Source organism: Hyaena hyaena, unplaced genomic scaffold (assembly GCF_003009895.1).
Source record: "Hyaena hyaena isolate Hyena2069 unplaced genomic scaffold, ASM300989v1 scaffold_1207, whole genome shotgun sequence".
NCBI classification, from domain to species: domain Eukaryota; kingdom Metazoa; phylum Chordata; class Mammalia; order Carnivora; family Hyaenidae; genus Hyaena; species Hyaena hyaena.
This window is the reverse complement of record NW_024081838.1, coordinates 31,750-103,838: the sequence shown is the minus strand read 5'-3', so window position 1 is coordinate 103,838 and position 72,089 is coordinate 31,750. Positions and strand designations below refer to the sequence as shown.

Genomic DNA, 72,089 nt, shown 5'->3' with positions numbered 1-72,089 from the left:
AGTAGCGATGCTGAGTGAGAACGTGCTGATGGAGCTGAAACTCCATTTTGCTGTAGGAAGGAGGCCTGTAGAGGATGGCCCTTCTGTCATGGCTCCCAAAGTGTGTCTTTATTGATTTCTCGATCTAAAAAAAAAAAAGAAAGAAAAAGAAGAAGAAGAAAAAGAAAGAAAGGAGGCATAAAAATTCAAGAGGAAAAAGTAGCACACTTCCCCTTGAAGGCCATCATTAACGCAAATCAAGGGCCACTCAGAAAGCTACCCTTCAAGTTGTTCTCTAGAAATGAAAGACAAATTCTCTGAAAGGCTGGCAAGGACAAAAGTGACCTCATAGGCAAGAACCGAAGGTGAAATGAATTTTTCTGTTACAGAGAGATGAAAATTTTAGGCCATTAAAATATAGAGGTCCTGTGGGAATACTGTTGCATGGAAATACAGAGCTCAATTCTAGCTGAAAATATAAATTAACAGCAATGCCTTTCATCTGCATTGTGCTTGTATAAGATACTTCCAGATGCATTATCTTCTAACAGTGCTTTTTAAGTAAACATGGGAGAGGAAAGACTCAGAGAGGATAGAAGTTGTGCTGGAAGGACACAGTTAGGTATGGGGAGGGCTGACAAGCAATCTCAGAACCCTCTGGAGATATACAATGCAGATTCTCTGCTCAATCAGAATGCAGTGAAATCGGAATGCATCTCAGGGTGGCGGGCCAGGTCTCTGCCCAAGAGGAGGAGTATCATAATTTCAGGTTCTTCCTTCCATAGTTTACTGATCCTCCAAATAAATATTCCTCTTTCCCAGGATGATGTTTGAAATTCCACTAACAAAAGGGAATTTTTCAATTGATAAGTAGAAAGAATGCTGATATCTGAGTTTGTTCTAAGGTATAATTGCAGACATTGGGTATTCTCCTTCAAATCTGAGATTAAAACTTGATAAAGTAGACATTTTTTTGTGACCAGAAAGAGAGGTGAGGTTGGATAGGGGTTTGAACAAAAACTGGGAGAGGTCGAAGAAGAGGAGACAAAGGAATTGGAGAAGGAAGATGAGGGAGAAGAGATTAAAAAAACAAAACTGGGAATCCAAATTACTTACAGTGGCACCTCGGAATAGAACTATCCATTTTATGGATCTAAAACATGGACCACGCCTTTTCACTACTTAAAGTTCTTCATTCTTTCCCATTACTGATAGAATCAATTCTAATCTTCATCGAGGAACACAAGGCCATTCAAACTTAAGCCCTGGCTTTCTTCTCTGGTCATTTTTTAATTATTTCCATTCCTGATCCCACCCTGTTCCTTCATACACATTATCTGTGTCTTCTACCTAGAATTCCTTCTTCTCTCTCCATTTGTCCCTCTAGCTAACTCCAAATCAAGCGTCATCTCTTTTGGAAAGTTTTCATTGAAATACACCCTTTTATTAGCACTTAGGAAAGGAAATGTGCATCTCTCCCTGATGTGAGCTCGTTAACAGGCAGTATGCACATACACACAGTACATGTTTAATAAATGAAGATTTATTAAATTAATCTTAAATTAAAAATTAATGAGCCATCATGCTCTATCAAGGTCTTTGAAGATATGTATGAAGATATGTATGGAAAGAAAGAAGAAACAGATTTAGGTTGTAAATCCTCAGAGGGGAGGAACAATATCCTATTTTTCACTGCATATGAATTATCGCCATCTGTGAATGGATTGACAAAGCACAGTGATGCGCAGGATAACACAAACACTGGAGAGACTGCTGGACTTGAACCCCTGATTTCACCAGCACTATGTGTGTGACCTTGAACAATACCTTCCTCCTAAGGGCGCAGTGAGGACTAAAGGGTTAATATTTATGAAGGCTTAGAACTGTGCATAGTATATAGGAAATACTATCTTTCCGTTTTTTTAATAATAATATAAAAAACAAGGAGTCGGAAAAACTGTTTCTGAGTCTGAGCTCTGCCTGGCACACGGTAACATAGGCTTTGAATACACGTATGGTGGATTTAACAGAAAGGACCAGAACACTAACTAATCACACCTCCTTTGCATGGTACTTTGGGCAAACATGATTAATTAGATATTTTCCCTTGTTAAAAGGTATTGTGTTATACTGATAATGAAACTATTTAAACTCAAAACTTTAACTGCCATTGGGACACCATTCCCCAGCTAATATTATTGTCTGTCATGGTAAACTTACCAGGAGTATTTTAAGCCAAAAGCAGGTTGAGCCTTTGTCCACAGGAGTTAGAAGGAACCAGTATCCCACAGGAGGCCAAAGTAAACAATCATGCATCTAGGTGCAAGGGGAAGACAGATGCTTCCAAATATATCTTTGTCACTCAAGCAAAATACACAGTGCCCAGAATTCCCTTCTCACATTATCTTCTTTCGTAATCACAGGATGCTCCTCTCTATTACAGCTGGCTCAAGTAGAGCAGTGATTTCACATGAGGAGAGTGTATTTTCAAACTTGACGTTAGTATTATTTTGAAAGATACACCCTTCCTTTCCCTCTGACCAGGATCAGTTTAAGCCAGAGCCATGGGGCTTTTACCAGTATATATTATATAGAGCATATTTTAAATAAAGAATAATAAGTGGCCATATTTTATAATAACCTTTATAGGGGCGCCTGGGTGGCTCAGTTGGTTAAGTCTCTGGCTTCAGCTCAGGTCATGATCTCATTGTTTTTGGGTTCTAGTCTCTTTTTGGTCTCTGTGCTGACTGCCAGCTCAGAGCCTGGAGCCTGTTTCAGATTCTGTATCTCTCTCTCTCTCTGACCCTCCCCTGCTCATGCTGTCTCTCTCTCTCTCTCAGAAATAAATTAAAACACTAAAAAATATATGTAATAACCTTTACAGCATAGACTGACATTTTCGCTCGCATCGAAGACTACAGAGAATAATAGGAAATGAGCTTGTCAGTCAAATTATGTTGTATTACCCTGTAATACAAACTGCTTCTGCCCTTGTCATATTTATAACCCACTGTATCAGCAAAATGGCCCAATACCAAGGGGCAAGAACACTTTTAGCTGGTCCAATGACAGGTGCACACACTGCCTATGCAAAATAAAAACTACGTGAACAATTATGTCAACCACACCAGCAAATGCAGGATTATCAAATGCCGAAAGCAGCACTTTGGGAAATGAGAGCTCTTGATTACTCCTACAATTTCAAAGATATATTTTTAGTGAAAGAATTTAACCTAGACACCACTACCACAACTAAACTTGAGACTTGCAGGCCTTCTGAGAAGACTTTAGGAAAGAATAAGTGTTACTGGATGTTAACACTCTGAGCTCCCAAGCCACTTTCCCCTCTTCCTTCTGGGAAGATCTGAAAAACTGTCCCTCAGATCACTTTGCCAGACTATACGAAAGTTATTTTAAAGCAGAACACTGAAGATTTTTATTGGAAAGACCTCAACATCTGAAACCTTCATACCACCTTAGATAAAGCAAAGGACAGAGTGTTGTAATAAATGACCTGGAGTGTTAGATGCAGCAATGTGGAGGAAGAACAGAGGAGGAGCCGGGATCAAAAATCTGGATTTAAATTCAGACTCTGCCTTGCTTCATCTACTGGGGAGAAGTGTTTTATCTTTCTACATCAGAGCTTTCTCATATGTATAGCTGAAATAACAAATCCTACCTCATGAAGTTGTAGGGGGAATTAAATGAATTTGCTATCTGAAGGTGTCCAACACAGTATCCCATCAATAAACAATGTAGATTATATATGAATAAAATTGAATAATATTATATTTTAACTCTGCTTTTCCACTAAGAAGTCTTTCTTTTCTTAATGGGGGTGGGGTAGGGAGAGGAGTGGCAAAGAGAGAGAGAGAGAGACAGAGTCCACACCCAATGCAGGGCTCAATCCCACAACCCTGGGATCATGACCTGAAGTGAAATCAAGAGCAAGACACTTAACCAACCGAGCCACCCAGACACCCCTCCATTAAGAATTCTATAAGCTTTTCAATTAATATAGTTTGGCCTCTGTCATAAAAGCCATTTCTGCAATAAACTATATGCTTCCAAATCATGATGTATGCTTTTCTCTATATGACTCATCACCTTTTAATGTAAAAATACAATTTATTTACTTACTATGCTTACTGTCTGTCTCCTCACATCATAAAAGGAGGTAAATAAAAGCATATATTTTGTCTATTTTGTTCACTTTTGTTTCCCCAACCTAAGAATACCACTGGGCACATAATGGGCACATAGTAAATATTCTTTGAATGAATGAATACAAACATCTTTTTCTTCAATATGTCAAAGTCTGGGTTATAAATACTACCATGGAAGATTGGGAAGAGAAAGTGGTGAACATTTATATTAAGAAATTTATTTCAGCAGAATTTCAGATAGGAGCAAGAATGACAAAAATAGAATTAAATGTTTGAAAAAAGTAATGAATTTGCCGTAAAAAAATCAAATAAAGAGCTATATTATAAAAGTACTATGTTTCTCAGTTACTTATAGTATTAAAAAAATCTTCACTGTGGCTTGCCACAAAAGCAAGAAATGTGGCTCTTTAAAATACAGAAGGGATGAAAAATAAAACTTGTTTTTTTCCACATGACAGAATTTTTTTTCTACATTTATTAACATAGCCATGTATTTATGACACATTTTGATGCTCTAATACAAATCATATAGTAGACCTTGGATGTGTGTTATATATAACTAAAAGTAAAATTGCCTTGTTGGTCAAGATCATTGACATTTTAGAAATATTGCAGAATCTATCATAGTGAATTATGTTTTAATTTTTCCACTATAAAATAGGGACTTTTTTTTTTTACTCATTGGTAAAATTTATACTTATTTTAGAGAATTCAAGAAATAAAACAGAGTTTCTTGGATGCAGGTCCTATACATTTTCTACTTAGACATTAGTTATAATTGCAAGATGGTTTAGGAACCATTGGTTTCCCAGATATGCAGGCAGAGCCTCATGAGAACGTTCTTTCCATAAATGAACTTCAGCTAAGACTGCCTTTATCTCACAACTGGTTCAACGGAATCTCAAGCCCATCAGGGAGTAAACAATTCTCAGACCTACTCCATGACACTAGGCACCTTCCGACTACACTGCCAAACTAGCCTTGGGGCTACTGACTATCCCCAGAACATCCAGTGAAAGGCAAGTTTGCTCATCTGTGCCTCTATGTAAGTTTTAAACAGTGATAGAGAAACAAAAGCAATAAAGCTTCAATATAAAAAAGATCTATCCTCAACACAGCTTTGATAAAATGGCACCACTTAAATAGCTATTCTCAAAACCCATCATCACTTATCTCTCAATCTATCTTTCCCTTTGGCACTCTTCACAATTTATAGTAATGTATTATTACTTGTTTAATGTCTGCCCTTCATACAAATTTTCATGTTTCCTGAAAGTCTAAATGTGTCTTCTTTTAGTCACTGTACAAACAGCTTACTACCAGGTTCTAGTAAAAGGGAATGGATGAATGAATGAGCAAATGATTGAATGCATGAATGCAAAATATGAGTTCATCATTTGCAATCACATGCATGCCTTTTAATTATTTTACTATCAGGTGAAAATATCTACTAGAAACATCTCAGTGGAAGCTTTTTAAAAAAATCTTTTTAATGTTTATTCATTTTCAGGAGAGAGACAGAACACAAGCAGGGGAGAGGCAGAGACAGAGAGGGAGACACAGAATCTGAAACAGGCTCCAGGCTCTGAGCTATCAGCACAGAGCCCGACGCGGGGCTCAAACTCAGGACCAGTGAGATCATGACCTGAACTGAAGTCGGACGCTCAACCGACTGAACCACCCAAGCACCCCCATCTCAGAGGAAGCTTTGATATTTGCATCTCAAGCCATGAAATATCTATGACTTCTTCATCCCTAATGCCTTATCTCCTCCACTTCTCACAATGGCCATTCGAATGGCCATAATCTTGAACTTTGTGGTCCCCACATCACCCCCACCTCTGAATGTATAAAATGAATATTCCATTCTCTGATCACATTCAAGTATTTCCATCTTATTTATTCTCAATATATCAGCTCCTCAACCACTAGTCTTTCCCGCTTATGCCAACTTTCTACTAGCCTCTTTTTTACCTTCTCTCTGTGCAGCTCAGATTCCCTGGTCCAAAACTCCAACAACTCCCTACCCAGCATATGAAATTATCCCCCTGCTGCACTGCACTTGCATCACATTCACATGACAAAGCTTCAAGCACGGAAGAGCTGGGGACACAGCGGTTAACAAGCCAGACAAGTCTCGGCCCCCACAGAGCTGACAGCCCATCAAGGAAAGCAGACATAAATAACTAGCTTTAATAATTACAACATGCCGGGTAAGTGAGGAGGACGAGGGTGCTATGGAAACTCCAAGACCCAAAGATCTCACCAGCCTGCCTGCCTGGCCCTGGGGCTGAGTTGCTGAGAGCTGCTGAAGAGAAGTGCCCAGGGGACACATTCTGGTTGGCAAAACCAGTTTGGTCTTCAGGGATCCCAGACCATCCTGCTATGCTTTGCTCTCACATTCTCCACAGCAACTAATTTTCCTACTCTCCAGCTACCTTCTTATTTCTATAGAAAACTGCCTCCCATTCAGAGAAATTAGCACTATTAGAAGGTAACACACTGATGTAATTAAATAGCCTCTGTTTAGGCAAACCCATAGCCTATCAGCACAACTAACATTTCCTCTCTTCTGACTTCCACAGGGGAAACCTGTCCCCCTCTTATCCATGGCTAATCACTCTGTTTATTCTCCAGATTTCACAACCCCCCATCCTCCAGGCAACAAACCTCTTTCTAATTTCTATCCTCAGATCCTTGAGAACTTCATCCATCTTTTCTCCTTCTACTTAATATCTCTTCCCTCTTGGCTCTTTCTCAATGTTTATTCATTCACTCACACTCATTCATTCACTTACCCATTTAGTATTTTTGAGCACCTTCTATATGATAGGTATGGTTCTAGGCTCTGAGCAATGTAACAGTGAAGAAACTTGACAAAGCTCTATCCCTCAATGAGTTCTTTTTTTTTTAAATTTTTTAAATGTTTATTTATTTATTGTTTTGAGAGAGAGAGATAGAGGGAGACACAGAGAAAGTGTGAGTGGGGGAGGGGTGGAGAGAGAGGGGAGCAGAGAATCAGAAGCGGGCTCTTAGCCCGGTGTGGAGCTCAAACTCATGAACTGTGAGATCATGACCTGAGCTGACATTAGGCACTCAACCGACTGAGCCACCCAGGTGCCTCTGAGCTCACTTTTTGTGGAACGAGCAATAAACAATTAGTGAAATCGTGCAAGGTAAGTATCTTCAGAGAAAAGATCTCTGGTCTGGGTAAAACGTTAAAGAATGACCGAGGAGCTCTTTTAGATGCTGTTACTTGCATATATTATGAATGTTGTGTGTGAAAGAAAATGAGAGAAGAAAGATAACTCTTAGAGGGAGAGAAAAGATGGACAGAGAAATTAAAACAGAAAGTCCTGAAGGTCAGTACCATAGGTACTTTTTATGTAAATATAAAAATATAGCCAGATAGGTAACAGAAATAACTGGCCACAAGGATAAAAGTGGAGGTAATACATCATTACGCATTATCTTTTTAAGTAGCTAACAGGAAACCAAAACCTAATGATTAGCAGAGAATTTAAAAGTTGGTAACTTTATGCTGGTCTTTCTACCTAGGTAAAACCTCAATGAATTCTGTTTCCTTTTACTAAAAGCCATAGCAGGGAAGAGGTAAATGAGGAAAACTGGGAGGGTGATTTCTTGTTTTATTTTGTTTTCTGGATCAATGGGCATCCTGATAGAATTCAGGATGGCCAGACTTTTACTTCCTAAATGATAAAATTTCCTAAGAACTACATGCCATCATTCCCATAATACAGAAAAGTTGTGGGGTTTTTAAAAGTTTATTTATTTTTGACATAGAGAGCTCAAGCGGGGAGGGGCAGAGACAGAGGGAGAGAGAAAACCCTAAGCAGGCTCCTAGCTGTTAGCATAGAGCCCGATGTGGGGCTCAAACTCATGATCTGTGAGATCGCGATCTGAGCCGAAACTGAGAGTCAGATGCTCTACCAACTGAACCCCCAAGCACCCCAGAAAAGTTTTTTAAAAATGTTAGTACTCAGTGACGTGGGGCAATCAAGCTTTAAGAGGGAGACCTGACGCCTGTCCTGACGGGGGCACCGAATCACCTTGGGAAAGCATCGTTGGATGTGCACTGGGAAGGGAAAGACACTAAGTACACAACTGTGGAGTCTGGTTAAGGATACAAAGAGCAAGGACAGTCAAATCACGGTGTGTGTAACTAAGACAGAGGTAAGGTACAGAGCATGAAACCTTCCAGAAGTGGGAAGAAAAGTCCCAAAGAAAGGATTTGCCATGGAAGTATGAAGTAAACAGAGAGGGAGGCTAGAAGCCTAGCATATCAGAAGAAAAGTGGGCACAAAGGAAGACAACAGAAGAGTGTATCAGGACAGCCCCTGACCTGGCCATCCTCACCTAGAAAATAGTTGATAATAAATAATATCATATTGCCTGAATCCACTGGGAACATCTGATATATTGAAACTTAAGGGACATACAATGATTTTTGCTTATCAGTAAAGATGTCCCACTGCATCTATACAATCTGAAGGGTGACCCTGAGAATTCCCACGTCATCCGTGTGTTAAATGCCCAGTCTCCACACTCACAATTGGGAACCATGCTGCGCCTTTCTAATCGGGGCGCAAGTACAGAGCTTGAGCAGCCGGAGGAAAGAGAAGAGACCAGCAGAGGGCAAGCTGCAGGACAGAAAGGAGAAGGCGGGCCGAATGGCTTCTGGGAGCTTCAGGCTCCCGCGAATGCGCAACTTTGGCCCTGTGTCCCAGGCTAACCCTCGCACGTAGTGGGAATCTTGGAGATGGGAGAAATTAAAAATGAAACCAAGAACACAAGAACAGCAATTTCTCTTCCAGCCTGCGTCTAGCGTCTCTGGCTGCGAGGTCCCCTCTTCCATGTCTTGCAGCCGCAGTTGGCTGGCAAAGTCCACTGCACTAAAATCTCAGCCATTTCAACCGACGCGGAGGAGCTTCTAGTCTCTTCTCTGCATCTCCCAGTGTTTCTTTTTCTCTTTTCCAGCTGTTTTGAAAGTCATGGGAAGCCTCTCTTTCAGCTTCCTCTGGAGGTTTTTTCTCCAACTAATTCAAGGCTCCCTTCGGTTGTGGTGCCACCCACGAAGCACAGCTGTAGGTCTTCACTGTACTGATTGCTGCAACTTTACAGACATAACAAAGACCCAGCTGAGATTACAGAACCCCACGGGTGGCTGGGAGATGGCGCTGGTGATCAGGCCTAGGAGAGATCTTTAAGAATCAGATAAAGCTGTAAATGAGTTCGGGAGAGAATGTAGGTTGCTTTTCCTTCAGGAAGATTTGATTTTACTTCCTATTTTGGATCAAATAAAACCACTCATGAGGGTCCTTCCTTTGTCTCTTCTCCTTCCTTCTACTTTCCTGACCCTACACTCTTCTCCCTTCCCAGGCTTCCCTTAGTCTGACAAGCACATAGAATTTAAGAGGGGGAAGTCATGTTCTTCCCATCCTCAAGCCCTGATCACGTTTGCAGATTTTAGAGTAAATATTCTCGAGCCCCCTGAACCTCACCACAGTGTCCTCAGTGGCTGAAGGATATCTGTAATGAAGAAAATATAAAGTTGACAATCCACAATTGTGAAACACCAAGCAGAAAACAAGGGGAGACCTTGTTCTTTGGAAAAATGTTAAAATAATAGCAAGTCTCTGTCCCTGGATGCCCAAACAACGAGTTAATTCAGCAATTCGGTCTTAAAATAGTAAGTCCCTACAAAAGCAATGTGACAGACAGGAAAGAACACTGGGGTCATTACGGCAATATCAGTACCTAAGCATCATACAATCTACCAAACATTTTTATAGATGTCAGAGACTCTGAATCTAGTTTAAGTCTTTGCCAACAACTTCCCAAGGCCTTCTAAATCCTAGATTCCCCCTCTACTTCCCGCCTTCCATTATCTGCTGATGCCAATTAAGGTCTACTTGATGTACTTCACTTTCCTCGTCTGCAAATGAGTACCAACCTTCCATCTTACTTTTCATGCTAGAGGAAGGACTGAACGAGACTCGGTGAGGATAAAAGCAGCTGAATATACATGGCACCTCATAAATGTAAAGTATATTAAATATCTCTTAAAGAAGCGATTGCATAAAAGAGCTTTTTGACAGAGGCGCCTGAGATGGCTCAGTCGGTTAGGCGTCCAACTTCAGCTCAGGTCATGATCTCACAGTTCGTAGTATTGAGCCCCACACTGGGGTCTGTACTGACAGCTCAGAGCCTGGAGCCTGCTTCGGATTCTATGTCTCCCTCTCTATCTGCCCCTCCCCTGGTCATGCACTCTTTCTCTCTCAAAAATAAATAAACATTGAAAAATATTTTTAAAAAGAGCCTCTTGGCAAATTAAAATGGCTTAAATTATTAGAAGACAAACAGGCATATGCAGCATTTTAAGAGTTCATTTGAGCAAAATCCATTCCAATTGGGCAGTGCCAAACCCAAAGTGGTTAGGAGAGCTCTGCCCCAGGAGCCAGGGGAAAAGGTTAGACAGAGAAAAGTATGGAAGTAAAGAACAGAAATTATTTGATTGGCTACAGCTTGCTTTTTCTTATGATTGGCCGTCCTTAGCATTTTGATTTCGTAACCCTGAGGCATTTCCAGGCTTAGGCCTCCATGACATCAGAGCTGCATCAGTCTTAATGGCTTCCTTGTATAATGAATTTTCCAAAGAAAAAAACCTTAAAAATATCAGTAACGCCTGAGTGCCTGGGTGGCTCAGTCAGTTAAGCATCCAACTTCAGCTCAGGTCACCATCTCACAGTTTGTGAGTTCGAGCCCCACATCAGGCTCTGTGCTGAGAGCTCAGATCCTGGTGCCTACTTCAGATTCTGTGTCTCCCTCACTCTCTGCCCCTCCCCTGCTCATGCTCTTGTCTGTTAAAAATAAATAAATGTTTAAAAAATACTATCATGTGATTTCATAGGGTTCTTTCAAATTACAAGTGGTATAGAATATGGCAGTATTTATATAGTAGAGACATTAACACATTTAAACATAATCGACCATTTCTAGTATTCTCTTTCATAAAAATTCAGTGTTAGAGCAAACATATCATGAAAGAAAAAGGCTATTGATATCATATATAAAATGGACATACTTTTTAGATTTTTCGGTGCTACATAAAACTTAAGCAGTATGTTAACTGCATAACTAAATATGATTTAATTTTATACTTCATTATAATGTTCTATAAATAAACTCACAACTGGGATATAAAAAGCCCTCTAGCACGTTACATTCCCTCTTTTTGCTTAGAAGTTAATGGTCATCATCATCTAGTCTTAGGACCTTCTATAGCATTCACCTAGGAAATTCCTGAGCTCCTTATATGCATTCTCCATTTCCATCTTCATTCTCTTCTCTCCACCTCTCTCTGCCACAAGGCTAGCTGCTAACCGCCCAGCACCAGCCCAGTTTATGAGCCCCACCCTCCTCCTTAGCCCTGCAGTCCTCTCTGCACTTCAAAACCACACACACAGGGATCCCAGGCTTCTGCAGCAGCCATCACGATAAAAAAGTGTGCTGGCCAGCCACGAATCTTTCAGCGCCAGAGTGAACATGACCCACTCTGCACAGAGAGTCCAGCCTTAAAAAAACATCTGCCAGAAGTAAGGGTAGAATTCAGGCACTGAGATGGGGACTAAGATTCTCCATCCACTGCCGACCCAGTCACCACAGTCAGACCCCCCAGGAGAGGCTGAGAGGCTGAGAGGCTCCTAACCCCACTTCAGATAAGAGTCTAACGTTGTCAGTCCCATGCAGGTAGATCTCTGGCTCCTGTCTTTGCCCCTCAGTACTCACAGCCCTGGAGCCACCATTTATTTGATCCAGATTCTTCCCAGAAATCCAGGGTCCCCATGAACTGCACAGATGGAAAACCAACATCCTCCCTGCAGGTGCCCCTATTTCCAGGGCAGCAAAGGTCAGCTGCAGTGCTTGGTTGAATGAAAGGCCAGGGGACAGAGGCCCATACCTCACAAATCCAGAGAAACTCTGCCTCCTACCCATGTAGGGCACAAAGCGCTAGGATGAATGTAGGAACACGTTAAATACACAGGCACCACGCTCTGCATGAAAAAAACATCCTGCCTTAAACCAAATTTACACACCCAGTCTCCTCACGCACACCTTTATGACTTGGGACTCATTTTGCTTTTCTGCATACTTGGAGCACCCTTGTGGCGGTTGATGCTCCACCGTCTCCTCATCTCATCCCTTCAGCTCACTGGCCAGTACTAATATACAACTGTAGCTCTCCTTGGAGACTACCCTGGGTAACATGGTCCCAGCCTGACTGAGCCCTGGGATCTCTCCTTCTCATTCTTCCCCTCCAGAAGCCTCCACCTAGTCTACCCTGGTCCTGCTCATGCTGCCACATGCTACAATATTACACGAACACATCTTCACACAACCTCACATATTCCCCTCAAAATCTGTCTTAGAGCTTTCTAAATTACATACTCACTCTAGAATGCTTACGTATTCGATAGCCAACTTTTTGCTTTAAAAGTCAAAAATTGGCAGGAAATGATATCTAGTAATACCACAAAATAAGCACTATCTCTAGAGGAAGGAAGAAGACATCATCTAATACTGCTATCAAATTTTCAGCTCCCTAAACTCTGCAATTCTTCCCTTAGGGGATGGATTATGTTGCAGAGTAGCATTTGGCTTTCTTATGTGACTGGCTAGGAAAGCGTGTTCCCTTCCCAGAGGTCCAGTTTATTCTTAAAGGGTCCAGCAAAAAGGTCTCATAGGCCAGGAAACCATCTCTTCTAATGTAATAAATTGGTTTCGTCTTTTCAGGAAAGGGAGGACATCTTATAAACTGAGGAGCACCAAGATGGATTATGTGGGGAGACAGAGTTTAAAAATCCAAATGAAAACACAAAAGAAAAATGTAAGGACCACTGGCACCACAGGAAGCCCTAAACTGGACACACGGCATGAATTATACTAGATCCTATTGATTCATTCAACTTACATACCAGGCTCTGTCTCAACCTGATCTCTGCCCTGATCCAACTGCTAGTAATTTATTAGAAGGTTTTGTTTAGGGGCACCTGGGTGGCTGAGTCAGTTAAGTGTCCGACTACAGCTCTGGTCATGATCTCGCAGTTCATGAGTTTGCGTTCCGTGTTGGGCTCTGTGCTGACAGCTCAGAGGCTGGAGCCTGCTTCCGCTTTTGTGTCTCCCTTTCTCTCTGTCCCTCCCCTGCTTATGCTGTCTCCCTCCCTCTCTCTCTCTCCCTCTCTCCCTTCATAACTCTCTCCGTCTCTCAAAAATAAATAAACATTAAAAATTCTTAACAAAGGTTTTGTTTAAATGCTAGACTTTACAGAGAGTAGTGACATTATTATTAATTCTTGGTTACGTTTTCAGGTTTTTTTTTTTTCTAAGAATTATGCTGAGGACCCTGTGCACATTATTGGAGGATGAGACATCCTTTCGTTTACATCACAGAAAGGAGGCTTTCTTTTAAAATGTCATTATTTTGGGGCACCTGGGTGGCTTGTTGGTTGAACATCCACTCTTGATTTTGGCTCAGGTCACGATCCCAAGGCCATGAGACTGAGCCCTGTGTTGGGCTCCACATTGAGCATGGAAATGCTCTCTCTCTCTCTCTCTCCTTTTTTCCTTCTCTCCCACTCAAGCTCTCTCTCTCTAAATACTACTACTACTAATAAAACTAAAATGAAATGTCATCATTTTATATTAAAAACAGGAGACAGTTCTCACTTCCTAAAGTTTATATTTATGATAGAATATATTTTCACAACTGCATTTTATCTGTTCTCCAGCAAACAAGTTTGTTTAAAGCAGACAAAATATTGCTTGAACCACTGTTTCCTTAAAAGAAAACTAATCAGTTTACCTCCTTTTCTGTCATCTTTATCTTCTCCTCCACAAAACAAACCCACCACCACCACAACAAAAACACCTCTGCTCCAAATCTATCTGCTTTTAAAATAGTGTGTGCGGCGCTAAAATATTTGGACAAGTAGGTTTAGCTTGTGTGCACAAAGCTTCAGATGTGTTATTAATGTTTTCACTGTTTACGAGAGAAGAGAGAGACAGAGAGAGACACAGAGAGAGAGAGAATAATAAAGGTAGAATGAGGGAAAACCCACTTGAAATCACTTCTGCCCTCTGGGTGTGTCTAGTAGGGAAAGTTTCCTACTCAATATGAAAGTCAACTTTCTGGTTGATGCTTCACTAAGGTCAGATAGTTTCTGCACTGCTACAGAAAAGTTAATTTCCTGTCACATTTTTCCTGAAGCATTTGTGCACTTTGGCTAAATTAATGCTAGATTTTCCACCAGGGAAGAACTAGGCTTAGGGCTGAAACTATTGGAATGCTATTATACTTCCTATTGCTTGTTAAAGAAACAGTGAAACATCAAGAGGAAAGTCAATTGTGACACTACAATTTTGGACTTCTGGTGGCATGCTGAAACATAACTGTAAAACTTAACATTTGTCAAGTACATTATATTGTAACTTTTTAATGAAAAAAGGAGTATTGTCGATACACTTATGTTACCTACATGCATTCTTTTCCCTCAAGAGATGCTAAATGCAGTGAGAATATTTTCCTGACATTATCCTTTGGGATGTGTTAAAACTAATTGAACACGGGAGCTATTAGGCTAAGCGGCTATAATGCAGTGGTGGCCTATTTAAGGTAAACCAAAATCTAAGCCTATAAATCCCTCAAGGTTAGGAAATCAAAATCTAAGGACAAACAATCATAAATAGCCAGCTAGGGTTTAAGCTATAGCCAATCGATAATTGCCTTACTTTAGGGTGCCTGGGTGGCTTAGTCGGTTAAGTATCTGACACTTGATTTCAGCTCAGGTCATGACCTCATGATTCGTGGGTTTGAGCCCCTCCTTGGTCTCCACACATTGCAGAGCCTGCTTGGGATTCTCTCCCTCCACCTCTCTCTCTCTTCCCTCCTCACTTATGCCCTCTTTCTTAAAACAAATAAACAAACAAACAAAAATAATTGTTTTACCTTGCCTTCACCTTTTCTCTATTAAAGTCTCTTCCTCAGCTCCTGACCCGGAAACACTCTTAACCACTTCCAGTTTGGCACTTCCTGATTAGAATCAATTTTTGCTCAAATAAACTCAAAGCTTTCTACATGCCTCAGTTTTTTTTCCATTCATTTTTAATTTAATTTAATTTTTAACTTAATTTTTTGAGAGAACGTATGCGTGCAGATGGGAGGGCTGGGGTAAAGAAAAAGAGAGAGAGAGAGAAAGAGAAGAGTACCAAGCAGACTCCACACCCAGTATGGCACCACATGAGGTACGGTCTCAATACCAGAACAGTGAAATCATCATGACCTGAGCCAAAATCAAGAGTCATATGCTCAATCAACTGAACCAAGCAGGCACCCCCCACCCCAGTTTATCTGTTAATGGAATTGATAATATTTATTTCCTTGCCTTTTATAATTTCAATGTTTTTTAAAAACATTCTGAGCTATAGTGTCTAACTTGATCCCACAACATCTTTGGTACAGATATTTCCATTTCTACGCCATATGATATGAAAAGAAACCAAAGAAGTCACTTGTTCATAGTCACTCAACTCTTCAGCATTAGAAGTGGGTCCCCATTAGTTCCTTTTTTTAAAATTTTTTATTTAAATTCTAGTTGGTTAACATACACAGTAATATTGGTTTCAGGAGTAGGATTTAGTGATTGTCACTTACATATAACACCCAGTGCTCATCACAACATGTGCCCTCCTTAAAAACCATTAGTTATTTTTTAGTTCTTTTTCTCTTTCACCTGAGGAGAGAGTGAGCAGAGAATTGAAGGATCTGCCTCAGATACACTGACCTTTAACAAACACACCACCACCCCAACACAGTCTACTTTTCCTTATGTCAAAAGGAAGAAACATCAGGTTGCTAAAGCAATATTACTATTTAACAAACTCTCTTTTCTCCCTATAGATTATTCATTATCATGAGGCCTTTCCCTTGTCTGAATCTCCCATCCTGAATTAGTCATTTTTCCCAGATTGCTCTCTGAGGCATAGTCAGAATATACTTAGGACAGCAGATACAAGCTTTGACTTGTCAAAAATCAGCTGTGAGGTGTGTTATAAGAAATTGGCTATGAAGAGAATTAAAATATCAAAATTTGTGCGTAATTTACACTTCATAAACCAGGGAAGATGTGCTGCATTCCTACTACTTAGAGCCAAACGCTTTCTTGACCAGGAGAGGCAGGAAGTATTGTTCATGTATCCTTAGAAAACCAGTGGATGGGATGCCTGGGTGGCTCAGTCGGTTAAGCATCCAACTTCAGCTCAGGTCATGCTCTCACAGTTCATGGGTTCAAGCCCCGCTTTGGGCTCTAGGCTGACAGCTCAGAGCCTGGACCCTGTTTCGGCTTCTGTGTCTCCGTCTCTCTCTGCCCCTCCCCCGCTCATGCTCTGTTTCTCTCTGTCTCAAAAATAAACAAAAAAATTAAAATTAAAAAAAGAAAACCAGTGTAAGTGCTTGCATTTGACTCATCCAGAGGTATCAAAGAGAAACTCTAAAGACTGCTAGCATAGAACATGATACTTTAAATAATTGCTTAAGCAGAGTATAGTGAAGAAAGCACATAGACTGAAGATCAAAAGTGGGATCTACATACGTTTATTCTGGAAAAAAATATACAGTATAATCCATTTAAAGTGCTTGTTTTTGCGGTCAGAGCTTAAATCCAACTTCTTGGGTCAGGAAAAACATCAACATTTACTGAATACAAACCTTGGTCAGCACCATGTGTTTTCAGACACCTATTCAATTCTCACACATCAGGCTTAGTTAGCTCCATTTTTCCAGTGAGAAAAATGGAGAATTTAGAAATCGAGGTAAAATTTGCCTATGACCTCTACTAGTATATTACACAGCTAGAATCTGAACCACTGTGCACCAAAGCCCATGTTTGTTCCACAACATACCTATGCTCTATGAGACTTCTTATTCAACATACTTAACAGGCTTGAGGTCAGCAGGCTTGATGGAGATAGTTAGGTATATTCCCACCAATAGGCAGGGTCTCGGAGTCTCCCCTTAGCAAGTTTATCTGATTGGGATGCATCCTAAGCAAACCGACAGGGGTTCCATTGAGAGTCCCCAAGTAAGGACTAGAGATATCAAATGTAGTTACATTTCAGCACACATGATTGGACCCATTCTGCTCTTCCAAGTCCATGTGTTCTTCTTAATGACTATTTTGTTCATCTATTAATTTTGGGTCTTAAGTAAATTAGCTTCTCTTAATGAATTTAATTGAAAGTTAAATAACTTCTGTTCATTAAGATACTTACATATGACAAAACCTCAATTTATGTTTTATTATTATATTCCTTTTCAACCCTGTACATAATTCTAGATGTTTGGTTTCACATTTTGAACAAGTCTCTGGAAAGTGCAAACGTTGCCAAAGTACTATTTACCATGCAAATTTCCAACTTTGGTATAGTTTTTGTTAGAGAACATAAATCCTGTTTTAGAAAATGAGCTCATCCTTTTAGTGAGAATGGCTCCTTAGAAAAAAATGTCCAAAGGAAACCAAAGGGAAAAATGAAATCAAACATTCCTTTCACCCCAAAAGGCCACAGACTCAAAGTTGATAACAAGAAGCACTTTTTATAATGTGAGTGTATCTAGCAGTTTCCATTTCAGAGAGTTTATGTGAGTTTCCAATTCCATTAGGAAAAAAAAAAAAAAAACAGAATTGCTCAGAGGGAGAAAGAAGCAGAAGCTATTGCCACTATCTTGAAAAAACAAGAAAGAATGACACCCATAAATTGATTAATTCTTTGATTCATAGGAAATTTAACATAACTTGCTTAAATATGAGCTTCATCAAGACTTCATTAAAATTTATCCAATGTAAGCAAATTTGAATTTGTTTAAAATTCTCTCAGTATGAAAAATTTTTCACCTGTGTGCATATTTCATTATAAAAATCTAACATAGCTCTAATCAACTATCTCAAAGAAATCCACAGGCATTAAATGCTCATCAGGCAGCCCAACTAATTCTCTGAAAGTCACATACTTGTTAGTATGCTGACATCATCTCCTGAGAGACTCCTGTGCATAGACCCCTGTATTTAGATTCCTATCAGCATACTTTTAAAATATTTACCTTCAAATATGGTTGAAATATAAATATAAAATGGAAATGGAAAAGCTCAATTTTTAGTGGAATTAATTTGTTAGAAAAAAAGAAAGAGAGGTTAGATGATGGTGACCAAGAAGCCAAGCGACGGGAAGTAATTAGAAAGGCACACTGGTTGGGAAAAGATGTACTTACTCCTTCTCCTCCTCCTCCTCCTCCTTCCTCTTTCTTAAATACAGTAGATACCTGAGATCTCTTACAGGATAAAGATCCCAATTAGGCAAATGAGCTAAAGAGAGCAGGAGAAATGGATGATAACTGAAGCAGATTCAATGTAGCAAGATGGAAGATGATTAGCGTTAGTCACAAGTATAAGAACAGATGGTCCAGAAAGGGGTTCAAGGGATTCTGGCACAAGAAAAAAGATGGGGTGGAGGATCTGAGAGCTCAAAACAAAAATAAAAGAGATGGAAGGACTTCTCATTTTCTGGTCTCTGCTTTAAAGTAGGCTTTCTCTGATCCTCAAAGTCATCATTCATTCATTCATTTATTGATTAGATATTTACTCAGAGTTCACTATGTGTGAGATTGTTTTGGCACTGGGGTCGTAAGCAGTAAACACATTAAATCATGTACCTGCTCATAAAGAGTTTATATTGTATGTCAGGAGAAAGACAACATATAAATATATTTATTTGTCCAGGGTCCAAAATCTTAACCTCTTTCCTATACTCCCCATCCAACTCATCCCTCCACATCCTCAACTATAGTATGTCAATCCCAGCATCTTAAATTTTTTAGAAAAAGGAAAGACTCAGCCCAAATCAACGACCTTGCCTAGAGATAAACTGGCCTGACTCTGACTGACATAACAGCTTCCCCAAGGCTTGTCTTGATTCTAAAGGCACATTTTAGTGTGAAAAGGCAACAGCTTAGATGCCAGAGAGGGAGAAAAACTCAACAAGGCTTTCATCTCAGACTCTCCTTACCCAGGTACTCATGTTCACTGCAGCCATTATTTATTGCTCACCTATTTTGTGAAGGCCAAACGGCAGAGTCTGTAAGGACTATGGGGATGAGTAAATCCTCAAGAAAATTATATAATGGTTAATATTTATTGAGCACTTTCTATGTGTCAGCCACATAAGTGCTTCACAAGATTTATCTCACTTAAGCCTCATGTTAGCCTTGTAAGGTAGGTGATAAGATATCCCTTTTAGGCAAGAAAAAATGAAATCCTAGAGAGATCAAGAAATGTGCCCAAGGTAGCAAGGTAACAAGTGCTATTAATTTGACTCCAGAGCTCATGTGCTGAACTGTTCTGCCTCCTAAATTTTATGTTTCCTGGGGCTGCCATAACAAAGTACTACACAAGTGGCTTAAAATAACAGAAACATTGTCTCACAATTCTGGAGTGTAGGTGCCTGAGATCAAGGTGTCAGCCATGCCATGCTCCCTCTGAAAACTGTAGAGGAATTCTTCCTTGTTTCTTTCTACCTTCTCATGGTTTGCCGGCAACCTTTGGGGTTCCTTGGCTTGCAGCTGCACAACTCCAATCTCTATCTTCATCATTACATGGCATGCTTCCCATGTGTCTCTGTCTTCATTCGACTATCTTCATATAATAATAGTCGTATTGGATTAGGGGCCCATGATGCTCCAGTGTGACCTCATATTAACTAATTACATCTATGACAACCGTATTTCTGAATGTCACATTCTGAGGTACTGGAGTTAGGATTTCAACATATCATTTTCAAGGGGAATGCAATTCATTCCATAATGCCAGTGAATGAAAAGAGTATATGGAAATAGAATGAAGGGTATATTGAAATAGAATGAATATACTATACGAAAATAGAATGAAGACATCATATGAAAATAGAATAGAGAGTATATGGAAATAGAATGGAGAGTATATGGAAATAGGATGGAGATAGTATACAAGAATAGAATGGATATAGTATACGAGAATAGAATGGATATAGTATATGAGAATAGAATGGATATAATATACTAGAATAGAATGGAGAGTATATGGAAATAGAATGGAGATAATATATGGATATAGAATGAAAAGATTACATGAAAATAGAATGGAGAGAGTATATGGAAATAGGATGGAGCTTATATGAAAATAGAATGGAGTATACAGAAATAAAATGGAGATAGTACAGGGAAACAGAATGGATACAGCTAGTAAATCACAGGTCTCAGGCCAATCCTGTCATGGTTATCAACGCCATTTGTTACTCTGAGAGGCACTTCCTTTCTGGGAGCTTCATTTTTCTCACTTACAAAGATCTCAAACCTAATGATCTCTACCTTATTTCCAGAAGTTTCTTCATGTCTAAATAATTGTATTGAAAAATAAGTTTTATTAGGGATGCTTAAGCACACATCAAGTCATGGAGACAAGGCCTGCCACCAGGAGGAAGTGAAATTCCAGTTTCCAGAATGCTTGAGGAATGATTGTGAAGATGTCTAGAGGTATTGATTAGGGCAGACTCACTGGAGAGGACTCCAGGCAAAGATGGTAACTAGGGTAAGGCCGGCTTGTGGATTACAAATAAAAGCAGAACGGAACATAAGACCATAAAAGTATGTTAGGACATACCAGGAGCGAGAGGGATAGATTCTACTCAACTTAGTGGGTTCAATACAACAACTCCTGAAGGCTGTTGAGGACAGAGATCATGGGTGTTGTCCACAGATGGCTTAGAATATCCAGTAGATTGAAGGGGAACTATTTAGATTACTGAAATAGTGTAGGTTAGTGACAGTGAGGATACAGCGTTAAGGCTGTGAAGGTAAACTCTAAGATTTTGGAATATTAGTTAGTTATTACCTGGATTCATTTGGAGTCTTAGGAAAAACTCATTACATACCAGGGATACAGGTTTGTGCTAAGGTGATATTTACTAAAATTACTTAGTATAATAAAGGGTGAAATGTGCATCATGGTCTCCAGAGAGAAATCAGAGGTCAGAGTTGGAAAAGGAACAGTATGTCTAAAGGTAGTATATAAACCACAAAGAGGACATCTAGGAATGTACCAGAAGCCAGGGAAATGGAGAACAGACTGGGAAACAAAACAGAAGTTGAGCTGGCTTGAAACAAGTGGTTCTGAATAAGGATTGTGAACAGAGCAAGAGTGTGTGGCCTTTACACAACAGCATAAATATAGTTAATACTACTGAGTTGTATACTTAAAAATGATGAAGGTAAATTTTCTATTTTATAGGATTTTTTTACCACAATTAAAAATTTTTTAAAAAGGTAACAATTAAAAAAAGAAAATAAATAACTTGAAAAGCATTGTGGCCTTTCTAATTGGCATTTCTAACCAAATGACCACGTGGATCAGTGATCGGCAACAGATTTAGTAAGGAGCCAGGCCAATGGGTTAGGTGAGGGGCAAGGTAGAGAGAAAGAGCAAGTAGTATCAAATATAACTCTAAGGTTTAAAATCTATGCATCCAGGAGAATGGGGATTGGAGGAGCCCTTTTCACAGAAATAGAGAGATCACGAGGAGTCACTGATTTGGGCACGAAAACTTTGAAAGAAAAATATTTGAGTTTAAATAGTTTTTATTACTCCTCCATAAAAGACAGCAAGAAATTGGATTTGCAGATCTGGGGGTTCAAGAGGGAGATTCAAGCTAGGGATATACCTATAGGTTATCCATAGAGGTTGAAAATTAACAGTATATAAAGTTGATATAATCACAAAGGAAAAGTACAAAATAGGACGATTGAAGGTCCAAATACACTAACTTTGGCAAAGTCTACATTTAGTGTCAGAGGAAATGGCTCCTGAAAGAGACCACCAGTTATCCATAGTGATCAGAGAATAATCCCACTGTGGCATGGAATTCACAAGGGAAGTTTCAAAGAAAGAGTTTTGGCCAATAGTGTGAAATGCTTCAGAGAAGAAGGATGTAGACTGGAAATAAATCATTTCATCTGGTAGCCAAGGGGTCAGTGAAGACAAGATTCAGTAGAAAAGCCCAAACGAAAAGGAGAAGGAATGGGCGGGGGCGGGGGGGTAGGGGGAGGTCAGCAAGTGAATCCAAAGAGAACCAGCCACAGTTTCTGAGGGAAAGGACAGAGGGGGCACCCTGGATTCAGTGGATTGCCAGAAACAAAGAAAGCTTTTTGTCATAGGATATGAGTATGTTTCCTGGCAGAAGGCACATCCACTGGAAAGGTTTGAAACGGCAATATTGTAACTAATAGAGAATAACTCTGGAATCCCTCCAGAAAATGTTGAGAGGTGGTGTTCAAGAACACAAGAGGAAAGTAAGATTTGGCAAAGGAGAGGCATTGGGAAACAGCCTTGGAACTGGATCTCCCTACCTTTATTTCTACCCTCTTCAGTCCATTTCTGCAATGTGTTCTGGAGTGTTCTCTACAACATAAACCTATTCATGCCACTTTTTGCTTACCACTCTTCAGAGGTCCCCTGATGCCTTCACGATAAAATCCAGATTCTTTACCATGCCCACATTCCCACATCGAGCCCCTGCTGAATTTTCTACCTCGTTTATGTGCCTTTCTGCTCTGCTTCCCCATCATAGTGCACGCAACACAGACACAGACACAGACACACACACACACACACACACACACACACACCCCACATAGTGAATACTTTGAATCCTCCAAATCTATCATACCATTGAATTTCTTCTTTGCATATCTGGCATTATCTGCTTTTAATACATTTCTCTTTCTCCACCCTTTCTAACTCCTTCTCATCTTTCAAAATGTTCTAGTAAAGTTATGGATTCCCTAGCATTTTTTTTAATTACTCATCTGTCTCACAGTGTCCTTTATTTCTGTGTCACCAGTGCCTAGTACTGTCTGGCACCAATAGACTGCTCAATAAATAGTCACTGTAGGAATGAAGAAAGTGAAAGAATGAATGAATGAAATAGATTAGGATGAGAAAGGGTAAAGATGAAGTGAGAATTTTTTTTCAGTTGGAGACGAGAGTTCCAAGTAAGATAATTACAAATACTTCACTGAAAGACAGCGATGCCATTTCCCAAGAGTAAGGGCACATTTCAACATTTTCTGTGACTTTCAGAAAGCAAGATTAGCATAATTATTGTATCAGCTGCCAGATCACCTTGCCTCACGTACCCCTCCAGTGGACATCACGGTGTGCCACGTGGTGGAAAGCGATGGACACTGCGTTTACCACCTTGGCCGCCACAGACCTGGGAGTGTTCCTATGCACGGTACTGATTGAAAAGGAGGGACCACCTTTGCCCTGGCAGTACTGCTCCCACTGAGGTCCAGGCTTCCCCAGTGGCCACCCGGAGAGTCCAAGTTAACACTACGTGGTAGTAGCTTGCAACAACCCTAACCAATGAAAGACAGAAGAAGGGGAAAGCCAGGAGATCAACCACTTGCCCCTTCTGCCCCTTCCCCACAATGCCTGTTCTGAGAAGCAGAGTTTCCTCCAGCCTCTCTGGTTATGTCTCCTCTAAATGCACCCATTTGTGTTTCTCTCCCTATTCCACCCCCCACCCACTCTTGCATCCCTGGGATGGCAACATCCAATCAAGTGTCAGCTTGTATGTATTTGCCTCAGGTTCTGCTTATAGAAAACCCGGGCCAAATAATCAATTTTTAGAAATTTCCCAATGTTAAAAATATTACGCATTACTAGAGACACAAACAAAATTACATAGAGTATATCTGTATGAAAACACTCAATTATTTGCACTGGGTTATGGTTGGATACTGGGAAGAGCAGTTGTAGAGAACAGTCACTGAAGGAGAATGGAGATGCCAGAAGAAATGGAGAATGACTAGTCAAGCAACAAAGAACTAGAAATTCTCCATCTGGAGCATCAACAGGGGATAATCAGTACCACATGGCTACGGTGAGTGTAAGCGTATTCTCCAAATAGTAAAGTTTCCATTCAAGGAGCAAACACTAAGGATCTATACTGAGCATATTTTCTTCCATTGTGTCTGTTTATAATTTAATGTGTTTCGACATTGTGAAATATTTAAGTGTTAGATTCCAGGAAAATACATAAATCTACTGAGTGATCTCCTTCAGTGAAGACAAATGAAATTGTCTTCGGTTTAGACATTAAATTGAAGTAGTTTTAAAACGTGGCAGATTATCAGCCCAAATTCAAACTAACATTGCGAGGAAACCCAGAAGAAATGACGAAAGGACAGCTGCTTAGCAAGGTCCTTTTGGAAAGTTCAGATGGAAAAAAAGAATTAAAACTTGGCCAGAAGAGGGAGAGTCCTCTCTCACTATGGAAAGTTGGCATATACTAGACCATGACCTCAATCTGTATTGAAAACAGTTTTAGACAGTGAACCAGGTCCCAGCTGTAAAGGTATAAAGGGCACAGTCCATCTCCCACCTTTAAATATTTGCTACCACAGACCCCTCTGTTGCGAGGCTGACAGAATACAAAAGGTCTTCTCTCAGAAAGAACCGCAACCAACAGACTGGGAAATAGTTACTGCTTATTCATGACAGTAAGAAAACTATGATTCGAGAAATAGGCTGTGAGTGTATTTTACTTTCTGAATGCTTATCCCTTATAGACACTTCAACATTCACAGTAACTTTTTCAAACATCTTCACATGGCTCCTTTCATTAAGATTTTGTTTTCCTTTTTCAGATTTACAATTCCAAACCCAACTTCTACCTGCTGGAGGGGCAAGGAAAGTTTAAACGCATTGCTTTTTAAGCACTTTGTCTGTTTGCTTCTTAGTATTTCTTTAGGTTAGAATATCTGAAGGATCGTGATTTTTCCCAGACTACTGTGCATATGCACATGCACAATACGATGTATGCAGTGTCTGCCTTTGGTGGTCATCTTAAAAGTCCAAATGTTTCCTGGAATCCATGAACCTTAGGTCAAAATCAGCTATTTTAAGTAACTCTTAAAATCAATTTAAAATGGATGGATACCAGTAAGGGAAAGCCCTAGAAAAGTGAACGTTTTGGTTTGTAAATAAAAGTAATATCAAATCCCCAAATTTCTAGACATAAACAATGCTTTTGTAAAATGCCCAAAAGCTATATTTTAGGTCTTGGGGAAAACCAGTGTAAGCATGCTGTTAGTTTTTTAATGAATCTCATAAGGTAGCTCTTTTTGAGAATGATCTATATATTGATCCCAAACACATTTGTTTTTTCACTTTTACTTTCTTCAAGAATGTTTAATCTTCAAAACTGGATTCTTAATTGATTCTTGTTTTGGAACACGTATCACGAGGCGAACTAAGATGTATCTGGGTGTAACTAACTTCCATATGATTCTTTCTAGTTTCTTTTCAATCTCTAATAAAAACTGGCTCTAAACCAAAGGCTGACACAAGTTAAGAAGAGAGAGAGATGGCAAATGTTTGGGAATTCAGTTTTCATATCTACCGGGCCTCTGAATTATAATTGCGAATTCAGAATCTTGCTTATGGTTAAAATATTTAAGGCTGTGAATAATTTGGGGGAAAAAATCATGTGATTGGCATTTCTGTGTGTGTCAAGAAAATTCTAGAGTGAATGCTTTACACGAGTAGCCAATAAGTTTCAGATGGTTTACAAGTAGCGGGAGAACCAAAGAAGAAGTGGAATTCTCTGCCAAATAACAGTTAACATATGTCTATGTTACAGGCATAAGCAGCAGTCACGTAAAGTCAAGCAGGGAGTAAGAAGGGCTGTGAGTTAATGAATGAAAACCTTTTCATCCACAATTCTTAGCAAAAATTATACGTACTTAAGAGCAAAACCATCTCAATGATTTTTAAAGAAACTATATGCATTAACAGTGGGGAAAAAAACCAAGAAGTGACTTTCCAAGTCACGGGTTACACCCACTAGAAAGTTGATGTATTCAAAAAATGCAAATAAAAATTGATGTCAGTATAAATGAAGAAAACATACACATTCTTCACTGACTTCAGAACCTCTAATAATTGATTCGCACTTGCCAGTTGAAACTTCATCCAGAAGTGTTTCTGGTGATGCTATCTGCTATTCTTTATCATATTTCTTGGCCAAGATGTTTCTTGACATTGATAAGCTAAGGCACTCACTTAAAATTTGAAAATTTTTTTTTGTTCTAACCTACTATTATTTTGTGTCTCATCAAGTTCTTACAGTTGTGTTTTCATGAACTGTTATTAGAGCTTTGAATCTACTTTGATTTAAGCATCAGTCCTGTGGTAGGAACCGGGTGGACGTACCACGTCACATGGTAGTCCTGTGGCCTGCCTCAACATCTTTGAGTGTCAGTCATCTTAACTGAGAAACGATGACCATCACACCTCCCTTACCTGTCTCACAAGGTTATGAGTCTGAAAAGAAGTGCATAAAGGAGTTTTTGAAACACGATGGTAGTACTGCTGGAGGTATTAGCAATAATGGCAGCAGCAGTGTGTATTCAACAGGAAATTCTGCTCCAAACAATAACCACAGATGTAGGCTCTACCTAAATCTACTGCAGGTATAAGAAAGTACTTAAAGATTCCTAAATTATATTGCTAAATATAATTTATATAGCTATACCTCTTGCTATAGCATAGAAATCAGTAGCTTTGCTACTATGGATTTTTGCATGTGTTTTTTCCTATTTCTTTTTCCTTTTTTAGGCTGGATTATATTAAAGGTCATCATTTCACTAACAGGCATGAACAGAATGGTATACTAAAACAGAAACTCTGCAGGGCTTTTTTGTGTGTTCTGTGTTTATTCCAAGACTTAAAAAAATTAGTAAAGCTAAATAAATAGTGTAAGTTTAGAATAATCAACATTTCCCAAAATCTTTAAACAATAAAATTCAGGGCGTCGATTTTTTTTTTTTGAGGAAACGTATTATACTATTCTTTCAAATGGTTCAGAAACAAATATGTTGCTTCAAAAATGCATTCGCCAAGGAAAACTGGATTTAATCAATTATAAAATGGAATTCTGGAATATCTTTGAGTCTGGAATGGTCTGGTCACTCAGAGTGACTACCTTGAGGAAACACTTAACGTTGATCCAATGTTCTGAATCTCTGATTTATGTTCCTGAACTGTAAATCTCCAGATCTCTTAGAATCCTAATATTTTAGAAAGAATTTACATCACTCCAATGTCCTCCAAATTGTCTATTGCTGAAATGAAGTGAAATTCTAAGAGATGAAATAATGGCCTGCACTTTCTGGCAGTAAATAGAAGAAGTTGAAGCTAACATGTGTCTCACTGTCATAAGGTCACTCTCCGGGCCGACTCTACTCTGGATCCCTTTCAGACCTCTTGGAAGTTAATTTTAGTTTTACAGAAAGGACAGAGAGAAGCAGACTGCTGTCTTTGCAGAAAACGTCAAGGTTCAGTTTATGACCGTCTTACCTTTCTGATTTCCTGTGCATTACCGGAGGGAAGGAAGCACTGTTTGTCCAGGGAGATTCCTTTCTTGCATCTGCTTGCTTGGGTTTCGGTGGGTGTGTTTGGGGCGGCCCCAGGGACAGGGGCTGTGAGCTTCCTGGTCCCTCGGAGTGTCAAGGTCTGGTAGAAGAGGCAGATGGCCACCACCAAGCCCACCAAAAAGGGCCGGGGGCAAAATCGCCGACGACAAGGGAACACTGGACGACAGACCATGACCAGCTCAGCTTCACTTGGCCCCTGTCCACGTTGCCGGAAGAGTCATAGCAGCTATTTTTTGCCAGCATGAAAAAATACAAATCAGTCTTCTTCCACAACTTCAATCAAGAGTGTTCCATCTCCGCTTAAGAACTTTCCGAAGGACCATGCCAAAGAATCATAGGTCCCAAAAGTCTGAGGCGGTTAATAAGATCCTTCCCATGGATGACACTGAAAAGTGGCTGGCCTGGGTTTAAAAAAGACATCAAAATAATACTAGTGGTAACTAATAACCTGAGCGTACCCCCAGGCTGCCCAACTGTTGCTTCCGGTGATGACTTACTTTCACAACATCCTTAGACTCGCAGCAAAGACTCTACAGCAAAAGAGAAAACAATACCAGAGTAAATCTGGAGTCTAGAAACGGCACTGAAGAGCGCTAAAGGTTAAAACGAGAAGTGCCTGTTGCACCGCGGGTTGCGGGCCAGCTTGCCCGAGCAGTTCCTCATTCTCCTCCGGGTCTGGAGCAGTCCCGCTTCCAGCCTTTCATGGTCCTCCACTGCTTCCCTTCGGTCCGTTTTAAATCGCCACTTTCCCGTAAGCATTCACGGCTTTTCACATAAAAAGGGAACGCACGGTTTGAATGGACATGGTTACTGCCGGAGTTTTGCTCGTATTTGTCTCATTCCGCTTCAAGTTCAAAGTTCTGTGTACTTACTCAGTTTTCATCCTTTCAGCCACAGAGAAAAGTTTTCACGATCCCCTCACGGACTGTTGATCAAAACCACGCGGAAGGACACACCCGGCCGCGTGACGCCAATGCATCTCCCACTCGCGGACGCACGCCCGGCCGCACGGCGCCCCCCGCACGCGCGCGGCGCTCCGGGCTGGGCGCTGGGTCGGCGCGCCGGGGGCCGCTCGGGACGGCGCGGCGGGGCGGGGCTACGGCCGGCGGCGCGGGGTCCGGGGCCGCAGCCGCGCGCCGTCAGCTCCGCCTCGGGACGGCGGGCTTCCCCCCGCTGCCCAGGAAATGTGGCTGTCTCCCCGCAGCCTGCAGAACTTTACATGCACGTTTGGGGTTTGACCCCTGTGTAATCTCTTTCCCTTAATACAGCATTGGGAGAACAGCGCTTCGTTGACTGATGACAAAGGGCGAGGGCGAGGCGAAAAGGAAACTCCGTGCCTGAATTGTTGGGATCTTCACCGGAGGGAAGGGCGGTCCCTCTGACGGTGGCTAAGAGGGTCCACGGTACTGTCTGGACCTCGGAACTGGGAATCCCTGTGAAGGCACCAGAGAAAACTTAGTCATCTCTCTGCTTTAGTACCTAACTCCTATCACTTGTTACTGCTCCTTTCCTGGATGAATGACTGAGTCTTCCAAAGGCTAATTGCCTGATATTTTGCCCCTATAATAAAAGAATAAGTAGCAAGTAATATTGTCCTGCGGAAAGAGAGACACAGCAGGCTTTATCCAAATTCAACTCAATCTCATGCTGTCCACACCGCCACCAGGACGCTTCTAGTAGGGCAATTCTGCAAACGCCATCTACTTTTGCTGAGTCAGGTGAAGGAAAGCCAAAGAGAAACGCAGTCTGTCCAGTGCTTGCTGCTCAGTTCTTCCAGCTCTTGCTTGGTGAACTCTGGATATATCCAAGGCTAGCTCAGTCATTCTTCAAAGGCTCTGAACCTAAGTAGGTTTTGTAACTTGTTTCTAACCCAAACTCTTATGAGCTGAGGGTCTTCTCTGAGCCCACACCTCTGAAATGATACCTTCTGTCTGTCAAATTCCAGTCGCTTATATTTTGTGAGACGGGGCGCCCCCTAGGGGTGTCCTGCTATCATAGACCCAGAGAAATGGGCGTCCATGGTTCCTTGCTTAGAAGAAACGGCTTTAACACCTTTATGAGCCAGATTAAATAAAGCGTTACAAAGTTAAGCACTCACAATAATGCTAGATGTATCCCAATTCCTTGTATATATCCCCTCCAGTCTGTTTAATATTATTTGATTTATAGATTTAGCATTCTCAATGCCATGACAAATGAAGAAGTACAGAAAGATAAAGTGGCACTTGACTTTTAGAAGCCAAGAGAGGTTAAGAGAAATGGCTACCCGATAATGCTGGAAGGTATAGTCTTAGTGGACGCAATGTGATTTGAGAGATACTAGGAATTATGAGATCTTTAAATTGCAAGTGTTTCTGTGTTGATGAGATCGAATGAGATAAAGTTCTTTACTAGGAGAAAAGGAATGGACATGCATTTCTATCAAGGCAAAAAGTGTGAAAACCTGACAGTTTGGGGAATCTGAAGGGTCATTTTTATGCATCATTAAATTATTGAGTATAAAAAAGCATAAATCAAGATGCTAAAATCACAGTGCCTTTGGGCTGGGAAAAGTGAAAGACACAGCACAAATAATTTTATCGCTAGACTCTAAATAACAAGAATCAGAAGGAAAGTGGAAAATTAATGTTCTAGAAGTGATACCGGTGGCCTGAAAGACCCAGTTCCCTGTTTGACCACTGAGTCTGAGAAGTGGGAGAAGATGGCAAAAAAAGTCTATCTGCGGAGTGGTAAAAAAGGATAAGGTGGAAAGTGGAAGGAAGAGGTGGAAAAGAAGATACAGCAGGAATAACTACTAAACAGACTAAGGGGACCCGTAGACAACATCAGATAGTAGTGTTAACCCCGTCTGGATAGTATCATGCTGCTGCCTCTTAACTGTCTTTAAACAAGTGATTTGTGAAATGAGAGTACTAATGCCTCTTTGAAGTGTATGACATGATATAATGTATGGAAAGCAGCTAAGCACTCTGTATATGTGTGTTGGAAGAATGTGTGCTGAATGCATGTCTGTTATGTTTGGATGTTATGTTTCCAAGCTCATTCTGGGATGGTGTCAGGCATGTGAACAGATAAACTATCAAAAAATGGACCCCTTGGAACACAGAAGCCCCAAAAACAAAGATGAGCACTTAGTATCTTCTCTTTCCTTTATTCTGTGAGATGGAGGTCAATGGCAGATGCTGGTTTGGGAGAATGAGACCAAGAGTGGGCTGGGCGTGAGCAGTAGGTGGAGACAGCAGGCAGAGGGTATTCATGCCCCAGTTTTTGATGGAAGGCTAAGCAGGAGCTTGTGTTAAGAGTCTGAAGGCATCAGAACAGGGAACAATGAAGACAGAGTAAGCTGCTTCAGAGAGTGGAGTAGGCAGGTGACACGCTGTCTGACTACGCACCTGTGGGTTCTGGCAGTGTTTCAGACTGAATGCTTTTGTGCACCTAATTTCAAAAGTATCCCTTTCCACGAAGTTATTTCAGTATTCAAGGGCCTGTATCTAAGCAGCATCAGCATCAACCTGGGATAAGGGAGCGACGGGCCTTTTAGAATTTTGTAATTTCAAGGGTGGACAAAACAGAACAATCTTCTGCCTGAAATCTCTCCAACACGAAATATACTCTTCCATCATACATACGTTTCATTTTGGGGTTTTGGTATGGAATAAGGGGTGAAGGGAGACAGTGAATTTGTTAACTGTTTGAAGAAGGTATTTTTAAGGTATATTTCTTGTTCAAACTAGACTCAAGTTTCTAGATGAATCACCAGACAGACCAAATCCTCCAAACTAAAAGCTTTTCATTTCATTTATTTATTAAGTTTATTTGAGATGGGGGGTGGGGCGGGGGGTTGCGGTCTCTGCAGGGGCAGAGAGAGAGAGGGAGAGAATCCCAAGCAGGCTCCCTGCTGTCAGCACAGAGCTTGACACGGTTTGATCTCATGAACCGTGAAATCATGACCTGAGCCAAAGTCAAATTAGACGCTTAACCGAATGAGCCACCAGGCGCCCCAATGCTTTTCATTTTAAATTGTCCACTAGACCAGCATTTCTGAGCATGCAAATCACCTGGAGATTCCATATGACAACACTTGGTGCTGCCTTTTTAAAATGGGAAATCTGCTCTCCACCTCTCCATAGTTCTCAACTAGTTGCTTTATTTCTTTTTCACAACGTTTCTTCCGTGTAAGCACTTTGAATTTGCTTGCACTAGAACCAAAATTACTTTTGTCACAGTCTATGCTCGATTTTAGTGATTAGTGTACTTGTGTCTTTTTGCAATATAAATTGCTTTGTAACAAACTATTTTAAATATTCTGTACTGTATGTTAGGGACTAGTATCTTGTATCTTCTTACAGTATCAACTGCTTTGTAACAGAAACTATTTTACTCACCACCATATGCTTGCAGCATCTACTACTGTCTTCTGGCAAGTGATTTAAAAATTTCTATTTGTGGAGGTCTATACATCATAGATTTAAATACTTTCCATATGATTTCCATTTTTCCCATAGGAAATATTTCACATCTTGGTAACATGCAACCCAGCAGGGGCAATTTTGTCCCCCAGCAGACATGTGCCCATGTCTAAAGACATTTTTAGTTGTCATAACTTATGGGCCCAGGGGGATGCTACTGACATCTAGTGTGTAGATACCAGTGATGCCACTAAACATCCCACAATGCACAGAGCAGCCCTCTACAACAAAGCATCATCCGGTACAAAATGTCAATAGCAGTGAGGTTGGAAAACGGAAATTTAATCAAAAATAGTTATAGCATATTTTTTATATGTGGCTGCCTGATTGTTACTTAAGTTAGAACAGTATGTACCTGAGCAGCTTCTGGCAGTGACATTGGGATTTTAACCACTTCCTAAATGTGTAATTATACCACTTCCCAAAATAAATGCAACGTTGCCTATACAATTTCCTTTAATCCTCTCTAGTTTGTTTTTAAGATTTGTCTCCTCTAAAAGACCATATATTCATATATGTAGATATATGTATACACACACGTACGTATACACACATTTATGCAGATATTCTAGAAAAAGAAAAAACAGTGCATGACAGGAAGGGAGGGAGGGAGAGAGGAAGGAAGGCAGAGAGGATTATTTCAATTAGTGAGTACACATGCAGACTGGCAAACATTTAATCCAATGAATTTGTTTTACCTTTTTTAGGGCACAAATTTACACTGTGGCATGGAGCTGGAATTCCTAAGTTTTTAATCTACCATTCTATAAGACAACAAATTTAGCTTTCGTTTATTATAACATAGTATCGAATTACATTACTTAACTCTATTAGAAATCTCCCCTGTATTCTCTGTAAACCTGCAATATAATATTCCCTGGAAACCATAAAACATTCAAAAAATGTTGTCTCAAGATAGTGACATCGTTTGTTTTATTTTCAAATGTAATTACAATTCAATCATCCATTCTTATTTTCAGAAATTAAAAGGTATTTTGAAATTTTTAGAGCATCAAATTTACCACCTAAAAAACTGATATGTGGAATAGGGGATGGAAGCGAGGCGAGTTTTATCTTATCACTTCAATGAAGGCTGGCAATCATTTAGCTACACTGAATGGGTAAGGATACATTCTTTAATAGAGTATGGTTCTTTGGTAACATGTATACCCCATAAATTCAAAAGATTACTCCTATACCTAAACCATATGATCTCTAATATAGAAGCTTATTTTTTTTTTTGTTTTGTTTTCAACAGATAACTGGACTCTTTCAACCATTTATAAATGATAAGTACTGGTAAAGTGAAAACATCTTTTGGCACACTTGTGAAACCCATTCAAGAAAATAGTCATTTGTCATATTAAAGGTAAATATATTTAAGTGCTTCAAGGTTATGAACATAAATTTTGAAAATTTCTAATGAGTACTGGGGACGTCATACTAAAACTTTCTACTGATTAGTCATAATATTAGTAAAATCACTTACACTAAAGTTTTCTATGGAATAATTATAACATCAGTTATAATATTAGTGAAATTAGTAAAATTTAAGTGAGCTAACTCATATTTATGTTCAGGGTTATTCAGAAATATTTCTGGCTGGCCTCTTACATTAAATTTAACCTGAGCTGCTTTTTAAAGTAACTTAGTACCTATTACAGCTGTTCTTGTTTTAATGTATTAGCATGAAGGGTCCCTCTACTGGATTAGATTTAACAATGCAAAAAGAATTCAAATATGGCCCACTGTTGTTCCCTACAACTGATGTTAAACTTGTGAATGTTTCAAAACTACTTCACCATTAAAGACTAGCAGTTATAATTTTCCTAGGGAAAACTATTCTTTATTCATTAACATAGGGAAGTAGAAATGGAGGCTGGGAATACGCAACACATACATGAGAGTATTACGTTTCGCACTCTCATTTCCCACATTAGCTTCAGAGTTTTTAATAAGCAGTGGAGAAACGAATGATTACAATATTCTCCTTTGCCAGAAGCAAAGAAAGTAAAAGGTGGCTCTAGATTAACCAAAAACTGAATTATGTGGCTCTGAAGAATTTATTATTTTTTTTTCAAATAAACATTTTAAGATGCCTAATAATTTATTAGTTAAATACTGACTTATAAAGTATACATACTTACTACTTTAAAATGTTAAGGGCCAAGAAGGGGTATACCTATTTTTTTTATGTCAAACTTCCATCAAAAAAAGAAAACAATTCTGAAGTCAGTTCATCTTTAAATCACTTTAATTTTTCTGGAGCAGATTCAAATCATGAATAGTAAGATCCTGGGTTGGAAATTACAGTCTGAGTAATGTAGATTTTATCATCTAAGTAAGGAAAACAAAAGATCTTCACTAGGAATTCTAATTTGTAGTTTCAATAACTAGGAAGAAAGATTCACTTTAATTTTAGAGGTTTTTTTTTTTTTTTTAGCAATTTCCAAGTTATAGGCTAGTTGTGTCATCCCTACATTATAAATATGAAAAGTACCAGAATTTCATTAAACTGTTAAAATAATCATCATGTATTTAGCCAACAACATGTAAATGCCACCACTACCTCATTAAACACACAATTCTAGGACATTGTGTAAAATGCTCATGTTTCAACTCCTGCTCAGTTTTCTGGCTTTATTCTCTGACCCTCCATCTCCCTTCCCGACATCCACTCAGCCCAGACTATTTTTAAGTTACTGGAGTGTATGTGACCCTTGAAAGGCTTCTTTGGCCTTGAAAACCTCCCCTACATCATTATCTTTAGAAATCAGTTCAAATGAAACTTCCTAGGTTTAAGTCCCCCAATTTCCCACAGTCCTTTGCACATCTATCACAGCACCCACCAAAGTGCAAAATTCCTTGTAAGCGTGCTTGTCCTTCCCACACCCACACCCAAATACCTTCATCTGTGTGTTCTCAATATCTAAGTGCCCATGTTTGTAAAATTATAAATGTTTTTGACGGCATTCGTTTCCTCTTAAAACCCATCTGTTAAAGATTTCTTTTAAAAATGTGACTTGAAGACAAAGCACTGCAATGTCTACAATGTATCTCACCTCTCACAACCCAAGTGTATCACAACCCAAGACATTGTTTTTCTAAGATTAGCATAACTAATTAGATCAAGAAGCCCATTTCTGAGACCTAAGGACAAAGGGCACTAATACTGCACAAACCAAATATAGTTAAAAATCTGAAATATGTGGAATTTGCTTTAAAGTAGAAAAGAGCAAAAAAAAAAAAAAAAAAATGAAGTGCCCTTAAAAGAATGATGGTATGTTTATCAAACACTCAGCTTCATTTAGGCATTTAATTAAGCTGTTTATTGCTTCAAATGTGTCACCATGAACATTTTAATGTACACTTCATAGCAGTAAGGCCTCAATTTTCACCACCTATAAAATGTGAACCCACATTTGGATTCTTTGTGTTACCAATTATTACATGAGTTTTGTACAACAAAGATTCTGAATGTGTATTTTGTAAAGCAAAAATGCTTATCACACCCCTTGGTCTAAGCGTCTCAAAGTTTATTAATGGTTGGCCACATTTAATTTTTTTTGGAGGAGGTAGTTCCACGTTTGGCCCATTTATTCATATATGTATATAAAATACCTTAGATACTTAACTGACTGAGCCACCCAGGCATCCCTTAAAATACCTTAGATACTAACTGGTTCCACCAATTACTAAATAATTGAACAAAATTTTGGTTTGCTTCTTTATAGATGTTTCATGAAATATTTGATGCTTGAGGTTAAATTTTGTCAAAATGTTTTCTAAATGATTTGGTGAGCAGTGGAATTCACATACTGAAAGGGGTTGCAGCAGCTGGAAATGGGGGATGTTCCTGACACAGACAAGGAACTTTCTCTTAAAATAAGGCTGTACATAAGGCTTTTTCCTTTGACCAACTCCTGGAAAATGAATAACTTGGAAAAGTCATTATATATAATTAGGAGATTAAACAATACCACCGAGCACCTCCAGGCAACATGCTAATAAGCAAACTGAATGCTACATTATTTATTATTTCTTAAAGGTTTATAATATCTCCATGAAAATACTGAGTGTTATGAAATCGGGGTACTCAGGATATTGTGAAATCATGAATACCCACAAATGAACCTACTTTGTTTTATGGGCTGTCCAGCTATAAAATCACTCTGCAACAGCTCAGAGTTGAGGATTCATGAAGCTAAAAGAGACCTCTGAAATCCCCTATCTAATCCATACCCTTTGGGTAGCATTGCATAGATTTTATAGACTTCTGAATAAGTTCTAAGAGGCTCATAGTGGTTTTGATTAAAGCAGAAATCTAATGGACCCATAAGTTTCAACATAAAGGAAATATGATGTAATAAGTACTTTTAAAGTTTTAAGGATTTTTCTACCAACCAGACTTGATATTAATACCTGAAATAAAACTTACACTATGCAAAATTTGTAATTTAAATAGCACCTATAGAAAAAAACCTTAGGACTGCTTTACAGACATCCTGCAGCCAGCATCACCCTGGTTTAATAAGGCCCAGAGTGATTCAAAATTTGAATGAATTGTCATCCCAATACGTGGTAGTATCCAAAATAGAACCGAATTTTAAGCTCCAATCCAGGAGGTCTCTTTATTTAAACTGGCCACACTGCCTAAAGTCAAAACATCTATAACCATTATTTTTATTTTATCTAATATAATTAGACTGCTTTCATGTCCCTTAGACTGAAGGAAAAGCCAGAGAGATGTTCTAGAAAAATACATTTGCATTTCAAATTTACATTAAAAATGTCTTTCCCTTATTCTTCCATCCCGAATTCCAAGCATTATGTTTAAGACATCACAGATTACACAGCATTCTGTGTCCTGGGCCTCTGTCCTTTTTAGATTATGAAAATTGGAAGTTAACTGGAATTAAGAAATTTTCCTTATTAAGCGTGTAAAGTATAAATACAAGTAATTTTTTAAAAACTTTATTTTAACACCTAATACAATTCCAATTTTAAGGATTACTTGCACAAAAAAATAAACACATTTGGTATAAAAATGTATCACTTTAACACCCTTTGCCCTTCAACCCCTCCCCCACCCCCCCATGAACTGCACTCTATCTGGATGCAGAAACATATAAAGACGAATGGCACAGATTCGTTTTTACCTACAGGAGTTTCTGTTTATGTACCCAGGTACTCTAGAGGACACCAGCCCACTTTATCACATGAACCATTTCCTTCAGCCTGCTGAATTTAGTTTCACAAAGAAACAAAGCTTATTATAAAGGCATTTTAAAAACCATTATCTTAAATTCTTTTTAGAAGCACTGACTTTTTTTTTTTTTTTTGCAACCATTTATATACAGTGTTACATAACAGCTCTGGAGTACAGTACATGCAGCAGAACATACCTGTTGAATATAAAATACTTTTCTTAAAATCTTCATCGTTGGAATTCTCTGAAGTCTAAATTATAGAATGCCCATTACTTTGAGAAAATGGTTGAGGAGTACAAATGTCTGCATATGTTGGCCACTGAAAGAATCCAAGGCTAACTGGAATAATATTCGTAGCACACCAGGAGTGCATAAATAATTTACTTACATTATTAAAATACAACCCATAAAATTCAAGTTCAAGATCTTACAGGATTGTCTATGTAAATCCTTGAAGTGGTTGCCTGGAAATGCATTGTTTCTTTTTTTTCTTTTCTTCTTTTTTAAAGTCCCATATAAAATGTTCAGTCGAAGTTTTTTCTTGCCCAAAGGAGACAACCACCTCTATTTGTGCCGACTGCCTCTCCTCTTCATGGCGGCGGTGCACTGTGGGCAGTACCACTTCCCTTTCGGTGCTTCTGTCAGCCCGACACATCCGTAATGGAACCACTCGATAGGGCACTGGAAGGCAAAGTTGCAGAGAATTGGTTTTTAATACCTCTAAAGGTTATAGGTGTATTGATATGCCCACTCGATTGAATATTGCGAGATTCGTGGAAACAGAACTTTAAGTCTAGGAAATGATTTACAGATCACTGAATTCAACTGGTTAAGTTTCAGAGATGGGGAAATGGAGGCACAGAAAAAGTACGCATCTTTGTTAACTTGGAGGTTCATGCGATCTCTCTGCACAATCCCAAAGAATGAACAAAAAGTCACTAATTCTCGTTAAACTGCAGAGCAAACGGGTCCCAACTTTCAAGGGCAAGAAGTGAAATGGGTCACAAAGAAGGCAGATATATTTTACAGATTTTATTTAATATTCAGCCTTATTCACTGCTTCATAAAGTAGAATAAGCTGGTTGCAATGAAAACCATGAAGGCTGCCCTGGATTTCCTCTCTGGGCAGACCCATGCCTGGACACGCAGAGAAGTATTCTACTATGTAGCACATTAAGCACTTGCACACGGGCACAGAAAATCTGAGCACTCGGAAGGGCACACCTGAGGGTGAGAGGGATCAGAGAGTACATCGGGGTGGTCATGGAAATACATCACCTTCAGCGAGTGCCCCAGGGCTTTACAACGTGGCTCTTGAAATGATTGGGCAATATTGTTCTACAATAATCACAAATAGCACACAAGTGATTCTAAAGAGGGAAGAAGGAGGACAGGCTGTCTCTGTCTACGCGAACATGCTGCTGGGACCCCGTCAGGTCAGGCAAGTACAAACTTTAATGCCCAGCCAGCCAAACCTGTTCAATCTTCAGATTGTTTTAAAAATTTAAAATGGTTGATTAACCTTAGGATTCTGACATTATGGATTAGTACTTCTTTAGAATACAGGGTTCTGTTACCTCTCTGCAGGAAAAGATGAACAGAGGGGGACTGGAGGTTTGAGAAAGTAAGGAGGGAATGAAATTACTAGAAGAAATATTCTCAGCATCCAATAAAAACAAATCTCTAACCAAAATGAAGTTTCCTAAAAAAGAAACAGGAATTCTTTCCTTTCAAACCTCCTTTACTTTTTATATCAGAAGTGGCTCTTATCAGCTGACAGCTGCAGAGTACAACAGGAAGGAGGAAAATAACTTCACATCACAGCCTCAACTTCCCACCCCAACCACTGCCAGCCCCAGGCTTCCTGACAGAATGCAGTGTTTTAAAATTCTAGTTCTTCACCACGATAGGTGAAGTGGATTCTAGTAAATACTGTATTACTTAGCAAAGGGAGTGGAGAGTGTTTCTAATGTTCATACAACGTAATACCTTTTGAGAATTATCATTCTGCACACGAAACCATAAAACTAGCTTTAAAAAAACTTAAATTGGGAACACATTAAGGGACACTACCTGTTTTGCAGAGAAATATTCTAGCATTAATATAATGTAATTAACATAACTACAAACCTGCATTCTTAAACTCAGAGACATGGTAAATAAGAAAAATGGTCAAGTAATAGTAATCTGTGACTTTTTTCATTCCCAAACAGAAAAATTTAATACTTACATCTTGGTTATCACAGCCCACCATCTCACCATAGGATACCTAGTTTAAATAAAAGTAAATATTTTTTATGACTACCACAAGCATCTAAATACGAATTAATGGTTCATGATACTGTTAGGAAATAGATGAAAAATACCAAATACTCAGTGGCATTAAAAATTAAGGTACATTACTTTTTTATAAAGATTTTATAGAGACGTATAGCTTTTTACTAAAAGATTTTGGGGGATAGGGGTACAGAGGGAAATACACAGAAACTATGTGCTCTTCGAAAGTATGAAAGAACCTGGACAGCTTACCTTTGTGAGTGCTTTCTTTTACAGAGTTTACATTTCCTTCTTGGTTACTTACTTAAGGTTTCTACTTTTCCTTGGGTCATGTTAGGTCATTTATATTTTTGCAGTCAATAATTGAAACTTCTAAACTTATTATATATTTACTATCTGCTCTTTCTCATTTTCCTTGTTGCTGTTCATCACCAGCACTTTATAATACAACCTCCTAATTCTTGAACTAAGTTTGTCAATGGACTGAAAGATTTTTCAGACAGGGTTATAGCTAGAGGGTGTACTATCTGATTCTCTGCACTAGTGAGAATATCTGTATATGGTTCTATGCACATGAATGACTTCTCTGGGTTACAGTTTTGGGGGGGTGGGTACCCAGATTTTCTCCGCAAAACTCTACAGATATATTCCATCAACTTAAGTAGTTTCCAGTGTTGCAGATGGGAATCTGATTTTGTTCTTTTGTAGGTAACCTATTTTTACTGACAGGATCTTTACAGAATTTCTTTTTTTTTTTTTTTAATCAATGGTATTAAAAAATGTTTGGGGTGCCTTGGTGACTCAGTTAGTTAAGCGTCTGGCTCTTGGTTCCGGCTTAGGTCACGATCTCACAGTTTCATGAGTCCAAGCCCCATATCAGGCTCTGCAGTGACAGTGTGAAACCTGCGTGGGATTCTGTCTCCCTCGCTCTCTGCCTCTCCCCTATTTGTGCTGTCTCTGTCTCTCTCAAAATAAATAAGTAAACTTAAAAAAAAAGTTTGTCAGGTGACAGCAGAAAAACTAAAAAACTCTTAAATGGCAAATTTTCAAAAATTAGATTGTCAACTCACACCATTAAACACGATAAATTGTAGATAGATTAAAGATTTAAATGTGAAGAAACTGAAGTATATAATGAGCTCGACAAATAAGAAATGAAAGGCATATTTATAAGGGGAAAAAAGGCAAGGAGGCCTTCCTAAGCATATAACCCATGGCTGACCTCATAAAGAAAAAGACTGAGTCATTACTACATAAAATTGGTATTTCAGAATTAAAAAAAAAAAAAACCTGCAAAGCATTTATAATGTGTAAGACAAAAATGATAGAAAAATCGGCCAACACCATTAAGAGTCAATTCATAAAAGAAGAAATAAAAATGGCCAAAAAGGGTCCAATTTTACTACTAACATAAATTGAAATGATTGTGTGATATAAAACTATCAAATTGGTACACGGTTTTCAAGACAGAATAATATCCAGTGTTGGACAGGGTTTAGGAAACAGGCATGGTCATCAATTTTTGTTAATACATTCCAGAAGATAATTTGGTAGTCTGTAACAAATATTTCAACTTAATCTTATTTCTAAAAGATTATCTTAGGAATAGATGTATAAAATGGATTACATTTTTAAAAAAAGGCCTCATAATGTTATTTTTAATTTCAAAAATAATAAAAGCACTAAAAAACGTATAGCTAACTATTGGTTTAAAAAGTTACACACAATACTCTGGTTTCCCTTCAGATCATATAAATCTTTCACCCTTTAAAAAGTTATACACAGCGTAACAGATAACTGTAAGAAGATTAAAAAAATTACTTAAAAAAATAAAGTTCAATACATATGACTTAGTGAAAAAGCGATAAAGAATATACTGTGACTCCAACCAGTCAAATTCACACACATACATACACACACATACACACAGGCGCACATGCGTACATGCACATCTGCGTGTACGTATGTGTAAGAGACTGACTGTGCCTTCCCCCCGAAATTCCTGTGTTGTATCCCTTCCCCTCACTATATCTGAAGATTAAGTCTATAAAGCAGTAAAGGTGAAATGACGCCATGTATGTGGAATCTTAATCCAGTAGGGCTGGTGCCCTAATAATAAAAGGAAGGGACACCAGAGTTCTCCTCACCACGTGAGGCCACAGCACGAATGTGGCCCTTGGCAAGTGAGGAGAAGAGTCCTCACCAGGAACGGAATCAGTCAGCACCTTGATACTGGACCAGCCTCCAGAACTGTGAGAAGACAGAGTTCTGCTATTTAAACCATGCAGCCTGTGGTATTTTGTCACAGCAGCCTGAGCAGACTAAGACAATATGCGTGTGGGGTGTAGAGCAGTGATAAATCAAAACGTCTAATTATAGGCTGTATCTGGGGGCTGAGATTACGGGTGACTTACACATTCCTTTATACTCCTTATACAAGGAAGCAAAAGTATTTTGAACTGGAGGAAAAAAGAGCACTTAAAAAATAGCTCCCTTTCTTCTATTTGCTTCAGATTATGCTTTTACCTGATTACAAATGCAGTATCGTGGTTCATTTGGGTCGTAAGTCCAATCAACTTGACTGTTTGAATCCGATTCTGGTACTACTGTTGTCTGTTGAGAGATCTCTTGGACGACAGCTGAAGAAGAAGAACACGACGACAAGGACGAGGAGGAGGAGGACGAGGAGGACTGCTGATTTGAAGACTTGTTGTTGTTTCTGAAAGAACAGTATCAGATCCATTTGCTCAGCATCCAAAAGAAGTTACGTGAGAGTAGCTCGTAAGTGAGTGGTATGACATGAAGTAACGTCAAATGTATAAATTAACATTTAACACAAAGTTAAACTAACCTGATAAACAGATTTAAAAGCATAACTGTTGAGTGCAACTAAAAGCAATTTTCTTTCATAACTGTTCTTTTTTATATTTTTGTTTTCTGGAGAATAAAGATATTTAAAAAACTCTTTCAGCGTACCTTGGTTTTTAAAATAATTTTTTAATCAGCTACTACTTAACATTGACTTAACAGCTATTACCTCTTATAGGTAATAGTTCTAAAAATTGGTGTTAGTTATGGCTACCTTAGAGACATTCTTTGTATTTTGAAGCCACGTGATTATGCTTCCTCAACATCTAAAATACAAACACCCCAAAAAGTGTCCTTTTTAATGGCCATCACCTATTTAAACCATCCCATCTCCCACATCTCCTCCAGCAACCCTGTTTGTTTTCTGCATTTAAGGCACTTTTTGGGATGGGCACTGGTTGTCGTATGTAAGAGATGGATCACTGGGTTCTACTACTGAAGCCAGACTACACTGTATGTTAAGTTGACTTTAAATTAAAAAAAAAAAAAAAGAAAATAGAAATACACAAAAGCCCATGACCATCCATCAATATGTGAATACTATCTGTAGGTAGTATTAGATAGGAAATAGAGTGTTAAAATTCACAAGTAATTTCCTACCATTTGTATGCTAAAATTACATTTTAAAAATAGGGAAATTTATCATAGGCAGTTATAATAAACTTGAGTCATTAAGATGAATTATTTTTTAAGATATCTAGCCCTTTTGTGTTAATTCTACACTGATCATTCTTCTAGGTTTACTCAGAGAAAACAGAATACATTTAAAAGTAAATTATGATGCAATTCCTAGGTAACCTGTTCTCCCGGCCCACCGCCTAGAACCTCCACCACGTCAGAACATCAGCAAACGTAACACCTGGGTTAGACGGTGCCAAATGCTGTTAAGTTTCCGTATTTAAAATTCAAACAATCTTCCTTAGAGCCTCACATATACAATCTAGAGATACTTTCATAATTTCAATTTTGGGGCATAAGACCAAGAATGAAGACAATTTACTTTTAATAAAACTGAGGAATTTTATTCAAAAAAATTTCCAGCATAAAATTTGCATCTTATGTATTAATTTACATTGAGCCACATGACAAAATAAGGGGTTATAGATGAAAACATCTCCATAAAATGGTTTCTCTTAATGAACAAAAAGAAGGTAAGCAGAAGTCATTTATAGCCAGTTTAAGACTTTAGAAAGATTAAAGACTTTTAACACCTTTGAAAGACTTTACTCCTCCAAAGTATGGCAGTGTGAATGAAAATGTCATGGACGCCCGGCTGGATGCCAAGTGGCCTGCACGCTTAGTGAAGGTACAGGGCTACCGTAATAATCCAACTTACTTGCTCTTTCTCCCGCTCCGTGAGTCGGCTGCTGATGAGGCGGCGTTCTGTGTTAATGTAGTCATGAGCGCTGAAGATGATGAATAGCCAGCTGTTTCTCTGGGCATTGAAAATTCTTTTCCCAGCTGAAAGTCATTATTCTTAAACGCCTCATAACTGGCTTTTAGACTTGATGTTCTTCGCCCCTCTTTCATCTTAAACAGACATTCACGGATAGTATTAATATACATAAGGATGCAGACTTTCTTTTTCAGTCCCACTGGTTCTAGTATTATGTTGGCTATCTAGTATTGTTTGGTTTAAGCCATTATTTTCATCACTGTGATCTAAGCTACTTTATGCAAAGATTTACAATCAGTTTTTATACAGTTAGGAGAGTAACTATAGAATGGGCAATGTAATTGGGAATATATTAATTCGGCAATCTAAGTCCTGGGGCTATTGAGGAAACCCTGAAACTGGGAGAGAGAATGGAGCACTCTCCTCACAGGTGCTGTGGCTCACTGTCAAGACCATGAGCATCATGAGCAATTACTAGGTGAAGGGATCTGTGTGAGATTGCATGAAACTATTTTTCACTTTTCATTATCAATCAGGTAAATTAATGCACATTCATTTCATTAAATATTCATGTGAGACATCATAAAACCAGGATTTAGAAATGGAACTACACAGGGGCGCCTGGGTGGCTCAGTCGGTTAAGCGTCCGACATCAGCTCAGGTCATGATCTTATGGTTTGTGGGTTCGAGCCCCATGTCGGGCTCTGTGCTGACAGCCAGCTCAGAGCCTGGAGCCTGCTTCAGATTCTGTGTCTCCCTCTCTCTCAGACCCTCGCCTGCTCACACTGCCCCTCTCTCTCTCAGAAATAAATAAAACATTAAAAAAAAAATGGAACTACACAATGTAGGAAAACTCTTTCTGTTCACATCTAGTTGTTTCTGTTACAGTTTACCAATGATTCAGACAAAATGTACCTGCTATTTCCAAACCTTTTCCTTTTTACCTGAGCTGTGGCTTGAACGGCTTGAGCTGCGGCCATGGTAATTGCCCCTGCACCAGTTCCTGAAGATAACGAGCCAATGTTATAGGATGCCAGAGGTTGGGAGGAATTCACATTGTAAGCATTGTTGGAAGAGGCTGTAGAATTATTATTTCGACATCCTATGTAGAATTAAAGAAGTAAAAATGGTTGGAGAGAACATAATGTTAGTGAGCTTAAAATACATTATTTCCCAGTACAGATATAATCATTAAATTTAACATTTTCATGTCACCATAAAATTTTCATGTCCCATTTTTCCTTTTCCACACGTGGACTTCAACCAAGTAAAAACTCTGTATACTTCGTTAATCCTGAACACTTTAGTTTCCCCTTGTTTTAACACAAACAAAAAGCAAAATTCATACTTAAGATAATAAACTTACCTAGTGTGTTTTCCTTAGATGCATCTGATGTAAGGGTAGATAGAAGAGCTTCAGATTTAAACTTCTTTTCAGGAATATGATCTGTTGTTGTATGGTGAGAAGTCGGGTTATATTTCCTTTCTGAATATAAATAAAGAATTTGTGTGTTTTTACACATTAGACAACTATGGATAAGACATAATACTTCCATCCAGTTATAAACAAGTACAGTTATGGTTTGGGTTCTCCACAGAATGTAGAAGAGTATGTTTTCTTAGAGGACAGGACAAGAACTTGCTGTGTCACCTGTTTCGTTAAGAGTAGGCTTCTCACACAAATAAAAAAATACTTCAGTAGCAAAGTGCTACAGATATCCCACGATTCACCACGTTTCACATATAACATGAGAGGAGTTTTGTTTTCAAAACACTATAATTTTGAATAGTTTTCAATCAACCCTTCTTTCATTCAAACTGATCTGTCACAAAATGTACTGATATACTTTTCTAGCAAGCTAACATCCAACCAACCATTCATTTACTCATTAGCCCACCAATCATTTGAGACCTTCTTCTTATACGCCAAACAGTAGGCTAAGCACTGAACAAGCAAAGATGAAAAAAACCAAAAAACAAAAATCAAAGAGCCTACCATCAATTAGTTATCATTTGGCTTGGGTTTTGACACTCTCTAGAGAGAATCAAGGGTCTGCGTATAGAAGTATATGCTGCGGGGATGAGCACTGAGTGTTATGTGGAAACTAATTTGACAATAAACTCTTTGTAAAAAAAAAAAGAAGTATATGCTGCTGCTAATACCATACATTTGTCCTCAAAGTATTGCAGGAAAAGCAAACTTTCTACTCCCAAATCAAATATACTTTTCCCGAATGAAGAAGGTAAGTCCAATAGGAACTACAATGAAAAAGTAGATCTCACAAAAGAAAAGGAAGGGAATGATATTTTTTTGCCCCTCAATTGGTTGCATAGAGCCAACTGAAAAGAATACAGAGGTAATGTAATAAGTTTTTAATTGTACTGAAAATCTTAGCTCCCCTAAACCAAACTTACTTTCCACTGGAGTATGTGAATGAGCATGGTGATTGTTCACTGGCTGTGAGGGAGTATCTAATTCCAAAGATCCTAAAAAAAAAAAAAAGGCACAGAGATACAACTCCATTAAATGTCAACACAAAAATTTACAGGTCAATCAACTAAAGGCACTATGTACCCTTACCCAGCAACAGACTGGCAAGTTCTATGCATACGCCTGTATCATTTTAGTTAAACACATTAGAGAATCACCACTGCCAATTTCATCCTCCCTCTAAACAATACATAATCCACTTCTTAATATTCACCTGAAGTACAAAACAGCTCAGGGTACGCTAATGTCTCATTGGGCAAGTCAGGACAGCAGGTACCACATAAGTGGGTGAATGGACATTAGAATTCCATGACTGGTAAGATCTGAAAAACTCTCTGTAGTTATACTGGGGTGACTTTTCAATGGGAGATCCTACAGTACTAGGTGATGGGACATTACTACATGAAAGAAAATTCTTTGATCATTAAAATGACATATGATAGTAAAGACTTCCTGAGAGAAGTCAGGCACAGAATCTCTACTGCCAAGCACTAAAATGCTTTTAAAGAAATTTTCTGGGTTTATCTTGATCCCTTGAGATGAAATAATGGCAGGGCACAGGGTGGAGATTTTAGAACTTGATCTGGTTTGGTTTCGTAGGTCTGTGTCCTTACAGAGGATGCTTCATTAACCTTCCTGGAGTACTAAATAGGCATGAATTATTGTTACTCACAGCTACTGTCAGCATTTCAAAAAAAATTAGAGTAGCTGTAGAATATTTTATTTTGTCTCAAAATACTTATTCTCAAATAGGATTTCCTTGGAATAAAAGTATCACAAATATATCAGATGATCATCTAAAGTTATAGATCTACTTTTGAACAAAAATGCAACTATGAATACCAACATGGATTCATGACTGGCTGTTTCCCTATTCTAGGGAGTATGTAGGGAGTATATATATATATATATATACATACATACATATATGTATATACATACACATACATATGTACATATACAAACACATCACCTAACACTGTAAATAAATTTTTCATCAGTGTGTAGAAATAGGTACGTGTTCTTGTTGTTGAAATGCACCAAGAAAAAAAAGAAAGTACTAAAGAGGTAAATTATAGCAGGAGATCAAGTCAAACCTTGTAAAGAAATATTAAAATGGCTTCTTACAGATAAGAAAAAGTTTAGGAAGGACTTACTTGAGAAAGAGAGGAAGTGCTTTGGAACTAATTAAAATATTTCTTACTTAGGAAAAAAGCCTTAAGGCAGTTCTCAGGGAGAAAAAAAAAAGCCTTCCTCCAAGTTAAAGTGTATCCACAGGCATGGCAAAGTCAATACATTTGAAGACAGATGGCTAACTTGTGATTTAACGGTTAAGATGTGATTTTAATAAAGACCGAGTGTATGATATCCTGTATCCTCTCTCTCAGAATCCATAACCCAAACGTTCTAACTGCTGGAGTCCATGCTGTCCGACGCAGATGCCACCTAGCATAGAAGCCTGGGATCTGAGAAGTCCCCAAGGGAGAAGTGTCTCCACAGTGATTTACACGTGGACTGTCCAACATTGATGGAAAACCATAAACGTTACTTACGCCTCTCTAATATTTCTGTAATTCCAGCATTATCAGCTTCCAGCTCCATTTTAAACTTAGCCAGTTCCTGATCCAGTTTTCTCAAGTGTCGATCTACCTGTTTCAAAGAAGATCAAAGATAACCACCAAAATTTGTGACACGATTAAAGTTTCAGTTTAATGAGGAAACCTAAATCTTTTTTTCTTTTAGTGAATCCTCTTAGTATCCTTGAGCAAGTCAATTAACCTACACCTCAGTCTTTTAATCTATGAAATGAGTGTGCTAGACAAAATAACCTCTCAAGTTTTAAGAAACTAAAATCACAATTTGTTAGAAAACGTTCAGAAGAGGTGGGATATGAAACTAAAGCAAAACTGGTATTTGGGACTTGAGAGGAGAGGAAGTGCAGGAGGGATAGTAACTTTTTATAGGATCCCCTGGGATTACTTTCAACCTACTCTCCTCCTACTAATAATAAGGTCATCTACACTGCCATACTACAATAACTTATTTAGAATGAAGAATGAAAGATCCTTGTCCATAGACAAAGAGGCTACTATATTCTATACATACATTTCTTGAAGGCAGAAAAGTAAGCCATTATACTTGTAAACATTTATGTAAAGGGTTGAAACAAAAGAGGTTTTTAGCCAGAAAACTCCATTTCCCAAAGAGCCTGGTTAAAATGGTTTTATTGTAATACTACTGCCCTTGTTAAGGTAGCAAATGTTTTCATTCACCTAGAGATCTTTTGACTGATTTTAGAAAATTATATGATACCTCAAACTAGCAACAAGTCTTAATTTTTAAGGTTAATATTATTTTTTCAATACTTTTTCATACTACTTTGAAGTGAAACAAAGAAAACACAATTTTTAAAAAAAATATTGTTATATTCTTGATAACACCTTTTTATAAACTCCAGATTCCCAATGGATCATTGTTAAATAATTAAGAGTGACTTTCTTACAAATATCAAAAGGTCTATGATACATCATAAGGGCAAAAAAATTAAGTAAGAATGAAATAACGTGTGCCTAAGATGAAGGAAATGGGGACAAAAGTAGCAAAAAATCATTTGTTTGTGTCAGATGCCGTGTAATGTGCCTGCTACATCAGATGCTCTTCTGTCTTTTCTAGCCCTTACTCTAATCTTTTGACATAGGTTTTTACTGTCTCCATTTCATAAGTGAAGAAACTAAGGCTCAGAGGGTTTAAGTAACACAGCCAAAGGCAACAGCTAATGCATTATGGAAGAGGAATTTAACTCTGATCTTTGTGTAATAAATTGTGCTCCATCATTTATACTTAACATCGCCCTCTGAACTTCTGTATGCAGCAGCCGACTGCTTTTTTAACTCAGAATTCAAATTGAAAAATAAGAATATTTCCTTATTATTTATATTTTTGTATGTTAACAACACCCACTGGGGTATTGGTTAGGGATTTTTTCAATATTTTAAAACCCAATTTTCCCTCCATCTTCACACACAAGTCATTTTTCAGAGCCTGGTAGAGACTGTAGTCACAATATTTAAAATCCTAGAGAGTCACATATTGTAGACTGTTGCTCCTATTCAAAAAACATGCAGGTAATTGAACGTCCTTTAATGGAACCTCCCGTCCAAGAATAACGTGTGAACACAGACCTCAGTTATTCAAAAATATATCTTACATTGTCAAAATTTAATCTCCAGGGAAGTCAGAAAAAAATACTCATATTTAAATTCCAAGAACACTTAATGCAATGAAAATACTCCACCAACTTTATTACCTACAGTCATATTACTAATAAATATTGAGTTCGTATTATGTGCTTGGCACTGGGTTAAATGGAAGACACATGAAAAATGAGAGCGAATCCCTGCCTTCATAGGAATTTAGCTGACAAATCAAGATTTATGTAAGATGTTTAACATAATAACGTTTTAAAATATATATGCCCTAGATATAGCAAATAAGCAAAAGTTACATTGAAAAAAAAATATATATATATAACATGGGGTTGTGGTAGACATAAAGGGTATATATGAGTTAGAGGGTGAAGAATGTATCATCTTCAAAGGGACGGTAAGAAAAATTAACAGTTAAAGAATGGAGACAGGAAGACAAATAGGATTCTGAGAAAAGAAAGAAAAAGCAAAGCAGGCGGTGGCCTGTAACGGGTATGTACAGTACACAGGTGGGATATTAGAGTCTTGGTTGGGAGGAGACACCATGGACCCTCTCCTAACTCTGTCCACCCCTGCATTTAAGAACTGCTTCTGTGTATTAAAGACAGTACTGATAAGGGTTATTATACATGAGGACATGAAAAATAATGATGGAATTTCTAATACTAGCAGCTCAGAAAAAGGAATCCCAAGATTCAATAATTCTAAAAACCAAATACATAGTTAAACACAGAAAAGCCTAAACCACATTGTAGTAGGCAGGCAGCTTTACAAGAGAGCTTCCAATCATTCCTACCTTCTGATAGGTAAAAAAGATTATGAGCTGATGAATATTATAAGCAATTATTAGGCAATAGAATTGTTTATCTTAGATTCACTGCTGATGTACTAAATCGAATTAGAAGTTAGAAAGTTGACCACAAGATTTAACTTAAGCTATAAAGCACCAGAGTGCTTAAACAGTATTAAACAGCACAGAAAGAACAATGAACTCGACTGAAAGCTGTGGATTGCATGTCCCCTACCCTCACGATTCTGTGTGGGTAAAGCCCCTATTCTGGCAGCCCCTATTCTGTGTGGGTAAAGCCCCTATAATCACCATTATGGCCCCACAGGTATCAGGCAAAGTGAGAATCTAAATTAGCCCACCCTTCCACACACACCTGACTTCGTAAGATTGATTTATAGTGGTAAAGAGGGTCCTACTCCAACTGAGACACATTTTTTCCACTAACCACAGATTCCTAAGACACGGCTGACCACGGAGTCTAATTACTGATGTGTTCCCCACTTAATGTCAATAACAGCCACAAAATCTTCCTTATTCTAAGGCCCCAAATCATCTCTGATAACCCCAAATGTAACTGCTTTAATTTTAAATCAATTACCTTTTTTCTGACTTCCTGAGAGCCAAAGAAAATTCTGTCAACATTATTTGTTAACATACTGATGATCACAATGATATTTAAGTCACATTTGGCCCCTCTGCATGAAACAAAAAAATCCTCATACTGAACATTTTTGCATAGAGCTGTAATCCTTTATTCTTTCTCTTTCGACTCCCAGTGTTCCAATATTCAAATTTTAAGATGTGTCACTGATGGGCCCAAACTGAACGAAATACAGCATTGTAAAAAGTTTCTGCATGATTTACGGCTTCTAATACCATACCATTCTAAAACTTAAATGTCTAGCTTGCCCTTTTAGAAAGAGCACAAGTTAGTATATAAAGTTCTAAGTTGAAATTCATGACAATGAGACATAAATTTCTGTGAAAAGATCTGGTAACAGTGAATAAAGAGGGTAAATTGGAGAAGAAAAAGGAGTCATGATGGCAAATTATTTCTTTGATAAGTCATGAAAATGATTCTTCACATCTCTGAATTATATTCAAAATAGGTGAAAATTTGACCCATCTTTAGGCTGAATCAAATATTTGAGGCCTAAGCACATAAACTACATCTAATCTTCCTAAAAGACAATGAGGACAGGAGACAAATCAAGAGGTCAATCTTATACAATATGTTTCCTTAGAGTATCAGATGAAGAATTGTCAAATTTATAGGTAAAATGTAGACCTGAAATATAACCATCTCAGGAACAGGCCAGGATACAAAAAAGCAAGTTCAAGGGTACTGAGCAAAGAGAAGAGTGCAAAAATCATTCAAGCATTAACTAACAGCTCAAATTTTATCAAAGTATACACAAATCAACTTTATTAGGTATTGTAATTTAACACAGCCTTAGGACAGGGACATCTGACGAAGAAACACAAACAAGTGGTTTGTGTTTAATGACTTTGAGTATCAGTATTCTAGAAGGAAATTATTTTAGTAGGATAGCTTTTTGTTGTTCATTCCCACTAAAACAAGTACTGAAATAAATTTTCAGTTTGTTCTATGGAACCTCTAATTCCACCAATCTCTTCATTTGTTGGTATTTATGCAGTCTCCTTTCTTTCCCTAATAAATGAAGTAACAGTACAGTGCTACTTACAGGTATCAAAAGTTTACTACTGATTTTAAAAGTAAATAAAGTATTTCAAAAATTAATAATACTATCAAATAGCATGCTATATAAAACACTGAGGGGAAAATCAAATACAATTATATACTAAATTATTGTACATTAAAATCTGTAAATATACGCTTACTTGAAATTACCATAATAACAAAATGTTTAAGCAAAGGCATGCAGACAATCTCCTCTCAGGTTTACTTCACTCCTGTTTAAGGTGGCCTCCAACTGCTTTCCCAAGAAAAAACCCACTGCTTGCACTGCTTACAGGAGGACCCTGACTTGTGGTGGCTCCCGCCTGTCTCTTCTCAGCACCTTTCTTACACACACCAACCACACTTGTCTCTTTCTGATTCAACCTGCATTTTCCACCTCAGACTTGGCACGTGGTGCATCATCTGCATCATCTGGCTGAAATGTTCTTTCTGAAGCTCTCTTCTCACAGCTGGCTCTTTCTCACTTTCCAAGTACTACCTCAAATGTCACCTACTAAGACTACACTCATCCTGATGACATTCTTAATAGCCTCCCCTAGTAATTCATTCTTTATCCCTCTTTCCACAATGTTTATTTCCCTCATAGCACTTACCAAAATCTAAACTAATCTTTATTTGATAGCATGCCCATATTCATTGCTTGTCTGTGTCATGGCTGCTCACTTATACCAATGACTGCTCATAGCTGGAGCTCTATAAATATTTGCTGAATCAGTTATACTCTCCCACGATGTGGAAGTGTATAGAGGTACCACTATTTATTGGATAAATGATCTATGAATGAAAATACTGTAAGTTTACATTTATACTATGTCCTATCCACTCACCTTTGAAGTATTTACCTTCCTAAGCTCTCAAACGTCAAATATTCTAGGAATTTAATTTCTCTTTCCTTTTTTTTTTTTTTCTCTCTTTCCTATTTATAAAGTAAATATCGCTTGGATATTTACTGTTGATATTTCTGGGAATATAACCAATTTAAGATGGCAAATTCATTTAGTAACCTCCCTATGAACAAGGCAGTAATTCCCTTATGCTCAACTGCAATTACCTGCAAAAGTAAACTTACCCTCAAGCGTGAAAGGCTCAGATACCACAAGTTACTCTGGCAAAGTGGGGCAGAACACAGAGCACAAAGTATTCCAAGGAGGCTGTCTATTGTTTTTTAACATTTTATAATGACTTATTTGTGATAAGTGATGCTCATTTTTCATTTATATTAATAATATCAGGTTACCAAATAAATTTTCCTCTTACCTAAATTTCATTTAAAAATTTACTTAGTAAATAGATGTACAGATGGTACAAACACTCTAAAAGCCTGGAGGGTAGGATGCAAACATTAAGCTATGGGAAATACTAGATTAAATCACCTCAGAAGTCCTCATCCTCCACTCACCATTCAACGAGTTTGTTGTGCCAGGCTCTGAGGGTACAGAATGACTATGAACCTCATGGACCCTCAAGGGCCCTGGCTAGGAGATCTAATGTTTTTTATTTTATTAAAATAATATTGTCATATTTTTATATAGTAAGGCCTAATAGTGTGTAATAAATGTTTTCATACTTTAAAAGGAATCTCTTTAAAAGCAAAGGAACTGAAAATAGGGGCACCTGGGTGGCTCAGTCGATTGAGCATCCAACTTCAGCTCAGGTCATGATCTCACGGTTCGTGGGTTCGAGCTCCACGTTGGGCTCTGTGCTGACAGGCAGCTCAGAGCCTGGAGCCTGTTTCGAATTCTGTGTCTCCCTGTCTCTCTGACCCTCCCCTGCTCACACTGTCTCTATCTCCCTCTCAAAAATAAACAAACAAACAAAAAAATCTTTTAAAAAGGAACTGAAAATAGTCAAAAAATATTAATGTGCAATTATAAAATGAAAGATATTTAAATAAAACATGTACTTCATAAAAAGTTTTTATATTTTTAAAAAATGCTCCTTTTGCTGAAGGCATTTATCTATAAATCCTGTTTTAGAACTTCCAAAATGAGCTTATGTATCAGAGGAAGATATCTATCTAAACTGAAAAACTAAAAAAATTGAGAGCAATTTAAAAAGAGGGATACTGAAAAGATTTGAGCAAAGACATAGATCATGAGACTGAGTGTTTGGTCTTCTAAAGCAATTCTATAAAGGAAACTAAACTCACTTGAATTAAATTACTTTCACTTCTCTTGGTTTCAAGTCCTACTATGAAAAGAAGTGGCTATTTGCATGGCAGCCCACTTGTGTTTGTCCATCAAAACCAAGTCAATCTTAGCATAGTAAAGTGTGACTCTCTTATTTTTTGAGAAAATGTCATCAACTGCCATATCTGATGCAAAGAACTGGACCCCACTAAACTCTATCCAAAGATTCATAACTGGGGAGTCCTGATAGCGCCTTTTCTTCTCCATTAACTTATCTGGGTGATCTTGTTCAACAAATATGTACTGAGAAATAACTATGCTAGAATCTGAAAACACTAAAAAAATTTTTAAGGACATAGTTCTTGACATTTATAGTAGGGAAGACACACAGACAATAAAAGGTAAATAAATAATTACTGTTTAAATCAATAATAAAAGCATGGGAATTACAATATTTCGAGGCCAGTATGATTCTGTTGAGGGCAGGGTAACGCACCAACTGCTAATTACCTACTCAATAGCCTCCTTCCTTACTGACAGAACCCCACATACTTGGGGTCGCAACGCACCCTGTGAAGCAACATTTCTCAGCCTCCCCTGCAGCTAGAAGGAGCCAAGATGATATAAGCAGGAGTCAGTAGGTAAGATTTCCAGGCTCTTTTAAAAGAGCTGACTGAATTGCAAAATACATCCTTTTGAGTAATCCCCTACGACACTTCTCCTACCAGTCCAGAAATGAGGAGGAACACATTAGAAGCAGCCTGGGATGACAATGATGTTGGGGCTGCCACACAGGCCCTGGTCTGCCTCCTCCAATAGTTATTTTACAGGAGAGGAAAATAAATCTTTTGTTTACATCATTCTTGTTGACTTTCCTAAGTGGTCAAATCTCTTCTCCTAGATATAAATGACATAGGTGATTTTAAAAAAGAGACTGCAGGTGAAGGATCATGAAAGGTGGAGAAAGTTTCCTAAGCAAAGATAAAAGCAAAAGCATGCCAGTCATCTGTTGTTAAAGTTCCTGAATGACGGCAGGCTGCAAAAGTGGAGAAGAAGGGGTAATGAGAGATACTTTGAAGATTAAATGAACACAACACAGGAGTTAACTAAATGTGGGGAGGCCAGGGAGGAGGAGGCGAGGAGGACTTTCAGGATTCCAATGTGAATGACAGGAAGATCAGTGGTTCTTCTGAGAGAAGTTAAAGGAGAGACTAAAAGTTTAAATCCACTGAGCTCCAGGGCCTAGAATTCTCAGGTAAGATGAGTACACTCAGAAGAGAAGTGGGAGCTTGAGGAATCATTAATGAATAACTGCTAAAACTAAGAGAACACACGCAAAATTAATGGAGAGATGTTTCTCAACTTGAGTTGTGTGGGGGGCAGGGGATAGAACTGGCATGGGCGAGATCAGTTCTTCAGCACGTGGCATCTGGTCTTCCTGGCCTCTGGAGTTGGGAAGGAGAAGGGAAGAGAGTTACCTCTATGTGAGAACCACTCGAATGCAGTGAGAAACAATGCAGGTCAAGGACAGAGCCCTGAGGAATAGCAACCATTACGAGTGATATCTACGGAGACTGAGGGAGGTCAGAAAGAGGGGAGGACGATATAGACAATCCAGTCTCAAAGAAAAATGGATTTTTACATTACAGATGTCATGATCACCTGAAACAACAATTTAATATGGAGTGCTAAAACAGGAAGGAAGCAAAGTAGGGAGAGGAAAAGAAAAGTCACAAAAAGGGAGACGGAGGACAGAGAAAGGAAGGGGAGAGGAAGGAAAGAGGAAAAGTAAAAGAAAGAGAAAAGGCAGTTCCGGAAATACTGGGAGAATGGAGAAAAACCAGGTGCAACTTGGCAGAGCTGAAAGGGAAACAGTGACTCTAAGAAAGTGGACAATTCCAGTCAACTCCAAGGAATAAGATGGAGTGAATCTTCAAAGAAGTGAGTGCCTACTATCTGCCCAGCTAACAGCATTTGTATACATATGTGCAAATCCACCTGTAAGGCACAAATTAAGACTGCTATTTTACAGAAAAGGAAACCAAGGTTCTGGGATTAAATAATTTTTCCAAAGTCCTGCTGTCAGTGAAGTGGCTGAACTCACATCTGTACGGATCCATTACAGGCACTTGCTTTTTTACATTTTGTTCAGTTTATCACATCACCTTTTATTACCTTACTCCCTAGCCTAAATAATCTATCCTCCCTCAAAGAATTTACTGAGTTTTATTTTCATTCTATGTTTATCCATTATCTCTGACTAAATGCTTTCCCCTCAATACCACACCTAATCCAGACCCCTCAGCCTCTGAATACATTCTGTTCAACACTCATATCCTCTAAGAAATTAACAATAACTCTACTGTGTGTCTATCAGATACTTAATTCTTAACTGCATTAATCTTTATTTGTCACATTGTTTCTATATAGGCTCTTCACTTTAGTTTGTTGGCATGTCTTCCCAACTAGTTTACCAACACCTTGAGGACACAAGCCATTTATAGTATTTACTTTTTACTCCTTCATTATAAAACTTCAGGTAAAACTCCATTATACGAAGCACAAGAGTGGAGAAACAGTGTGGTTCATAAATAATATATAAATACACACACAAAAAAACACACATATTTAAAAAGAACATATTTGGGGCACCTAGGTGGCTCAGTCGGTTAAGCATACGACTTCAGCTCAGGTGATGATCTCACAGTTCGTGGGTTTGAGCCCCGTGTGGGCAGCTAGCTCAGAGCCTGGAGCCTGCTTCAGATTCTGTGTCTCCCTCTCTCTCTGACCCAGCCCTGCTCACGCTGCCTCTTTCTCTCTCAGAAATAAATTTTTAAAAAAATTAAAAATAAATAAAACATTTAAAAAATAAAATAAAAAGAACATATTTATATTGTGCATATTTTTCTAAATGTATGAATTCTTTTTTAAATGTATGAAAAGTACTAAAATAACAAAACATAAGCCAAGAGTACAGCCAAAGAGCTATATGATTTAAAAAGAAGGTGATCTCTAAAGACTGACACATAATCATTAAATATGAGGAACAATATTACTAAAAAAATTCCTTTTGGATTCAAATATAAATGTCTTTTTCTAGGTTTATAGATATAATTCAAGACCAAATCAATGAAGAATTTTTGTTTCAATTCCATAATAAATCAAGCTACCGTTTGCTCTACCTTTCTTTAGGCAGTATATCTTTTATGAAATTATTTTCAGAGTAACTGTATGAACAAAAGAGCCTACATTATTTAAGACATTAAAACTTTCCACTATATGAGAACAAAACATTTTCTACAGCTTCACATGACCAATGTTTTCTAGTTGTGTATAAACATTTACAATGTATACCATATGTAGTACGTACCTTATATCTTGTGTCTTGCTCACCAATAACATTGATGTTTACACACACTTGTTCAGTAATAGGGCTATATCCAGATAAGTTTACGAAAATATGACATGAAATCTATATGTTAACATAGATTATCCGTGACCATTTCTTTCTTTTTAGTTTAACTTGCTTGGAGGCAGAACCAGAAATGACTATTTCCTAAAGGATATGCTTTAGAAGCTGCTTTACATAAGAGAGAGCACCATAATTATACCAGTTTGAGAAATACTGCCTCTGTCTTCTTAGTGATTTCAGTCTTTTACAAGTGCTGCTACTGCAAAAAAGAACCTTTTTTTAAAGTCTGAGTGTTTCCCTTTTTTTGCCACCTGAGCCAGTTGTTGAGTGCTATCTATTGACATTACTTAATAGATAGTTGAGTACAATCTATTAACACAGACTTCAAATGATTCTCTTCTTCATTTAATCAGGCTACCACAAAGTCTTGTCAGCACAGCAGTCTTACATGTATTTTACCACAGAAACAATCTCAAGAGGATTTAGAAGGAAGGAAATATACTACCTTAAGATAAGGATTAGTAAAACAAATTTAAACATCAATTCTTGTTTAGAAAAAAAAAAGGTTTAATATCAGATAAAATCCTACAGCAATATAAATTTGGCTAAAATGTAAGGTTCTAGACCTGTTAATTAAAACTGCGGGCTCTCTTTTCCACAAAGAAACTGAAAATAGACACTAAAACCTCAAATCAAATGGGATCAAGAAAGCAATAATTCAAATTTAGTCTGTTCTTCCTATTAACATTTAAGCCAATAAAACTTAAAAGATAATCCTTAATGTAAGTACTTATGGGACAGCACTCACAATAATTTTACTTACCAAGTCATATATCTGGTTTGCCAATTGTACCTTCTCATCTGCATCTTCCAAAGCTTTATAGTAATCCTGAATAAAAACATTTTCATTTCAAGAACAAATTAATAATTTAAAAGTATGCGCATTTAGGACATAAAACTGCATTTTCATGATCATACCTTGTATTCAATGTCAGTCATCCTACATTAGCAATAAAAACCCAGTTAAGGATAGGATGGGGATGGGGTGGGATTAGAAATTAAGTACGGTGGCCAAGAATCAAAGGAAGATGTTCAGCATTCCTAAAAAGATATAAGTAAAATTAAATACTATTTCAAGTCTAGTCTCTAATCTAGTAAAAGTTATGTGAACTACTGAATAGTCTTTTTCTTTCTAAGAAAATGTTACAATCTACTAATTTATAAAGAACATTTATACTCTCCATTTTTAAAAATTTTTAATAAAAGTATAAATATTGAAAATATTCCGACCTGCATGTCTCTATTTTCTAACTGTTCTGGAACTCTCAGGTTTTGTTTATTTGTTTGTTTTTAATTTGAGACAGAGTGAGAGCGCACTAGTGGGGAAGAAGGGCAGAGGAAGAAAGAGAGAGACTCTTAAGCAGCTCAGCGTGCAGCCTGACAAGGGGCTTGACCCCACAACCCCGGGATCATGACCTGAGCAGAAATTGAGAGTAGGACGCTTAACCGACTAAGCAACCCAGGTGCCCCAGAACTCTCTTAAACTAAGTACTAATTCCTACAATTCATACAATGTCAACCTATACTTTAGATTTCTCCTCGGTATAAAGCAAATCATTTAAAAACAGAAACACGAGGGGTGCCTGGGTGGCTCAGTCGGTTAAGCGTCCGACTTTCGCTTAGGTCATGATCTCGCGGTTCGTGGCTCTGTGCTGACTTCCAGCTCAGAGCCTGGAGCCTGTTTCAGAGTCTGTGACACTCTCTTTCTCTGACCCTCCCCTGCTCAAACTCTCTCTCTCTCTCTTAGAAATAAATAAAACATTAAAAAAAATTTAGAAACAGAAACACGATTCTATCAACTTCCATGGAGGTTTAGACTTCTAAGGGTGTATCTAAGCTGCAATGCACCAAAAACTCAATAGGTTGAAGGTATAACTGACTTGGTTGTACAGTTGACCCTTGAACATGGCATCCCAAACCCCATGCAGTTGAAAATCCACACAGAACTTCTGACCCCCCAAAATCTTATCTAGTAATAGTCAACTGTTGACTTCAAGCATTTCCTGATAACATAAACAGGAGATTAATGCCTATTTTGCACAAGTATTATATTCTGTATTCTTACAACAAAGGAAACTAGAGGGAAAATGTTATTGAGAAAATACTTTTATGGTACTGTACTGTATTTATAAATATAAAAAAAAATCCACGTATGAAGTGGACCCATGGTACAAACCCATGTTGTTCAAGGATCAACTGTATACGTGATGTCTGTACTCATACACACCTGGGTCTCCAGGCATCCTCCAAGTCAGGACCAATTCTCTTACAGAGTCTAAAATATTTTTCTCCTAATAGAAATAAGCTTCCCCCCATAAGGCAAAATAAATAACACGATACACAAAATTTGTAGTTTTCAAATTACTTTCTCAGTGGACCTCTGATCAATTCTGTGAAGGATGGGGATGAGGGAGCCATTATTACTCAGAGGTATTAAAACCCTGTCCAATGTCACACAGCTAAATGGAGGTCACAACAAAATTCAGGTCTTTTATGGAGTTCTTCCAATGTATCCAAAATATACTAGATCATACATTTAAAGCAAACCTTGGGAGGAGATATGATACTCACTCTAATCTGGAAGAGACCTGTAAGTACTATAAAACTAATAAAAACTTAGAGTTTTAACTAAAAGTCTTTTTAAGGATCCACTCAACTTTTAAAATTTCTGTTCTCCTGTGATTCTACCAACTTAGGTACCTAGCGATATATAAAATATGCTTCAAGGTCTGCTATTTTTCATACCAGTTTGTGGCCAAAATTAGAAGACAGTATTTTATCTCTAAAGACTAGGCAAGTTTAATGAGCTGTAACCAGAATAAAGCAAATTCAAAGAAAAAACTTGTACTTTTTTAGGACTCTATTCCTCTCTAATAAAAGTTGCTAATTTTTATTACCAAAAAATGATTAAAAATTCCTACACCCAAAGCTCTAAACCACAACAAATTATTTAAATTTTAAAGAGCCATTGGTAACTTTCCCTCATTCTGAGATCCAGAAAACTGTTTCATTTAAAGTATCTTTCTCAGAGAGTCCCAATATTCACTGAAAAATCATCCAGAGTGTTGAACATACTTTTTTGATGGATGCCATTTGTTCTTCTCTCCACTCCGGTTTATTTTTCTTTGCATTCATAAAGAATTCACTGACTCTTTGTTCTAGTTGATCCATTGCATCTATGACATAATAAAAACATTTCATATTTAGATGACCAGATTCATACATTGAATATACATGCTTTGATTTAGGGAAAGAAAAAATATCTGACAACATACACTCTTTCATTTGGCCAATAACTTAAATATGTGATGCTTTGATTATGTAAATGTTTTAATTACTTTTAAAAAATTAGAGTTTTCTGTACTGACAATTTATTTTTGTTATTTCAAAAATTTCCCAGTCAACTATGTAGATAAGTTCTGTACCAGAGTATTTCAATAGTACAGCCTTTGGGTCAAAAGCTAATGGCATTAAGTCAGCCACTGTGCCACACACAATTTCTCATTGAAAGTACCACTAAAGGGGTGCCTGGGTGGCTCATGTGGTTAAGCGTCTGACTTTGGCTCAGGTCACTATGTCACGGGTTTGAGGGTTCAAGCCTCACATCAGGCTCTGTGCTGACAGAGCTCAGAGCACAGAGCTCAGAGCCTGGAGCCTGCTTCAGATTCTGTGTCTCCCTCTCTCTATCCTCTCCTGCCTGCCCACACTGTCTCTGTCTCTCTCAAAAATAAATAAACATTAAAGAATTAAAATTTAAAAAAGTACCAGTAGATAATCCTCACATTACTTTCTTTTTAAGTTTATTTATTTTGAGAGAGAGTGAGTATGCACATAGGGGAAGGACAGAGAGAGAGAAAGAATCTGAAGCAGTCCCACACTGTCAATGCAAAGCCGGATGTGGGGCTTGAACTCACAAACTATAAGATCATAACCTGAACCAAAACCAAGAGTCGGAGGCTTAACCAACTCAGCCACCCAGGCACCCCCACATTTCTTTTAATAAAAAAAAGTAATGAAAAGATTTTAACCTCTCACTATATGCCATTAAGCACCCCATCCTCTCATATCATGACTCAAAGTAGAGGTACGATCATTTATTCACTCAATGCATTATATTATTTATTCTAGATAAGTTTTCTCTAAGCCTATGTTAAGAATAATCATCTCATTCCATGTCTACTAAAAAAAGAAAAGTTAAAAAAAACGGGGGAGTCTGTTGCTTTGTAAACGGAAAACTTTTTGGAGATCTTCAGGGCCTGATAGGTTTTAAAGGATTCTAAGAAGTCTTACAGTTAATTTTTCAAAAGAATTTTCCTTTTTTAAGCATTTTCTAATGTACTTTACAAAGATGTCTCTTTTACTAACCTATTAACTTTAAAAAATTCTATTAAAAATGCAAGTTTATAAAACCTCTCATTTATATAATCTAAATACAAATTACAAGAAAATTTAAAATTTTAATGTTAATGAAGAAGTATAAAATAACAGCTACCTTTTATTGATTTTCTACTTTGTATCAGATACGATATGTTCTCATTTATCTGTTAATTTAAATTCTCACAAGATTTTCATTTCATAAAAATAAGAATAAGTTGGTAAAACCCTAACATGAACTCAGACATCAAAATCTGTGCTTAATCCTATAGAAAACATTATTTTAGCTACTTCAACTACATTAAAGTTAAAATGAATTTTGCGAGCAAACTAAAGAAATACACAATCCAGACTTCTACACTACAATCCACCAAATAAAAGAAAGTTTCCATATCTTATCACCTTGTATTAAACGGGGCCACAGGAAGCTAACAGGAGGCTGAGAAAAGTATATTCATGAGCAATGGTATGGATGACAGAGAGGGGCAGAGAACCAAGTGAGCAAAAGTATACAGCCTAAGCTACCTCAAGGAATGTTGGTTCTCTGATCTCTTTCCACTTTTTCCACAATCCCCCTTTTCTCCCAATCATATCCCAAAACCCATGTCTTCCTGCACCTCTATTGTTCTAAAACAAAAACAAAATCAGAAACACTGGAAGCATGAGAAACATTTCATGTGTATGCCCTAAACATCCCTGGAATAAATGGAATCAAGAAACAGAGTTTTTGAGGATACACCCCATGAAACCCAGCCGTTATTATCATTTACACAATTTAATTAAGGAGTACCTGAATGTCTCCAAAGGGGTAAGCCATAAAGGTACACCTAACTATACACTTTAATTATGCAACATATAATTCATTTCACATTCTTAATTTTTAATATAGTATCTCTACAGGATAGTTGCAACAGCTATATTATATGCATTTCTTAAAAGGGGAAAGTTCATGAGGTTATGTTTAGAGCACGATGGACATAAATTTATACTTAAGTGTAATGCTGCTCTAAGTTTTTACCTTATCTCCAAAGACAGTGATTCTTTACTTTCTTTCAATCATAAACCCTTTTTTAGAAACTCTACAGAAAAAAAATGATCATATCAACCACATAGTGCTCTGTGAAAGAACGAGGTTAATTTTGGAAAAAAGTAACCAGACTACCAAGCTACCACTGATAGTAAAAAAAGTCAAAAATTTTATTACAACAGATAAGCAGCTTTACAGTAAAATCTTATTTCCCTCACTTTGAGAAAATATCATCCTGTTGGCAATTGAGAATGTATCCTATAATGTGTAACTTGACATTCCAAGTTCACCAGGGTCACTAAAGAACCACATATCACCCATGCTTCTGTGTTTTCCGCTCTTGTAAATTTTTTTAATAGAACGAACTTTAACAAAAGTATAAATGCTGACATCTATGGTCCATACATAAGGGCTCAGGTCAAAATCTTCTCAACATTTACACCGATGTGCATTAAAACAGGTTATCTACGTCCTCACTGAAGGTACAGAAGCTTTTATTGCAGAGTCTCGAATTGAGAAGACACAGATACACGTGCCCTAATGCCTCCTTCTCTTGTAAAAGCAAGGAGAAAAGTAGCGCGGAAAGCAAGAGGCAAGGTTAGTCACTGGCTTTTCTTTTTCACAACTCCTTATGCACTAGCCAGTGAGCCGGAGGAGAGTCAAAAAGCGGAGGCGATGAAGTCGATGGCAGGGAAGTCTGGGCTGAACGCGCGCGGCGAAGAAGGGCAAACGCGCCGACTTACTCTGCACCTGCAGGTCCATCTCGCGCATCTCTGTGAAGCGGTCCCGCAGGTCCATTGGAAGCTGTTCAATCACTGTCAAAGGCAGAGTCCGTCAGAGGGGCGGGGCCAACGGCGAAAGTACGCGCTTACGTCGCTGCGTGCGTGCGTGCGTCGGGGGGGTCGAAGGAGCCGGCAGCCCACAGCGAGGCTGCCAGTTACCGTGAGAAAGAAACATCCCCCGCCTCCCCCTCCCTCCCGCCATCCCGCCTGCCCGTCCACTCGCGCTCTTGCCCGCCCGCAGCTCCCACAGACGGCCCCCGCCAGCGCCGCCCACTCACTTTCCAGATAGTCCTCTAGGTACAACATCGCGGCCCTTAGAGCTGGGGGAACGAGGGAGTCCAGGGGTTTATTTGTGTCACTCGCTGTCGCCGGAGTTTTGTCCCTTCCAATATGGCGCCTCCGCTAGCAGCACCCGCTCAGCTTCGGCGGAAAAAAAAAAAAAAAAAGAAAAAAAAAAAACCACTTTGGCGCCTGACGGCGCTTGCCTCACTGCCGCCCGGAGCTGTCATTGGTTGGCTGAAGCAATGACGCAAACCGACCGGAGCCCGCCCCCGTGCCATTGTGGGAAGTGTAGTTTCCTTCCCTCCCAGCGATTATTAACGTGCTGGCAGTTCCTCCTGTAGAAACTACAAAAACCAGGCGTCTTTGCTAACGGTGCGCAACAGAATCTGAAATGCGGTGCCTCTGTTTATTTGTTGATTTTTGCACAGGGAATGACGGGAGTTGTATGCGCCTGCAGAACACAACTAGGAACAACTTTTCACCTGTTCTTTACTGCTATCATTCCATACCCTAGCGTTTGTGAGTCATAGACTTCAGACAGTGCTAGGCAAATAGAAAATGTTCCAACGCTAGAATGATCAGCAAAGTTCGGGCGGCTTGAATTGTTTAAAACAGAACTCCGTTGGAATTTATCCTTAGTATCCACTGATAAAAATATAAATAGGACTTCTGGTTGGCTTCCATGTAACTGAAATAGTGTACACTAAGAATATGGGGTGAATATGAATTTCCCATGTTAGAAGATGCAAAAGTAGCCCTCTATAGCCTCTTACATATTTTGCGGTCTGTTTGACCGTCATTGTAATGTAATTGAGCTATACATAGAACCTGCATCCACAAAAAAGAAGAAATAGTGAGCAAGTAGAAATAACGGATGAAAAATTTATATCTAAGGGACTGTGCTAATAATAACTTTAGATTGTGTTGAGGGAACAGCCTGTATTAAGATGTCTATAGTCCTGGGCGGTGTCTATTTCTACCTTTTGACTCCTCCCCGCACATGCTCCACTGTGAGGTATAGTCCTTCACTGCTCAGTTTTCTTTTTCTTAAAACGTTCGCACTCAGTAAAGGTTGGGTTTTGTTCTTTTCCACCTGTCTTAGCTTTATTCGTTTTTCAGGGAAATTTGTCTTTAGTTCATGATTTAATGTTCTATTTATATGTTTTTCAGGTTGGAGTTGAAACATTTTGTGCATTTAAGTTTCCTGCTTTCCCCTCCTTTACATTTTCTTATACTCAAGATTTTTTTCACCACTCTTAATCACGATACTTACCTGTCATACTATTGAATGTCAAAGGAAACTTACTTCAATTCTAATAATTATCTAGTTTACTTGCTGTACTTTTCTATAAAATCTAGTGCTTTCAGTCTTCCTCCCACTCCCTCCTTCCCTCCCTTCCTTCCTTCCTTCTGGCTGCTTTTTAGATCTCTTGGATATTTTTGCAGTTTCTCAGGGGACAATCTAGGTATGTAATCATTTCTTTCTTTCCTTCCTTCTCACTGTTCAAAAAAAAATTTTTTTTTAATTTAAGCCATGCTTAGGATTTGAAAAGATTGCTGAATCTCAAGATTAATGTCCTGCAACAATTGTAGAAAATTCACCATTATCTCTTAGGTGTTGCTTGTTTTCCATGTTCTCCATTAACTCTTAGAATATCTATGAGACACCTCTAAGACTTTCTGTCTTTATCCTCCATTTTTTTTTGTCTTTCTTTTATATGGTCCATCTCAGTATTTTCAGATAACTTTTCATTTTTACAAATTCTTATTTTTTGAGCCATTTTGTAATTTCTTATACAAATTAAACATAACATGAACATCAGTCTATATTCTGTGTCTGTTACATCCCAAACTGGAAGTTTTATGGATGTTTGCTGTTTTATGGATCTTTTTACATCTGTGCCGTATGTTGTTTCTTCTAGCTTTTGCTCATGATGCCTATTTCTTTGTGGGTTGTGATTCTGGACTCTGCACTCATGTTTCTGGGGTGATAGCTGTCAGGATTATCTGAGGCCAGAGTTAAAATTGAGTTTTCCTGGACAGTATTAGAATTTGCCTCTGCAAGCTGTATGCAGGCACCATTAAATCTAGACCAGTTTAAAATTTTCACTTAAAGTATATTGGACTGCACAGATAGATTTCATTTGGCCTCAGATCCAAGTGGCTTGGATTTGATTCTCAGAGGACATTCTCAGAAGAGACTTTTTCTTTCTTTCCTGGATTCCAAGGTCAAGCTAGCCCTGTTTCTCTAGTGACTTGTGCATCAGATTCCTTTCTTATTCACCCTTACACTGGGAATGTAGCCCTTTAGGCCTTCATATTTTTCCCATTAGACTCCTCCTTTTTAGATGGGTTCTTGGCTTTATTTCCTGACTTTGACATGCTGCACAGCTACAAAGGCAGAAACCATAGGTGTCCAGAATTTGACAGATAATCTCTTGGCAAAATCACACTTTGGCCCACACTTACTTCTCAAAATACTCTCATTTTTCTTCCTTTCTTTCTTTTGTCCCTTCATTTCCTATCAGTTCATCGATATATTTGATATTTTTTTAACCTAGCAGTTTTCATTGTTTTCAGCAGGTGGTTATTCAGCAGGTGGTTATTAAAATAGCATGCTATGAGAAAAAAGAGAAATAGAAATTGAAGTCTGTCATTTTAATGAAAACTGAGCTTTTTCAGGGAGTTTTCCATATTAGAGAAAATGAAATAATAGGTGGATCCCAGTTCATTCACTATACATACACTTCACAGAAACCAAAACATAATAAAACTTACATGCGATGTATTTTAGTTAATGAATGTAATCCTCATTCATGGACCATGGATCAGATGCAGAAGATTGTACATGGACACACATATGATAATTTCTTACATCACTAGGTTGTATAGCACGTGCTACTTGGTGTGCCTGCCCACTCATAACCACTAACGCATTTCTAGGCAGTGCCTCTTATGTACGGGGGTGATGGTATCAGTACTACATTATTGTGCTCTCTGATCCATGCTCATTGATTTACAAGGGACAGACCAAAGCTGGGCCTATTAGATGCACTCTCTTGGGATTTGAAATTGGGAATGAGGAGACTTGGAAACTGAAGGCATCGCAGCAGATGGGCAGCACAATAAATCCACGGCCCACAAGCTCCCGTTGCGGGGATCCCCGAGCAGCTCTAGTTTTCTCCTTGCTCCCTCACCCCCTCCCACCCTGTCACCCTTCTCTGTCACTTTCTCACTAGTCACTAGTTCTGTGACCTTGAGAAAGTTATTTTAACACTGTCTCCAATTTCTGATTTGTTAACTGGAAATAACAATAGTAGTTGGTGTTAGAGCGAAATAATATTGTCTATGCAAACCACTTGCATTGATGCTTGGTAAATGATATGATGAAATAAATGCCAGCTTTTATGACCGTCATCACTGAGTCCCCTCCTAAGTTACTCATATTGCAGATGTTCCTTTGTGCTTCTCTTAATTTTGCCTTGTGTCCCTGTTTATTTTGTGGCTGGGCACCACCTAGAACTCTAGAATTATCTCACCTCCAACTGTTGTACTGCCACTGTCATGTGAAACTCTAAGGAGAAGTGATGTGGGGAAGGTTATATCAGAGTACTACTTTAAAATGGATGCAAAATGACTGTTATCAAGAGCCTAAGAGAAAGGGAATTTTGAAGTCTTCATATAGCATGTTTTCAGGCAGAACTTTGCCTTACGTCTTAAGATTCTCCCACTTCCGTGTCTTATAAAGAAAACCACCATCCTGAAATCTTGCTAGTAGAATTTTGAAACAAAAGCTTTCTTAGCTTTGGGTCAAGTAATGTATCCTCCCTAACAGACTTCTGTAGTATGGGAAGAAAACAACTAAAATTCTGTCCTTACATGAATGGCTCTAATTTTACATCTACTAAAATCCATTGAGTCACTCACTGGATGAGTTATAAGCAGCAGGGCAATAGCCTTCACTTTGCGTATCTGGATGTTTCCAGCCTTTCCTAACTCCAAATACCCACTAAAAAGACCCTTCTAAGGAATGTTCTAGTTTCCTGACCTTTTTTCTGGGTGTTTGTGATAGAGAATCTGGAGAAGAAGGGAGAAAGGAAGAAGACAACGGGAGATTAATGGGAGAGTGGGGGAGTGGATGGAGAAGGAAGATATCGAACAGGGTGATGAAGAGATATATATGAAGCTGTTATAAAACAATTCCATCCAAACAAAGGGAAATTCGGGATAAAAAATAAGAAAAATCTTGAAACTGAGAGAATGAAATCCTCAGGTGCCAGAAGTGAAAAGTAAACTAAAAGTCGCAGCAATGAACAGGAGTTGAGGTGAAGGTTGATAGGCTTTAACTATTGAGTCTTGGGTTCTGACTATAGCAGAATGAAGACACCAAAAATTTTGAAATGAACTTCTAGACCCAGGGTGGAGCTGGGGTGCCGTGTTAGCAAATTGAAACGCAGATGATAATTCTCACATCCCTGTATATGTTCCGCTTGATCAGAAATCCATTATCTTCCAATCAGAATCCCCAGATGCCAAGTTAACTCTGGGCTTTATACTTACTTTCTTATTCTTTCTCATGTGATGGAAGGTTGACTCAGATGTTTTCTATTTTTTTCTTCCTTGTTCTTTATTCTTTATCCTATAAAAGCTTCCTGCTTTCTACCCCATTTTGCAGTTCTCTGAAAGGAGACTGTCCACTTCATTGAAGTGTTAAAGTTTTTTTTGTATCATCTAAATTGGCTTTTTTAATCTTTCTCTAAACACAAGCCTCCGGTTATATACTTGTAGGGAACTGAAGATAACCATCTTGTAAAAAGCCAGCAATCTCAAAGGACTGCTTCAGTGAAACTGACTGGGGAAACATCAAAGAAGCCATCCACCCACCTAAAATCGTGGGAGAGAAGGCAGCCAAGAGGAATTTAGACCTCAGACCTGCACCATGCCTGAGTGTGGAGTACAAATTCATACTCCTCACAAGGTAGAGAGTCCCTTTACCAAGTTAGTAAACATTGGTCTGGCCCGGTTGAACCATGAGTGGGCCCATCTAGGAGACAAATTGTGCCTCAAGCTAGGACATAAAGAACAACAACTTGTGTTGGAAATAATTCAAATATTACAAATCACTTAAGGAAACAAAGACTCTGAGAGACTTTAGCAGATAGAATAAACAGGGGAATTTTTAAAATGCAAGTATCAGAAGTTACCACTGATTAAATCAACCCAGAAAGTAGAACAAACAAGCAAAGAGAAAATCAAAAAGATATAAAAATTGGAGGGTCAGTCTTGAAGTTCCAATACCTGATTAATGGGAGTTCTAGAAAGAGAGAACAGAAAAAAAAAAAAAAAATGGAGACACTAAAGACTATATGCTCTGTGATGACATTGAGATGAAGTTTCTGAATAGATAAAACTAATCTTTGGTGATATATAGAGGAGAATGGCCCCCTCTGGGGAAATCAGGTGCTTGACTAATCTTAGAACCCATGCTGACAAGAGCTGTTTCTTATGCACTGCTCTATTAATAGCTGGCAGAAAGCCCTCAATTCCTACTTGTTGCATGAATAAATACAAGCAAGTTTGGCTGGATGAGGGCTTTCAAATCAGGCAAACCTGAGTTTGAACACCATCTCTGTTATTTGTTCATGTGACCTGAACCAAGTTACTTAATGTCCCTAAGATTGTTTCCTCATCCATGAAATGAGAGTAAGGAGGGGTAACTTACACTGTCAGAATATGGGGGAGACTCAAAGGAAACAATGAATAAGAGTACCTAGCACTGTGACCTGTGCAGAAATGCAATATTAAACAATATTATTTGTAGAAGTGACAGCACCATTAGGTAAATGGTCTAGTAAGTGCCGTTCCAAGGGCATCGCGATGAGAATGTTTGCCCCAGAGCAGGCAAATAAAGGGAATTGTTGTCTTTAGGATTTAAAAACAATAGTAAAACTGACTTCTACAGTCTGCCTTTTATTTTTACCATGTGCCAGAAATTCGAAATAATGTCGATGATAAAATATTTCTTCCTGAAAAAATATATTTTGTTGGTTCAAGTTCTAAACCATCTTTGAAGTTATAGTCGAATTTAATAATTGGCACTACATATTCCCGTTAAATAGTGGCTTGGACATAAACGTTGAAAGCACAGTGATTAGAAAGACAAAGACACAGAACTTGAGTTATTTCAATTGTAGAATGCTACATGATCACTTGGAGTTTTTCTTTGTATTTAAAATTTAAAACAGTGAAACTGATTATAAACTACTAGGTATGATATTTTTGCTCATCAGATGCAAATTTTATTTCATACATGAAACATTACTGAATTTAAATAATATTTTAAAATAAAAATGTATTATTTTAAAATTGTTATTCTTGTTTAATTGGTATTTAATTGCTATTACATTTTAATATAGTTATCAGTGCAACAAGCCTATGTTTTTCCCTTTTCAAAAAATGCTTAAATATAATTAAAAGGAATTAATCTATTACTTTTTTCCTTTTCATTGTAAAATTAATTAATTAATTATGCATTGTAAGCATGATTATGTAATGAAGTTTAATAAAAGAAATGTTTTACTGTCTGAGTTTCTTTTCTGGCCATTATCATTATTTATTTCATGTAATGATTATTTTTTAAGATAACTTGCTTGTAAAGGAAAGGGGTATATTGGCATATTGGGGCCCCTTGGTGGCTCAGTCAGTCAATTAACAGTTCAACTTCAACTAAGGTCATTATCTCACACTTCCTGAGTTTGAGCCCCACGTCCAGCTCTATGCTGACAGCTCAGAGCCTGGAACCTACTTCAGATTCTGTGTCTCCCTCGCTCTCTGTCCCTTCCCCCATTCATGCTCTCTCCCTATCTCTCAAAACTAAATAAATGTTAAAAACATTTTAAAAAAGAGAAAGTTTAAAAAAAAGAAAAGGGGTATATTAAAATCATTTGCTTCCTGTGTCAGGTATGTAAGATATACTTATTAAAGTCTTCTCTCAGAGGGCAAGTGTAAGTTTATTTGTATACAAAGGTATCATTGTCTGTAACTATTTCCTGTATTTGATTTTGAAAGCCTTAGGCTCACTAACATTGATCTTCATAAGACTAGTAATTAAAGATAAATTATCTTTTAATAAAAAGATAAAAAATTAAAAATAAATTACCTTTGCTTTGTGATACAATATGAAAATATTTCAGTGACTGGGAGGAATTTTAGCATTTCTGGAAAACATTTAAAGATTCTACTTTTCTTTTACTTTTTTCCTTTAATCAGTCAGGTGCTTGATGATATTGACAAAAAGTGGTATTTGGAAAATTCAAGCTTTTAAAAATTTTTTATTTAAAACTTCCTTCTTTAATAAATCCAAATAATTAAGCGTCGAGGAAGCTTTATTTTACTAGTAGAGGTAAGTGCTCTTCTAAACTTGGTTGAGGACATAAGAGTGTAAAAATATGACAATGCAGTGCTTTTTTATACTCTGTGCATAAATTTCTCATGAGACTTACTACATTGTAGAATAGAACCTGCCTCCCCCACTAATTTGGAATTCCTTAAAGGTAGAGACTATGTTTTATTTATCTGTTGATCCACAGATCTGGCAGGTAATATGAGTTCAATAAAGATATAATGAATTATTGAATGAACGAATGCATGAACATCAAGCACAAGTTTGTAAGTTTCCAAGTTCATATCAGAGAAGGCAAGATAAAGTTTTCCTGATTGTTAACTGCTGAGCTCTGTGAATAAAATAAGTTTTCAGTGGTCATTCAAATAACCAGACTGGAATGCTGAGAAGAATTTTCTAAACAGAAGCCTTTGAAAAATTCTCAACAAGAGTAGATTAACTTCCAAA

At 38.1% G+C, this 72,089-nt stretch overlaps 2 protein-coding genes across 3 annotated transcripts in view; both read right to left on the bottom strand.

The window, feature by feature from the left end:
* CPED1 (cadherin like and PC-esterase domain containing 1) overlaps window positions 1-28,770 on the bottom strand; it is a 282,813-nt gene extending 254,043 nt beyond the window's left edge. The window contains exons 1-2 of the mRNA XM_039222864.1: window positions 27,668-28,770; window positions 1-124 (exon numbers count right to left, since the gene is read on the bottom strand). The exon at window positions 1-124 is cut by the window's left edge and continues 60 nt beyond it. Of these exons, the coding sequence (XP_039078795.1) occupies window positions 1-124; window positions 27,668-27,916 (373 nt within the window). The 5' untranslated portion in view covers window positions 27,917-28,770. The remainder of the gene's footprint in view (window positions 125-27,667) is intronic.
* A 7,003-nt stretch (window positions 28,771-35,773) lies between these two features.
* ING3 (inhibitor of growth family member 3) lies at window positions 35,774-64,359 on the bottom strand. 2 transcript variants are annotated; one of them, XM_039222865.1, is made up of 13 exons: window positions 64,237-64,359; window positions 63,920-63,991; window positions 60,851-60,951; window positions 58,539-58,604; window positions 48,009-48,105; window positions 46,380-46,451; window positions 45,331-45,450; window positions 44,909-45,066; window positions 43,905-44,098; window positions 42,227-42,419; window positions 39,654-39,692; window positions 35,881-38,104; window positions 35,774-35,834 (listed from the first exon to the last, which is right to left on the bottom strand). In XM_039222865.1, exons 1-12 carry the CDS (start codon window positions 64,262-64,264, stop codon window positions 37,988-37,990), a joined length of 1,257 nt encoding a protein of 418 aa, XP_039078796.1. In that variant the 5' UTR covers window positions 64,265-64,359; the 3' UTR covers window positions 35,774-35,834; window positions 35,881-37,987. The 2 variants fall into 2 exon arrangements, with proteins under 2 accessions (XP_039078796.1, XP_039078797.1); XM_039222866.1 differs by having other exon boundaries at window positions 45,331-45,411.
* Between the last annotated feature and the right edge of the window lie 7,730 nt (window positions 64,360-72,089).

What these genes read in the sequence shown, in the direction of transcription:
- ING3 (XM_039222865.1), bottom strand. Translation starts at nt 64,264, where the DNA reads ATGTTGTACCTAGAGGACTATCTGGAAA. An exon ending in GATGGACCTGCAGGTGCAGA is followed by an intron (nt 60,952 to 63,919) that starts GTAAGTCGGCGC and finishes ATTATGTCATAG; the next exon opens with ATGCAATGGATCAACTAGAA. An exon ending in CGGAGCGGGAGAAAGAGCAA is followed by an intron (nt 42,420 to 43,904) that starts GTAAGTTGGATT and finishes CTGTTCTTTCAG; the next exon opens with AAACAACAACAAGTCTTCAA.